The 68429-nt window shown below is 43.7% G+C and overlaps 1 protein-coding gene and 1 long non-coding RNA gene across 2 annotated transcripts; one reads left to right on the forward strand and one right to left on the reverse strand.

Annotated features, from left to right (window-relative positions):
• Nucleotides 1–17268: 17268 nt before the first annotated feature.
• Nucleotides 17269–20462, reverse strand: LOC112955562. The gene is made up of 2 exons (XR_003250907.1): nucleotides 20154–20462; nucleotides 17269–18121 (listed from the first exon to the last, which is right to left on the reverse strand). It is a non-coding gene; the product is annotated as an uncharacterized LOC112955562 (long non-coding RNA).
• Nucleotides 20463–21853: 1391 nt separating this feature from the next.
• ADRA1D (adrenoceptor alpha 1D) lies at nucleotides 21854–60578 on the forward strand. Its single transcript, XM_026048886.1, has 2 exons — nucleotides 21854–22811; nucleotides 59852–60578. The coding sequence occupies exons 1-2, from the start codon at nucleotides 21854–21856 to the stop codon at nucleotides 60418–60420; spliced, it is 1527 nt and encodes a 508-aa protein (XP_025904671.1). The 3' UTR covers nucleotides 60421–60578.
• Nucleotides 60579–68429: the final 7851 nt, after the last annotated feature.

The following is a 68429-nucleotide window of genomic DNA, read 5'->3' on the forward strand; positions in this document are numbered from 1 at the left end:
GGTTTAACAAATACGGTGTTGAAAGKTTTAAGATTGGAATCAACAGTCAGAAAGTCTTTTCCAAATATAATGATTCTACGATTCTCTCTAGGAAGTGAAGCATGCAAAGACAAAAGCCCAACTGAGTTTGCTGGTTGAGGAATACAACTAGAGACCCTTCTGGATGTCATGGCGCTATCTCGAGATGCCACTGCTGGTGCCAAGGTARTCAGCCTGTACTGAGCACTCTGGTGCTCTTAGTTGTCAATTGTCTATTTACATCGCTTGTAAAACAAAAAAAAAAAAGGTGCAAATACAGATTTCACAAACCATTTTCCTCTGGTACCATCTASAGCAGTAACCGAAAGGAGCTCAGCAGTCATCTTCGATCTGTGCTGGAGATGTTCTCTTCTGCTGCAGCTTCAACTAGTTTTCATTAACTCTTGTTTTAGCCCTGAGACCTGTGATGCAGAGAGGTGTCCAGCCCCAAATCACAAAAATCTCCCTTTGAATTGACACCACACTGGCAGAAAGCAGAGCTTGCCCTGGGAACTTGACTCAGATCATCTCTCCAGCTCAGCTCTACTTCTAAAAACTTTTGAAGTAAGAGAAGGGAAGAAAAAAAGCAAATCAAAGACAGACATAGTCTTTATTTCCTTGTCATATATAAGATAGAGAGAATAACGCAGAGTGCAAGTAAAACCGATGTCTCTTCTGGGAGAAAAATCTATTGCATCTGCAACAGGCTGTTGACAGATAAGTGTAAGTGTTGAAAGCACAATGTGGTTCAAGCTGCCCTTTCTATTTATAACCATTGACAACGCCAGAGAGTCAGATACAGATAAAACGGGAGACAAACGGAGTTTCAAAGAAACCAAAAGCATATTTAAGACTGGGATGAGTTGTTTCCCATGCTTTTTTTCCCTCTACGTGCTTCCAAACACGTCTCTGAAGCAGAGTGGCCTCATGTGCTTATATTTGATTTGGTTTTCTTCATGACGCCCCATGTGGCATAGGAGGCTTTTCAAGCAGTGCCAAACCACGGCACGAGCAGAAAAGACCTCCTCAGATGTCTGCTAGCAGTAGAGAAATAAATAAATAACAGTAACTAATATTGCCTGTGATACCATACAGCCTAAAAAATGTTAATGTCCAAATACCAAAATTATTCTTTGCTCTGTCACAAAGGAAATCAGGGGAGCCCTTTGCAACAGCTTCTCACTGTCCTTATGAGACATGAAACATCCATTGTGGCTTCTTCAGGCAAGTGATCGTCTTCCCCAGGATCCACACGTGTGTAAAAATAAGCTAGTTTTTCAGCTGCCTTGCCCAAATTCTGCTGTCATTTGCAGGACTGGAGCTCCCATGGCAGGACRCACAGAGATCATTGTACCACAGGGCACCAATGACACGAAGGTTTTTTTGGATGTGACTATAGGACTGCTAATCAATAAGTTCAGAAGGGGTTTTCCAGCAGAGCAGTTTACTTCACCAGCAAAAAAACTTATTTTCCCTACTGTTAAATGAGGTAAGGAATCCTGCTTCATTCACTTAGTAAAAAACTGTTCTGAGATTTGTTAATAAAAAAWTTCAGCATCAAAAGGCAGTATTGCTACAGCATGGTGCTCTGCAGATGAGTGCTGCTCAGAGGCAGCAGTACAAAACAGGCAGTGACCGCTTTAATGACACTCAAATGCCATTTCAAGCTTTCCCCTTACTCACACTGTCCCCAGTTCTCTACTTTTCCAGCTGAAAAATSCCAAGATTTAAGCCACAGGCAGATTTATTTATTTGAAATTAGAGGCTAGGATAATTCTGACTATTGGAAGGGAAAAAAATAGGTGGATGATTTTGGGGATGATTTTGGGGAAAAATAGCACGTGAAACATAAGCTTCACATCCTCTGGACCCTCTCCACCAGCCCAGCAAGCTCCACACTGTTCACCCGCCTGGCTCTCAGGGTTATCATCATGTAAACCTCAGGAGCAATCTTGCTGTGAACCTGAGCTACAGCCGCTGTTTTGAAAATTGGGTGGAAATTTAACCTCTACGACAAATAAACCTGACTTGTTTTGTTTTCTCTTTCTCTTAATTTTTCTTCACCCAGGAAACCCCGCTTCAATCAGCAGCAATAAGGAGGCACTCACTTGCCAGGAAATGCTGTGCTTGAACTTGCTGGTGGACATTGTTATCTGAATTTGCAACTCTTACTGCGTGCACACAGCCCAGTGCAGTTTGAATGAGCCAAATACCTTCGTCCTCTGCAGCAAGGCAGCTCAGCTTTTGAACAGGATTCAGGAAGGTCTTGCCCTTTTTTGCCTTTTTTTTTTTTTTTTTTTTTTTTTTTTTGCCATTTCAGAGTCTCACCCCAAATGAATAGACAAAAGAATGTGACAATTATGCGTGCAAATAGAATTTAATCTGGCAACTTTTTGAGCCTGCTTAGTTAAGGTAGCTGTTCTGGAAGGTTTTGATGCCTGGCCATTTTCCACCGTGAAGGATTAAGCTGCTGGATGGATAGTCATGATTAGTAGCTTGAGTGGTTGATAGAAGAAACAAAGWGCTCTATAGACATGCCAAAGCTTTTGGAGGACCAGTAGATCGAAACCATTTCAAGAGTAATCATTATCAGCATATCTGCACAATTAGTCTCATTTTCCATTGGATAACAGCTACCAACTGCAACGCAGGGCTCAGTGGCAAACCTCCACGTTTCCAACAGTGGAACACAACCATTCATTGACCCTTCTGCGGTCTGCTCACAGTCGTGCTGCAGCCCGGGCAATTGGATCAAATCAAACTGCTCTGCACTGAGACCAAGAAATTCCTCTAAGTGCTCTATTGGTGAACCTCTCTGAAACAGATTCTGGTGTGAATTCCTTATYCTGAAGTTCAGCTGCTCCATGATGTTGAATGTGTTAACTGTTTAAAAAAAAATAAATTGAATGCTGTGTGCAGTGTTGGTGGGTTTTTTTGTTTTTTTGTTTGTTTTTTTAAGTGAAATTTAGCAAGAGTAAAAATATTTTGGGTGACAGAGCTGGAGCTTGAAATGTCTCAAACGCAGAGTCAAGAAGGCATGGTCTCCATTAAATTCCTGCACTTCCAGATTGACCTACAGGGATCATTTCAATCATAGTTCACCTTCAAGGTCTCAGGCACCTCAGGGAGAAGTCTGGTCTCAGTCCACCTGTCAGGAAACCAGGGTGTTTGCATGGTCCACAGCCTGGCAGTGTGTCTGTCTCTACTAGTCCAAGCTGAATTTTATGCATATGACTGAAGTGCCAGGGACTTGTAAAGCATGTGTGAAGTCTCAGGGCTTTTCCAGATTCCACACTGCTTCCAGCAACACTCGGTCACCTACAGCCAGGTAATTAGGAAGACGGGTCTCTTCACACCAGAGTTTGGTCACCATCATCCATGTGTTTATAACCCTATGCCAATTGCTGAAAACACAGGCTGAGAGTGAAAGCAAACAAGCAAACAAACAAAAAAAACGTGTATTATAAAGGATGAGGATATTCATACACTCAAAAGGGATTTGTGAACCCATCCTTTTATCAGTTCATCCAACTGTTTAAGAAATCGTGGTTCTGCCCAAAGTCTGGAGCCTCCAGCATTGATCCTTGGGCTCCTCAGGGATCAGGACCTTTATTCAAAGCTCATCTGCTAATTAAAATAATCAATAGACTTATTATCAACAAGAAGATCACTCATGAACAGAGGAGAGCAAGTCTTAATCATGGTACTCCCTTCCATGAGTTCCACCAAATGGACAACAAGAGACTTCTAATGCATCTTCCCAGCAAGAAGCCCACAAAGCGCTCTTGTCTCTCCCAGTCTACTGTGCAATTATTTAGGAGAACTCTTGTTTTCTCATCAGACTGTTTTCAGTAAAAGTGCTCATTACGGATGCTGCAACTCCTATCTCTCCTTTAGTCTCATGTGTCTAGGCAGGTTTCTCCAGTCAGGCTACTCTACTGAAATTCCTGTTGTGTACCTGTTATGTAGCCACTTGAAGGGATGCTTGAGCCAGAGTCTCAAGCTTGCAGCTCATCCCCTAGGTATGTGGCTTTGGCAACAAGCCCTTTACATCTTTATCAACCTCACASTCTTTCAAAGTCTTTGCACAAAACTCAAGCTTTAAAGCTATCACTGGTATGTCAGGTGAGAGCTTGCTGCTGTTCAGTATTATGTATGATGTGACCTATTTCTTTGCCTTTGCTATATCAATCTGAATTAAGATACAAAGAGTGATTTTTTTTGTGAAGGCATCTTAATCTTGACATCAGCCTAAGTGGTCTATGATCTAGCACTTTCTACAACTATCTTTAGTGCTGAGATTGTCATTACTTGAGATGAGATAGGTCCTTCTGTATATTTTTCCAGTGTATTTGGCTCTTTCCTAGTTATTGATTATACACTGAAGTGCTCTTATAAGTAAGTTCTCTGTTCTTCTCTGATGGGCTGAGGCACTCTCAGCTCTCCAGTTCATCGGCCATTGTGAAATGCCACTATTTCATATTATTATTAATAGCTATAAATGCATGGTTCAATACTAAAGACACTCCAGATTTCTAAGAGCCATGCTCATTCTGCTAGGTTATTAGTAAAGGGCACAAGCCGCTTTGCAAGGGATTAGACATACTGCTCTCCTAGGAGAGCAGAGCCACAAGGGTTACCTCATGTCAAATCTGCTTTGAGGCCGATGCTCAAAAAAGCCTCCTGGTCATCGCTTTGACGTTACTCAGCATGCTGCCGCAAGATTCCTAAAATACCTCAGATTACACTCTTATCTTATTTTGCATTTGGAGAATTTTGCATGGCTCAAACTCAGCAAATACACAGTTTACTTAGCTTAATTAATCATTAATATAAGATCCTTGTTCTCAGTACCAGTAGATTCGTTCCCTGGGTGGTGTCGCACCGAGGTCTGAGAAAGGTTGCCATTTTAGACAAGTTTAGCATAATTGATAAGCATTGCGTGGCTGTGGCTCACAGTTATTTGCTGATCCCAAATACACACTGCTTTGGCAGACATTGACTATTATTTGCTCCCCTCCCAGCCCTGTTACCTCAGTTACTCTGTCACCTTGACATCTTCACTGAACAGATGTAAATGACAAATGCTAACAAATGCATATGACATTCACACAGGTCAAGAAAACAAGCAAATCTAAGAATAATGCAAGTTAATCTGATCCTGTTTACAGAATAATTAAAGTCTTGAACATAACCTCTCTCCGGGTTTAGTAATGAATATTTGTAAATCGCTACTGCCACATGAAATCATTCAGCATCTTTTCTGCCTTATGAGTTTCGTTTCTAATTTTAATAATGAGCATCTTTTCAATCCAACAATGTTCTCTAGATTTAAAGTTAGTCAATTAATATGCACATAAAAAATAAGTACATCAACTCCAATAGCTCCCTGGTAGTCAGGTTTTACTTTGCATTACAAGCTCATTGCAGATAATTAATATTGGCAAGACTGCAGCTTGGCAAATTAAACTCTGTGCCCATGGTGTAAAATCAGAGCCATGGAATAATTTTATTCCAAGTGAGATGGCCAAATAAAATCTCTGTGACTTTCTGCTGCCTCCTACAGTCTTTCTGCTCTGGAAACCTCTTCATCCTCCAGGAATCACCACTTTGGTGAGCTCTAAGAGGCAGGTGGTGCTGACGTGAGAACATCCCTGGTTTTAGTCACAAATCTTTACCATGACGTCAAAGACACCCTATCTGCACAGGAATTAATTATTTAAGACAAGTATCAGGCTGCCAGCAGTGCTCTTGGGCTGCCAGATTGGGACTTCACCACCTCTGGTAGATCCAGATGTTCTCCATGGGGGAATTCTCTTAAGTATCAAGCTATCTRGCTTTAGCATTTAATTGATGAGCAGCACCAACAGCAAAGCTTAGTGTCCATATAAGAAAGAACAAAAGTTCTCACTCTGAAAGAAAACATTTTCAGTAACCTGTGCCTTAGTTTAGCCTGAATTTATTCTGATTTATGAAGTGAAGGGAATCTGTGACCATGATTTAGCTACTTAACAGACCACAGAACTCCCCACCATGTCCTGTCCTGTACTTTCTGGTGGACACTTCCATAAACTACAGCTCCAGTGCTCCATCCCGGCTGCATCCTTACCACCACAGGAYTGATTTCTGCACCTGGGATTTATATTTAAACTGATACATTTATATTTGAATTGTTTACATTTATATTTTGCAGGGGTTTATATTTGAACCGTTTACCTTGATTTGTCTCAGAACTATTCATCTTGATTATATTTTTCTTACCACGCTTAAGATTTTCAAAGTGGAGCTGGAGGATGGGAATGGTAATTCAGATTCGGCCATACTGTTGTGATACTTTCTGCATTCTTTGATTAGAAGAGTGTGTGCAGTTCTCAACAAACTCACTCCAAACGGYTCTCACATGCTCCACAAACAGAGTTTTCGATAACCATGGTTAAACCTGTACCACCTCCCACCAAAAAAATTGCATTTCAAATATTTTTAAATTGTTTGTAAATTAAAAATAAATAAATAAATAAATAAAGGTTTCAGGCAACTCAGGTTATTTTGTCTGTTTCCAGATCCGGAGAGTTTTTATTTCTTTATGCATAACATTCCCTTGTCACTGCTAGACAGCTCTGGATTGATCGATATAATTTGTGTATCTGGGGTAAGTTAGTTTATCTGAGAATTTTAGAGGGATTCAAAGGGCAAAACGTGTTCTGACACTTAACTTTAAAAGTTACATTTGTCCTGCCAAGTAATTAATTCTTTGAATTTTTCCAAATAGGAAATCATGTCTTCTGGCCAGTAAGCAGACTTGCTATTCCTAACCCAAGAGCCTGAAAAATAACAGCTTTTTTTTGCACTTATAAGACCATGTGGCACACATAATTTATAGCATTTGTAAATACAGATGGAATTAATGCCAGGTAAGGTTTGCAAAGGGCCTGGGAATCGGATGTGCTTTCAGAAAGCGTGTTGACCAACGATCACAAGCCAATCTGTGTAAGGGACAAGCCTGGCACACTGTCTTGAAAAACTTTCCTTCACCGGAGTAGTGGTGTTGAGCTCAGTGGTTTAACATGTCTGAGTAAGCACTGGCAGGATTAAAATCTCCCCTTAAAATTCTAAATTTTTACAGAGTTGTCTGCACGTGATGGAACAAGCTCTAACTATAGCTGAYGTATTTACATTGGTCATGCCAATCAAAATATTAGAGGACTTGGGACTTTAGCATCCCTTTATCTCCTTGTCTGTACATGTTGTAACCCATACAAAAGAAGAATTAACTCTTCCACCCTTCCTGCACGTCCATAGTCTTTGCTTGSTTATTTTTCTCTTGTAATTCATTCTTTTCAATTCATTCYGSATTTCCAGCTTGTAACACTTAAAGCTTGAATTCTGGAGTTGTRCTAGAARTAAAASTGTCTTTATTTTTATCTGGCCATCYYTTCAARAAACAGACTTAAAACCCCCAAAAGTGGAGACATAGGTGCAATATATAAAGWAGTACTCTGTTCATGCTCAAGAGTCAGTTGAACATGGACCTGACTGTTCTGACCTAATTTAACAAGTTTTGAGCAAGAGTTTGGTCGAAATGACATCTGGATCTTCCAAACGAAAATGCCATTCTATAATTTTGTGAAATTCTTAGCTGAGCTATATTTTTAGCGATGAACAATATCAATATACTTTTATTCCCAGTATTTATTCTGCGGCTTGAGAAATGTGGTCATATGTGTGTGGAGCTGTTCATGGCCCACTTCATAGACACATGGCAATATCCTGAACCTGGTGGCCCATCTTACTAGCCAATATTACAGGGCTGAAAATAGTTCCTATGTCATCCATTAACCATAACTAGCCTAATGTTATCTCTTTTCTGATGAGTTTTCATTGTAGCCACAGCTCTTTTCTGCTGGGTGCTGCCATTCATCAATTCTTCTGTATCATACAGCTGACTGTTCCTATCTAAGGGTAGAATTTTGCATTTTGGACTTAATGAGTTGGACCTTGTTTTTCCAGACCATTTCTCCGATTCATCAAGACAATTTTGGATTCAAGTCTTGTCCTTTAATATGCTGGCAGTCTTTCCCTGCTTGTTAATATGATTTGCAAATGCAATCAGTCTGTTGATTCCCGAAGTCATTAATAACAAACGTTGACTGGGACTTGTCCTAAGGCAGATTTCTGCAGGATGTTCCTCAATACATCATTTTAGTGTGATAGTTCTTAGAGAATAATTATTAATGCTTCATTATTTTCCAAGTAAAATTCTAGTACGATAAATAGCGACATTATCTAGCTCACATTTCCCAGAATTACTGAGGAGCCTGTTTTAATGTCCAAAACTTAAGTCACAATAGATGATGTCTAGGATTTCTCTCCTATCCACAAGGTCAACAGCTATGTCAAAAAATAATCTAAATTTCTTTAACGGAGTTTGTTCTTAACAAAAAAAAATAGAGAGAGAGAGAGAAATAAAAAGCAATAACCTGTCTTGGCTGTTATTCATTTCTTTGTTGTCTTCTTGATGTTGGGAGACTGAGTATTTGTTTCAATATTATCCTGAAAGCTGAAATGAAGCTTAGTATCCTATTTCTCCTTCCATAGATTGACTTTTCACTTGCCTTTTCCTACCTTCTTCCCTTTTTTCCAGCTATCTCCCCGACTATGCATAGATGGATGTAGTCAGGACCAGATCATTTGAACCACCTACCTGCTACATCATTTTTTCTCCTGTTATAGCCGGAGCATTCACTTCTTTATCAACGTTAATTGCTCCAAACACCTAATTACACTTGAGTGGGAAAGGAACTAGACAGCTCCATTTTCTATGTCATTAATTGACATCTTTCTCTCTCTTGAGATGAAGACCAGTTTTATCACAGACCTTCATCTCATTGTTAAGACATTTATCAGAATTTTTAGTAGCCCATTGTCTATCTGATTTTTTTGCATATATTTCTGCTAGTTTCTTGAATTTATCCACAGTATTTTGATCTAGTTTGCAGATCCTGTGTGCTTTTTTCCTGTTTGTGAGGTCCCTAGAGATCTATATATATTCATATACATATGAATTATATATATATATTCATATGTATATGAATATATATAATATAATATAATATAATATAATATAATATAATATAATATAATATAATATAATATAATATAATATAATATAATATAATATAATATAATATAATGTAATGTAATGTAATGTAATGTAATGTAATGATCATATATAATAATATAATATTAATTAATATATATTAATATAACTATATATTGGACCTTAACTATTAGAGAGAGTCCAGTAGAGAGCAATTAAGATGATTAACGGAGTGGAGCATCTATTGTATGAGGAAAGACTAAGTTGTACCCATCTTCCCTGGAAAAAGAGAAGGTTGAGAATGGATCTGATCAATATGTACAAATACGTGAGGGGAGAATGTAGGGAAGCAGGGGCCAAACTCTTCTCAGTGGTGGCCAGGGACAGGACAAGGGGCAATGGGGACAAGTTGAAACCCAGGCAGTTTCATGTCCATGGGAGGAAGAACTTCTCTGTGAGGATGAGAAAGTCCTGGGACAGGTTGTGGAGTCTCCTTCTCTGGAGGTCTTCAAAATCCACCTGGATGCCACCCTGTGCCACATGCTCTAGGTGTCCCTGCTTGAGCAGGAAGGTTGGACTAGATGATCTCTAGGGGTCCCTTCCAACCTTAGCCATTCTGTGATTGTCTGATTCTGTGATTTCCATTTGATGAATGTTTAGTTGTCTATCAAGAATGTATCCTTATTAATTTCCAGAGCTTTCTAGATGATTTGTGTGCTTTGCTGTTCTGCTTTTCTAGGCATGTCTGTGTCAAGGAATTCCCTTCTCCTATCCCTCAGCTGCTTTCAATGGGTACTCCTCTGACTAATCACAGTGATTTTCCAAAAATGGACTCAGAAATGAAAAGTGAGTCTTTCACACTGGCAGCTGAAAAATGGCAGTGGCAAATTACCAAGATACGAATGGTGTTTAGAAAAGTGGTGAACTGATGCTGCATATGTGCCCTTCCTACGAGCATATCAGTTTCAACATCTCTCACAGCACTGAGACCAGGTAAAACACCAGATAAAGCCAATGGATGTAAACAGCAGAAAAGGTGGCTTGCCACAACCCTGGACCTCCCTCGAGGTGTTTGTTGGGGTTATTCTTATCTTAGTGTTGTCAGAAACCCAACAACTGTTCCAGCTGCAGGCACCAACTGTGGTAGTAATTCTCAGATAGAAGATTTTACAGACTGTGGCTGATCTTCATGGAGAAGAGCTTTCCCCATTTGTTGGCTGGATTGTTTATATGCCTTGTGATTTATTTCTCTGCTTAATTGCTGCTTGAATCTCTTTGCATTATATTTCCTCTAGCAGCTGATTCTAGAGCATATTAATATCCTCTAGGAAATTTCTTGTAATGCTTCAATTAGAAGCTTTCTCACACTTAGCTTCTTTTAATTGAGGGCTGTGTGCTCAGCTGACAGAGGAACAATAAAAAGAAAATTAGTTGGATCCTGCTATTTTTATASGTTTAAAAGGTAAACATTCCTGATGATTGCATGGCTTATGTCTCTGGTTTCTTTTTCTACCCACAACTCATCTCTTTCACACCTACTGCCATTGCAACTGAGCAAGGTTTGGTCATGCATTAAGCTATGATGTGACTTACACAGGTTGTCTGCGTGGTTATTGCTGGTCTTATCTTTCCCTTTCCACTGCAGCAGATGAGTACACGGAGTCTTGTTCTGACTTTTCTTTATTTACTAAGTACACTATTTGTAATACTCACCTTGCAATACACTGATATTATAAAAGATAAGCTCAAGGAAGATAAAGATGATGGTCCTTAGCTCAACAGCYTCAAAGACAGATATATGTCATGGACAAGAAGAACTTCAGACAGTTGTAAAAAAGTTTATTGCATCGGAAGAGCGACAGCATTAGCTCTCATTGCAGCAGCAATGGATGCTGTTGATCTACTACACATCTCAGCCTGGACTCTTTACCTCCAAACCCAAGTTTTACTATGCTACATTAAACTTTTGTGCAGTAGAATTAATGAAAAATGTAAATCTACTTTTTCAATTTCCTACTTACTTTCTGTTAGACAAAGCATTATTGCCTGGGAATTTTGCTAAAACCTTGCAACTCTATGGTTTTGTTAGGTGAACCAGGGGCTCATTTCTTTTCCTTGGTTTGAAATTTGTGATGACCTGTTGCCTTGACTGCTAGAGCTACAGACAAGCATATAATGCAAACAAACATCAAAGATCAGCAAATCTTGGGCTGGCTGGCKGGTCAGTTCAATGTTATTTGGATCAATTAAATGTCCCAGAAATCTGACTTGTATCACATCTTGCTCAACCCCTGCCCGACATGCCTTGCTTAGGCTAAACATACCAATTAAGTGACCATCACTGATTTACTACCGTGGAACTGACCTGGTTTCTAGAGAGTAGCTCCAATTAAGCAAATTTCTCAGCTTCGTGTATTTTTTAATAGGAACATGCTGCTGTGAGCACATTGCTTTAAAGAACAATTCTTTAAAGAATTGTTTTGGGAAAGGCAGCAGCGCAAAGAATCCRCTTGAGCTGCCCAGCAGATACTTGGGGATTAAGTATATCATATGAGAAGGAAACAACATATTTTCTAATCTTTGCCAATTGCATGGAGATTCACCTCCCTTACGTCTCATGTCCTAAGATGATCACCACAATAAGAGTTGACTTAAATCCCACAGACCTTGTTTTTGCTCGCAAATTGGCTTAAGCTCATATTCTAATCACGTACTTGAACCATCTATGATTCTTGGCTGAATTCCAGTTCTGGTTCATCTCTGATGAAGTTGTTCCAGTTCATTAACCAGTCTAATAATCCTGAACTGGCCTTCATGGGAAAATACAACACTGACAGATGAAAAAGGGTAGGTGACCAAGATTTCCAATAGCAGCCTTAGGTCATTTATCCTATTCCAATGCCAGGCCCTGGGAGCAACTTCCCAAATGCATATCCCAGGTCCTCCCCATCTCCTTTAGCATGTGATGTACAGCTGAGGACTCTGAGAATCTGCTATGGGGGCATGTGTGGTACTAATATCAGGTCCATCTCTCTCTTCCCCTACTGGTACAGAGCCAAGCACTCTTGCTAACTTTATTTTTTCTCTGGAGTTGATTGAGGAGGAATGGRGAAACAGTCTTAACTATGTACAGTCACCTTTAACCATTACTGTCACCTTTAACTATCTCTGTTCCAGACTGAGAAGACCTAACCTGCTCAGCCAAACTTCCTATGGAAACCATTCCACATGGCTAGATGGCTTTGCAAACTGTTTTTTGCAGTTGTCCTGTAACTCTTTTTATATAAGAATGCTTAACTTCCCCACAGCATTCTAAGTGTGGGAAAACCCAAATATTCAAGTTCTTATGCAGTGTTCTCTGCTTTCTTTCCCATTCCTAAGATCTGAGGTGCTTTTCTGTTTTACTCTTTGAGCATTAGGCTGTTTTATTGAAATCATAGAGAGATATTTTTAGAAGTATCTATCACAACCCCAAGTGCTCACTATATTTCAGTATGTAATGTGAAATAAAACAAAATCAAATCTCTGCAGCTGAAGCAAAATAAAACCAAATCTCTGCAGCTGATGACCAAAGCCTGAATGTATCGGGTATTCTCACCAAATTCAGTTTTGCCTCTACAAACATGTTGTAAAAACAAAAAGTTCAGTTTTATCTCCATGAAGTCAAGGGGATTCTATCTTAAATCTAAATACAGCTAGTTAACTCTTTTAAAGACTTAGGCAAGACCCAAACATGGACTCAAAAACAATTACAAARGACTATGAACAGAAATATTTTATTTTACCCTAACTTGTGCCATCAGCTCCCTTCTTTATTAATTTCATATGTTTTAAATCTCATTGTACCAACAATATGCAAAGAAGATGAAGTCTACTGGAAGCTCAGGAGACCAGAGTTCTGGCCTAAGTCTGGTCTGTCTCCTGCTGCCTGGGGCAAGCTGTTGCATGTTGGGTTTCTCAACACTTATTTCTCATTTCTGTTTTCCTGGAAAATGTTTTGGGGAAAAGGTTAGCATATCTGCTGGTGCCTCATTTACCCCTTCCAGAGTAGGAACTTGAAGAGTGACCTTTCTAGACAGGAAAAACATAGTCCTTTCTCCAAGAGCAGCAATAAGCAGTTGCCTAAGAAAGATAACAGAGGAGATAAGCAACTGTACACTGTCCTGGCCATGGAGTGCGTGCCAAATGAGAAGTCAAGCGGGGAGCAATGGGGTGAATATACAGACATTACAGACACGGATTTGCAGCTTCATACTGCCTGTCTCACTGTACTTAGTATTCCTGGTCTTTTAAGAGCTAAGGCTCTTAAACCTTTACATTCATGTAGAGGTCAAAGCTTGTGTCAAATTCAAAGGGTAACATGACATTCAGTAACAATCTTTTTTCTTTCATTTGTCAGTGACCCCCTTGATCTGTGTGTGAGCAGCCATTTCTCTGTATGTTGAAAGACAGTCTGAAGTCAATAGGAATGGGTGTTAAGAGCTCTTCTCAACAAATTATTCTCCTAGCACTCAATAAGCATTCATGATAATTTTGCTTATGTTCATTCTCTCTCCTGACCTTTCTCGGGTGTGCTAATGTCCTCCCATTACATGGAATTTTTGGATTTACAAGCTCGGATGGTGAGAATAATAAATTCTGGTCTTTGTTGGCTCCAGCAATTTGCCATTATATTCTGCACAAACAAATACAACCTAAGACAAACATTTGCTTCTCACACTTTCTCCCATGGCTTTAAACTTACAGGGGGAGGGAGGGAAACTCTAAATCGTCTCTCAGCTTTCAAATAACTTCTGCATCTTTTATTTTGGGGAAAAGAGGAGCAGTAGAAATCACTGATCTCTAACCACAATCATTTCCTGAATGCCAGAGAACTACTGTGAGACCGGAGACTCACTCACTGCTTTAACATCTGTATTGGATTACGGCACTTTCCTTTTTGCTCCTGCATCCCGGTCTGCAATCAGACACTGCTCCAAACCAGAAGCTGGAAGCAGCTGCAAACTTCCAAACTGTTCCAGGTTTCCCCCTCTAATTCTCGCACAGTAATTTTTCCAGCAAGGATCTCTCTCTGGATTTTATGGATGCTTTCTTATCCAAATACTGCACAGCAAAGGGTAAATCCTGTTTCCTTCCTGGTCTGGAGGTGAAGAAATGTGCTTTCAGTTTCTACTGGTTTTTAATGTGGCCTTACTATATCACTTCTATATGTATATCTATATCACTTCATCCTTTCTATATCACTTTCCAGACTATGGTTTCTCTTCCGCACCTCTTTCTCCCACTGGCTGTCAAGCTACTTATAACATACACTTTTCTGGAAATGCATTTTTCTTCTTTTCCCTTCTCTGTATTTATATGCTAGTCCCTACTAAAAATAATGATGGTAGTTTTAATAATGACCGATCCTCTTTGACCTGATTTAGCTCTTTAGCTAGCTGACGCAAGAAGATTATTCATTGTCTTCTCCAAAGTAATTTCCGTGAGTCTTTGGGAGTCATGTCTTCTGTCTGATTGACTCATTAGATTTCAAGAACCCTAATAGCCAAGACCAGAAAGATTGATTCGGATAGGGCCTTTAGGGAGTTTGTTCCTGACTTGCATGTCAGACTTGTATTTCTCCTGAGAAGTAGTAATGAATGCCAGCCCCATGGACTAATTGAGAGAAGAAAGCATGCTTTCYACACCCTACAAAATGCTCCAAGATGTTTATTTCAACACCAGGCACATTGCTGGCATGTGGTGTGGCAGCAAATCTCTCCCAGTTTCCAGTGACACCACAATAGARACTATTAGATATCCAAGAAAATGTTCAGAAAAAGAAAAAGGAGGAGGGCGGGTGAGATGTTCAAAAGCAAAGACTCTGAAAAGTGTTTGAAAAGTGGTGGATAATTGCACACTGAATACTGCCAAGATATCCTCAGAGTGAAGTTTAACTCTCCCAGCCCATTGCATCCTGTAAAGGTTGCAGAYGGGCAGGAAACCATGGTCATCTCACATAGGACTATGGTGATTCAGAAAATCTAAAAGTGTGTCAAGATGTAGATTTGCTTCCTTTCCAGAAGGATCTAGGTTATTACATTTCTCTTTGTCTTTATCAGAGGGCTACTGCAACCTTCATAAAATGCTCTTGAAATTTATCACTAACCTCCTCCTTCCAGCTACAGCTCCCAGCTGGAAAGATTCATTCAGTGAATAAGGTTATGAGGACACTAGTTCTGCCAGCAGGAAGAGAGATCTGTTCCCATACTTGAGGTTCAGATCTCTTGCCTCCACTCTGCAAGATCAGAAAGAAAAAAATCTACAATTGACATGTGGCTTCTTGAAAAGTTTTGGCATAAGGAATACAAGGCTAGAAACTCTACTCAATAGAGATGTTCAAAGCATTTTGGAGCAGTGCTGAGGAAGAGATGAAGTGAATATCTCATCTGCTGCACCCAGGCACCATAGGCATGGGTAAAGTCACAGCGCTTTGGTGTGGTCCCCATGGAAGTCCACTTGCTGAAAAAGGATCATTCCCAGGAGTGAAAGCAACATGAAGAACAATCAAGAACTCCATATCATTTTCCTTCTGAAGACACACTCTTATAGCAGGCAATGGGGAAGTCTGATTCCAGACATCTCACTTCAGTCCAGCAAGGGCATCATATGCTCTATATCCTTAAGAATGTGAACTGTTCTGGGCGTTAACAGGTAATGCATCTGCATGTGATCACTGCKAGTCTCTGTGTCCTAAGCATGATCTCATGTCCCAGGCATGTTTTTGTCTGCTCCTGCCCATTTTCCTCCCCTGGTTCTGCTTGCTAACAAAAGAAAAGAGAGTGAATTCACTTGCTGCAAAGATGGAGCACTACAGAATCACTCAGGAACAACGAAAAAGAAATGGATGCTGCCATCCAAATAGGCTAGTTAATTCAGTAAAGAGATACCAAAATCTATTTTAAAGGACTCTCACCTACTCTGACCTTGTTCCTCTCCATGCTAGAGGGATAACAGCAATGTATTTTGACTTTGCTAGCTCGCTCTGGTCTCTAAATCAGAACGCGGTCATGCATGACCTCAGCRCAGGAGAGAAGAATCAGAACTACATTTCTTTATCTTTAAGGATGAGCACAGGTTTGCGACGTGTTATGTTTTGACACAGGGAAAAAGCGAGGCACGCAGGAGAGATGTAGCTCTCCCAGCCACTATTTACTCATGATTCATACCAAGAAAGGTCACTGAGATTTTGAAACGCGGAGGTTGCTGAGCCCAGGCCAGCCTTTGCTCGCTCCCAGGTAGCTCAGGAGTTCCCAAAAYAGCCATTTTTGGAGCAGAGGAATTCGGTAAACAAGCAAGCCCGGGCTGGCTTGTGCTGTATGTCCCCAGACCTTTCAAGGCTGACCTCTGTCATGAAGGATTTTGCTTGTGTTAGAAAGAAAAGAAAGACAGTATTGGCACTTTGGGGCAGATTTTTTRAAAGATTTAAAACAGGATAGAGCCACTGATTTCAATGGGAGAAAAAGCATCAGGATTTATTGCCAGAAGGGCTTATTTGCGCTGGGAGAGGGTACAGGAACAAGCATCCACGGGACACAGCTACTCACCACTAGTGTTAAAAGAAAGAAGAATGACACAATGGTTATTTTTTCCCACACCCTTCACTTTTCAAGTGCTTCAGGGAAGCAGGACATTCAAGTCTAAACTTGCCTTCCACTGCTTAAAACCTGGCTCTGTAATAGGGCAACCTCTTTGACTCCCATTCCCTTCCAGTCCTCCTCCTTCCAGCCATTCTGGGCAATTAATTCCTGTTGGTTGTTAATTAAGTTGATTAGCTCGCTGTAAATAGTACATAGCTGGAAGCACTAAAATATACCTCCTTCTCCTCCTTCATGGGCATCTTTTTTTCCATCCTCAGAGCAATGCTGGAGTCCAATCCTGGATCCCAGCATGGGATTCCTGGAGGAATGGGATTTGCACTTGCCATTGCGCCCACTCAACAGAAATAAATGAGCCAAACACTTATTGCCTGACATTTTAGATGAGTTTATATAGAGAAATATATATATATATATATATATAAAGACATACACATTGAATCCATATCTTTTTCCTATCGCAAAGTAGGTGGCAAAGTAACACTGGTTATTTCTAACTGTAGGCAAAGCTGACGAGAAGCACTCAGTTTGCGGTGTTTAATTTTAGCCTATGCTGCTAATTTTCAGGCCATATATTTATATTTGTTTGCATCTCCTTGTGCTAAATTCAAGGGTGGAAGCCTGGGAGGTCCCAGTGTTCCCATAAGGAAGCAAATTTAAGTTCCTGAGAGAAATGGCAATGCAAGTTGAATTTACATAGCACTTGGCACACAAGCCAAGCTCCCAGAAGGTTTTAGGGCACAGCCAAAAGCACATCCAGGTTGGGGAGAGAGCTAACAACAGTCATACTTCATCTTTTAGTTGCAAATAGTCAGATTTTGGCTCATAGGCTTACAAAATCAAAATAAAATCTATGTTAGGTTTTAATGGAGTCAAGATCATTACCATAGTCAAATATCAGCATGATGCTTCACCAGTTTCTCCTCTCTTTCCCTGTGATGGACAAACTCTTTTTCCTTGACAAGTCACTAAAGCAGATCCATGAAGCTGATGCCCAGAACCTGAAGGCTACAGCTGATGTCCTGCTGGAGGGTTGAGGTCTCATGTCCTGCAGAAGAACAGTGGGGACCTCTGCCCACCCTCCCTCATCCTCACATTCCTGACATCTTCATTTTTACCTCCATCTCCCAGAACCTGCATTCCTATAACCAGCAGCTGTTGAGACAAGCGATTCCTCAAGTCTTCTGGTCATCTCATGGTTGCTGGAAATTTCAATTTGCAGAAGAAGTACCAACTGGGTTTTCCAAAAGTTGCTTTGGAGAACTTCTATTTATAAGCGAAGGAGCCAGCCACAGGAGGCAGAACTTCATGCAGTCAGGCGGTTCAGAGGTGTCACATTACTGGCCAATTCAATGTTCCGAATTTTGAACTATTAGGAAAAAAATAAGGCAATGACAAATATATGCTAACATTTTGATGATGTGAAATTTCTCAAAAAGAAACAGAACAACCAACAAAGCTGTTTTTCTGTGGAAACAGGAAAACCTCTCATTGTGATTTTGACCTCTTGTAGCATTTCCATTTATATATTCAGTTTTGCCTATTTTAAAGCATTATTCCTTCCACTCTATACATCAGTGACTGTTTTTCAAAAGAGTCATTCGTAAGTGTTCTTCTACTAGGTAATTCTGTTAGTAATTTCTGAAGCAAATGGTAGCTGATCTTAAGCCCTAATCATTTCAAAAATAAAAAAAAAAAAAAAAAAAAAAAAAAAAAAAAAAAAAAAGGAAGAGTATTATGAGATGAAAAAACTGAAATGTTCTGCTTGGTATTGAAATATTTCATTATAAGGCTCTTAAAAGAACAAAGGAAAGAGAAATCATCCCTGAGGAATGCTTCATTTTGAAGACATCAACATATCCACTGAAAAAGCAAACAGAAACAAACCATAAACTGTGCTTATCCGCCTGGCCTGGGCTTCCACTGTACCTGACTTTTTTGCATGAATATCAGTGTGACACTCACAGTTTTTCCCCTTATGTAAGAAAATCTGGCCCATTCCTTAACTCCTTTCTGCTGTATTAGAAGGTACATGAGATTTCCCATGGCCAGGCCCAGGAAGAGCATCTTCATAACACTAAACGACTGCTCAGAAGAGCAGCAAGTGGCCCCAAAGGGATTGCAAAGGCTTGAAAACCAACCAGAGCAAAAGCTAAGCACACACATCTACATGCATGAAAAAAAAAAAAAATAGCAAATGTAGTATCAGCATTGATGCAATAGCAGCTGGGATGGTCCAAAGAGGGCAGAAAACCAACAGGAATGGCAAAATACAATATATTTCTGGGCAATTTTAGGTAGGTGTGACAAGAGGGTTGTCTCATTTTTTTTCCCCTCCACCTGCCTCAATCAGTTAACAAAAGCTATTTCCCTTCCTCACCTCATTAATTAAGACATAAACACTTAAAGTGCAGCCTGGCTTTTACTGGCTTAAAATAACATTGCAGCAATGCCAAATGGACAAGCCAGTAATTTCAGGGTGGCTTTTTGGGTTGTTGTGCTTGATTTTACGGGATAGTTGGGCCTCCAGCAGCACAGGTTTGACTCATCTCTTACAATCACTTCCAGTCCTTTTCCCTTTTCTTTTAAATGCATTTAAAGACCTGTTGTTAGCTGGGAATAGGAGCTGGGGCTCAAGCTCAGTGTGAAGTCAATGGGTGACAGGCACAAGCTTGTGTCCTTCCTGTGCCTTCCTCTTACTTAGAAAAAACCCATTTTCACTGCTTTGAGAGCTACTCTTGCCTGAAATTCCGAGTCCTGGGATGAACTCTGCCCCCAGCAAGGGGACGGAAAAGAGGGAGGAAAGGGCTGTAACATGTCAAAAAGGGGGGGAAGGAGCCGTGCTTCCTTCCAGCTCCAGCCCAGCAGCTTGGCAAGGGTCCCGGCGCTCACAAATCCGTGCATGTTTGCGCCGACCCTTCGGTTCCTCTGTGCAGACCTGCATGGAGCATTTTATTTGGTTTTAAGGGTGCTAATGTAAACCTGTTCCTCCTTAGCTCCAATCAGCTGAAATAGCCCCGGGTTGGACTGCAGAGCTGCCGTAACAGAGCGGGACAGTCTCTACGCCTGTCCTGGTCAGAGCTAGAACAGACGGGAGAATCCCATGCTTCTGCATCACGGGGATCCTCCATCCCTTTTCCACCAGGCACGATAATGCCTGGAGTGGGGTGGTCTAGGGATAAAATTTCCCCCAAAGTGGCAGCTTTGGGTCAGAACTGAATTTATCTGTCTTCACTTTGCATTTCCCGACAGCAGTGGGGTTGAGCTTCRAGATCCCAGTGTCCCATCAGAGCCYTGCACTCCCAAGCAGTCTGGGGCTCTCAGCACTGAGGACAAAGTGACTTTGGATGAGAGGGGATAAGAGCTCGTGCAGCTGATGGGAGGACCTATTCCTGCTTTACCTTGAGACGTTCAACACATCCTCTTCTGGAGGAGCCTCTCTTTTCCAAACCCCAAAGGTAACTTGAAACACATTTTATGCCAAAAGTTCAGCCCAGCCACAATTTTGCATAACTTCCCATATCTCTGTGTGCCACTTTTTATTTTGGGGTAGATTAGGCAAGATGGGTTTATCTAGGCAGCAACGTCTGTAGCTGCAAGACGCAGCTACAAAATTCYATGGATCGAGATGGTCCCATGACAGGCTTGGCATCTCAGTACGAAACAATGCTTCACTTTGCTGGCTGACTTGTTTCTGTCAAATTGTAGGGAAAAGGAGTAACTGGACCTGAAGAATTGGGTATTTGGATCTGGAGTTTTGTTTGTGTTTTTTTTTTTTTTTTTTTTTTTTTTTTTTAAGTCACGTAAAAAGGTGGTTAAAAAAGAAAAAAAAAAGTCCTTCTGATCATTTTCCTCATACAGAATTTGGTCTTGTTTCCTCGTGTTTCCAAATTTTTGGTCGAAAATGTAGTTCTGGGAAGGAGGGTGAAATCCCTACAGGACAGGAAAAAAAAAAAAAGATAAATAAATTAAAGAAGAAACAAATTAAAGAAGAAAAAAAATCGTGTCATTTCCTGACATGATTGTCGAGGAAAATAAGGAAATAAAGTTTTTCTAGTGTATAAATCTTCGCCCCCGGGCGGGGGGGCCGGGGCCGTCGGGGCGGCCGCGCCGCGGGCAAACGCTGCCCTCTGCTGCCCCCCGGCGGCGGCGGGCGGCGCAGCCACGCGCGGCTCCGCGGGGGGCCCGAGCCCACGGGGGGCGGTCCGAGCCCACGGGGGGGTCCCGAGCCCACGGGGGGGGGTCCCGAGCCCGCGAGGGCGTCGCCTGCTCCCACGAGTGGCCGACTGCTCCCGTGTTTGGTTTCCCTCTCCTATAGGTGGGTTCCTTCTGCCATGGRCCCGTTCCCGATTCCCTGAGTGGGCTCCCTCTCCCACGGGTGGGTTCCTTCTCCCACGGGCCGGTTCCCGATCCCACGGCTGGCTTCCCTCTCCCACGGTTCCGCGCCTGCTCCCGCAAGCATCCACTTGCCTCCCCGCCACCGCCGGGGGTGTCCGTCCTTCCCGAGGGGTGTCTAACCCCCTCTCCACGAGGATTCCCGCCCCTCTGCCCCGTGGCGCCTCTGCCCGCATGGGGTTTCTCGCCTCTCCTTGCAAAGTCGCCGTCCCCTCCCTCTCCTCCTCATCCTCCTTTTCCTGCTCCGGCAGCACCTGATGCGCGAAAGCTTCTTGACACCCGCCTCCCCCAGCGCGAACCCCGTCCCTCCTCCTCCTCCTCCTCCTCCTCCTCCTCCTCAGCCCGTCCCACAGCCCCCCCTTCCCTTCCCCTTCCCTCCCCTCCCGGCGCTCTCCCTTGCAGCGGGGAGAAGGCGCCGGGAGCCACGGAGCCCTCGCGGCCTCCCCCGGAGCGTGCGAGGGCGGCGGGGGGGCCGCGGGCTGCCTGCCCCCCGCCGGCGCAGCCCCCGGCCCATGTGAAGCCCCTTGGCAGAGGGGAGAGGGGGCGGCGGGCGGGGGGGCCTCCCTTTTTCCCGCTCCTCTCCTTGCCCGGGAGCAGCGGGTGGCCGCGGGGGTGCAGCGGGGATCATGCCGGGGGGGCTGCCCCTCGGCATCGCTTTGGCCGCCGCCGCCTCGTCGCCCTCCATGGAGCTGGGACTCGCTCTACAATGACTTTCCCCGAGCTGAGCAATGCCAGCTTGAGTGGGAACGGGACGGGGCACAGCGGCGCCAACGGGTCCTGGGGGCTGCGCGGCGAGGAGGCCGCCGGGGGCAATGGCACCACGCTGACTTTCGCCTTGGATGTGCAGGCGGTGGGTGTCGGGGTGTTCCTGGCCGCCTTCATCCTCTCGGCCATCGTGGGCAACATCCTGGTCATCCTCTCCGTGGCTTGCAACCGGCACTTGCAGACGGTCACCAACTACTTCATCGTGAACCTGGCCATCGCCGACCTGCTGCTCAGCACCACGGTGCTGCCCTTCTCGGCCACCCTGGAGGTGCTGGGGTTCTGGGTGTTCGGGCGCATCTTCTGCAACATCTGGGCAGCGGTGGACGTGCTCTGCTGCTCCGCCTCGATCATGAGCCTGTGCATCATCTCCGTGGACAGGTACATCGGCGTCAAGTACTCTCTCAAGTACCCCACCATCATGACAGAGAGGAAGGCTGGGGTCATCCTGGTGGTGGTCTGGCTCTCYTCCATGGTCATCTCCATTGGACCATTGCTGGGGTGGAAGGAGCCCCCACCGCCGGACGAAAGCATCTGTAGCATCACAGAGGAGCCAGGTTATGCCCTCTTCTCCTCCCTCTTCTCCTTCTACCTGCCCCTCATGGTCATCCTGGTGATGTACTTCAGGATCTACGTGGTGGCCAGGCGGACCACCCGGAGCTTGGAGGCAGGAGTCAAGAAGGAGAGGAATAAATCCATGGAAGTGGTGCTGCGCATCCACTGCCGGAGCGTGCTGGAGGAGCCTCTCTCCAGCACCCGGAGCAAGGGGCACAACTTCAGGAGCTCCCTCTCTGTGCGGCTCCTCAAGTTCTCCCGCGAGAAGAAGGCGGCCAAGACTCTAGCCATTGTCGTGGGCGTTTTCATCCTCTGCTGGTTCCCTTTCTTCTTCGTCCTGCCTTTCGGTAAGTAACTCCATTCTCCTTGCCAATCCCCTTGCCTGTGGCTGTGCCCCCAGGAAGCTGCTCCCAGGGACAAACCTGGACACAATTCGTGCCTGGAGTCAAGTGATAGATGACMGATAGGTGAACAAGTCAGCAAGAGACTGATTGAATTAATTAGAACTTATTCAATGTTTATTAATCAGGTTCTCCCAACCACTCAAAATAAATAGCAGCTGAATAAAATAGCAAAAGTCATTGGTTTGATTAATTATTTATTCCACAATTTAATTAGTGGAGTTAAGAATGGAGAGGAGAGCAGAGTTGTCTCAAACAGGCTGTAATTATGACAGACATCTCCAAAAAACTTTGCAGCCCCTGTCTCCCTTCYTCTGCTTTCCTCCTGATTTGGGAATCTCCATCGCCCCTGAGCCTGTGGTTAGGGATCTGCTTTGTGCTGTGGGGATGAGGAGGAGGAGAAAGGCAGGTCTGGTGAGGAAGTGTCCCTTTCRGTCTGGCTGGGGTGGGTCCCAGCCTTGCCTGTCGCTGTTGACCTCCTGGGATGCTGACGCCGTGCGGGGAGCGGGAGCAGGACCAGCTCTTATCTGCACTGGCCGGATGGTCCTGGGCGACCACAGCGGGGAGCAGCTGCTCCTGCCCCATCTCGCTCGGCCAGGCCACAGCGGGGTCAGCTGTAAGCTTGGGCAAGTTACTAAAATCTTGCATGTCCTCCCCAGAGACGGGGTTAACCCTGCGGAGCGATGTAGCTGAAACTGGTGGGGGCAAAGGAGAAGTTCAAAGAACCTCCTATGGAAGGTGCTGCCCTTAGGGCAGAGCTCCGCAAAGTAGGGGGGCTGCTACATTGGCCGAGGCTCTGTCTGCTGGGGGGAACTGGTGTGTCCCCAGACCCCGCCGGGGCCTCTGCGGTTGTGCTTGGATAACCCATGATGTTTTAGCCAAGTATGCATTTTTTTTTATTAGGATTTTGTAAAGCTCCTCTTAACCCAAGGCTCCCTCTCAGGAGAATGGAAATGAGCACCATGGCCAAGGGGATAATTTAGACCGTTCTACACTCCAGCTCTCTGYCCTAGATGCAGCAGGAACCCAGGCCTGTTAGGCACTTAATTGGGACCACCCAATTAGGAACTGGTTCTCAGGTGGGATAATTCAGCCCAGGGATGAGTGATGCCTTGATAGCTCGGGTCTCTCTAGGCTGGTGGGCTGACCATGAAAGGTCTGGTCTTTTCATGCTGCTTTTCTGTGCTTGCTGCYTCTGTGTCCTGATCAGGATGGGATTTGGTGAGTGTATTTCAGCTCTCTGTAGGGGTTAAACCATTGCTGCTGATGGAGGTTTTGCCTTATGTCATCATGGAAGTGCATGGTGTGATTTGGGACAGGGAGCTGCTCAGGGCTTCTCTTGCTCTAAGACCCTAGTGACTTGTCTGTGCTGACTGTGCCTTGGTTTCCCTTTCCACGCTCAGTTGTTTTAGAGGATTTCTGTAGCCTGCAGAGCMCATAAGCTTGGAGATGCCAGTGTTTGAAGGCTGATCTCTTTGGACAGGTTCTTTGATCTCTTTAGGGCTTTTGCACACAGCGCCAACGCAGTTCTTGTCTCCTGGGCCCCTCAGACAGAYGGGAGCTTGCTCTAAATCTTACTCCCGACTTTCTGTCCTATAGCTAATGAAGCTRGGAATTTGGATTGGGAGTTATTCCCAGTATTTTAGGACTAAAGCAYGAACCGTAGGCAAATGCTTTGTTTCTCCACAAGTGTCCTCCCTTGAAGCTCTTGAGCCAGATCCTCCACTCAGGTAAATCACTGCTCTTGCACTGATGTCAAGGGCAAAATACTGATTTACACCAGGAAAAAATCCAAACCTCTTTCTTGAGCTTCTCCTGTGAACCCATTTGCTYCCTCTGAGTGCGTAACTTGCCAAGTTCTTTATAAACACGGCTTTGATCTTTGCTTCCTGCTCTATTATGCATATAACAAACACAGAAAAAGTTCATTTATTTTATGACTGAAAAATATGCTGACTCCAATTTCATTCCTCCCCAATGTTATTAATTGCAATTTCCTATTCAAATTTGAGGCTTATTCAATGCTATTAAAGTGGAGAACAGAAACTTCTGTAAGTTCTAATCTGCAGTTAACTGAGTTTACAGCTTAAAACRTGAGGTTGAAACTCAGGCAAACGGGCAAATTCCCTTTAAATCTGCATGCTGGAACACCTTGGATTTGTTTTTCTTTGAGAAGGGGACTGTGAATGCTTAAGCACAATCATATTTATAATTTTTCTGTTGGAGAAACTTTAAAAGAAATCACTTTGGGTCAACAAGAAAAAATATTGATATGTACTTTTAAATGCTGCTGAGAAACAAAACTCACTTTCGATTGACTAGTATGTTTTCCCTAACCTGAAATGAAACAAATTGTTTCATTTTAGAAAAAGGGTGAAGGGGAGTTTATTTAAAAAAAAATAAAAAAATAGTATGCTTAGATAAACTTTGAAATGAACCATCCCATTGAAATGGAAAAAGTGTTTCAAAAATATCAAAATGAAATGTTTTGACTTTTTTTTCCTCTCTCTATCTGACATAAAATTGCAAAAGGTTTTATTGAACTGACTATACTTTATAGGAATAAATAAGTTATTCAACTGAAGAAAAATAATAAGAAGAAAAGACTCCCAGCTCTGTTCAACATAGAAATCTCTAATAGATAAGTCCATTCTGGCACTGGCACCTGTGTTAGTCTGCAAACATCTCTGTATCTTTTGGTAGAATAGTTTTCACATTAGGAAAACASAAATACTATTTATCACAACAGCACTGAGAAGCTGCAATAACTAGTAATTTTGAATAACAGTGCCTATCAAGCATTGTTGATAATTTCGCCGTGCTTGGGTAATCTACAGGCAGGCTTCTTTAAATCGGCCCAAACTCTCAAATTCAGCCTATTTAACAGTCGAGAAATTCGGCTCACTCACGGATTGGCGACACGTGTCCCCAAGCACAGGATGCCATCATCTGGAGTCTTAACGTGATCAGCAGTTTGCCTGGCTAATGAGACGCTTTAAGAAGCTKTTTGCTCAACAAGAGGTGAAGTCCTGAAAGACTCTGGTACCCAGTTACCGTATGGAGTCAGGGGAGCATCTAGGGTCCCATACGGGCCAATGTTAGGAGCAGAGGCAAAGCCCTTCTCTGTCAGAACCCCAGGAGCATCCAGGAGGAAACCATCATCGCTTGAGATCAAGAGTGCACTAACGAGTACCCAGGATGGTGATTTATGCTCCCCCATGCCTCTTGGTTTTTAGCAAGCACGGTCCAGCCAAGGGGTGGATTCTCACCAGTGGTATTTGTTGTATTTGGTTAGAAGTCAAGCCCAATGTGGAAAATGCAGGCCAGAACCCATAGCAAAAGTCATGCAAGGGTGAAGACCACAACCCAAGACTTCCTCTGTCTTACCCTTCTTCCATACAGGCGTAACCCAGAGCACAAATGACTTGAGACCTTGGTATAATAYGAGAAAATGCATTATGCTGCAGAGGAATGGAATCATTATAAGCAATAGTCCTCCATATTCATGGTCTTGTATTTCCCTTAAGGTGGTAACTTGGCTGTTTGTGGTGGATGCTGATATTCATTTCCAGATATGAGTCAGAAAAACAGCATCCTGGATTTTTTTTTTTCCCTTGCGTCTCAAGGAAAAGACRGCTGCTACACAGACCAGGTTCAGAAAGGTCTCCTTCAAGCCAAAATAAARTTAATTTTCTAGCCACTATTTTTCATGCAACAGAAATCTTTTCCCAAAGAGTTTTGTGGAAGATAGACCCTCAGAAACACAGCAGTGCTGAGACTTCAGTAACTGTTTCCTTTATAAAATGGATGATGGGCAGGACCATTCATGCAGAACTACATCTGAGAGGAAACAAAGTCTGCTCTGGCAGAGGAGGAGAATATAGTTCTATTCTGATAGAAGAGCATTTACCTTGATTTCCTAATTAAAAAAAAAAGGGGGGGGGCTTATGTCATTGTTCCCCACTATTTGTTGAACTACATCATCAATCTCAATCACGTGTGAGAAAGTGGCAAAGGTCTCCAGTATGTAAAGTTTCTACAAGTTTTGTGACAGCAGGCAGATAAGCAAAGAAGCAGGAACTTATATATTCTTCCCCACTTAAGGAAGATTGGGGTGTAAGCTCCCCCCTAGTTAGAGATAAGAAAATACTCACCAAATGTGCACCACAAGACATAATTCTGCAGGAGATGAAACTTCTTTGGTCTTCCTGTGCACAGGCTGAGCTAATCAAAAGTGAGATTTAAGAGCAGAGTGGAGAAAGAGATGCTGCAATTATTTCCATGGTCAGCGAAGTCTCTCATATCTCCTGAACTTTCCCGAGTCATGGTGGAAGAGGCAGAATTGGCATGGAAAAATACACACAACTGCTTTGGGATAATTGGCTTGGTGTGGGGAACATATTCTGTCTGAACCTTGAGCTGAGCTAGAATCAAGGTATGAAATCAAATGAATTGGAGAAAATGTAATGCAATCCATCTACCACATGTTCCCCAGTGATGTCTGGTCCACAGGAAGTATATGTTCACTTAAAGTCAGCAAAGAGTCAGTAGAGAATCTCAAAARCCTCTCAGATGCCATGTTCCCATTTAATCCACCTGAGATGTTTTCTGGCAAGAGACAAGAGTCTTCTCTCATCTTTCCACCACAGGACATCACCATCCTGGGAGCTGATGCCAAACTGCCATAAATTAGTTGCATCACTAGGGGTAGATGGTTCTTCCAGCCAATCACCCTCTCTCAGGTAAAGGTCACTTATCCCTAAACCATTCCTAACCTGTTTTTCAAATCTATTCTTAAAGTGTCGGAGAGAAGTCAAATTCATCACTTTACCTGACATTTTTTTTGTTGCTTAATCAGTCTTTGTGCTTTTATTCTCTGTTCCGTCCTTGCGGAAGGCCAGAGAAATGCCCATGTGTTTGTGTTCTCACTGATAACACCATCAGAAGTGATTAGTTTGCCATCTCATGGAAACAGCCATTCACCTGGTGGTATTTCTGGCTGAGTCCAGAAGAAGAAAGCACAAGAACCCATGAAGAAAGTTCAGCTCAGTGTCCTCCCACCTCCTCTGCCTGCTTTGTGCCTGCTATGTCTGGTGAACTAGCCACAGYGAAGATCGAGCAAGGTTGTGTTGCTGGTAGGACAGTCTGGACCATGTTCTYCTGCCTGGAGACCTCTTTGCAGAGCCATTGCCTATCTAATTATTGACACACTAACAGACAGGTATCAGTAAAGATTCCTTGCCTTTTTCTTCTGCAATAAAATATGGAGGACCTGGCAAACCTCTTTTTTTGATTTGATACCTACCAGTGACCCCATCTTTCTACAAGCAGTTCCCTTCCCATGCAAATCCCTGCTCCCTAGAGTARAGTGTGAAGAGGTGCTTATGCACATGGACATCAAAGCCTGTCCTCCTRTGACTGTCTACTGCACAGCAGAGTATCTGAAATAACATTAGGACTGTGCCGCGGTCCACATGAATGTCATTTCTTGGGCATGATGGCAGGGATCTGTGTGGTGGACGTAGCATAGGGTACATGTGGAACAGTCTTGGGTCACACAGCCTAATGGGACAGCACTGGAGGACTATCCTGCATAGAGGGGTACAGATGGAAAACAATCTGCATTTACTGTGTGCATGGCTAGAGAGGACTGTGTGAAAAAGTGGAGGAGAACATAGTGGCATTTTGCAGAATTGCAAGCAGGCGTGTGGATAACCGGACTCCAGAGCAATGGGATAGTTAAGGCATTTGGCAGCACTGATTGACTCCTTGTCCCCTAGTGCAGAAATAGCTAGCAAAAAGTGATTTTTTTTTTTTTTTTTAGCTCAGCTGAGTCTATATGGTCTCTTGCCAGCTCATTACTCTATGTATAAGGTCAGAAACATATATAGGGTTTTAGGACATTTTGCCAGAGGTGCACCATTCTGCTTCTGAAGTTTGTTTATATGTTCTATAATATATGTTCTATATATGTGTGTATATATATGTTCTATATATATATATATACACACATATATAATATATGTTCTACATAAACCCAAGTTTGAATATATGTTCTATCTCTGCTTGGCTAAAGTAGTGTAGTGACTCAGTGAAGTGTCTGGGAATAGGACCCAGATCTCCCATGACCTATATACTGGTTTACTCTGCTTCCAGTCCAGCCAGCCAGCCACCAAATAAACTATTTAAAGCCAAGTTTCTGTTTTTGTATTGCTCTGCCTTGACGTATCTTGAAGCAGTTGCTATAATGGATGCACTACAAATGGGGAAAATAGAAAAAAATAATAGGAAAACTTTACACGACCGTGATTCAGTGGGTGAATTATAAAACTCTCACCAAGCATTTTGCAAGCAAAATGAAAATGGTACCATTTAATACTATATCTGTACTAAGCTGAGTCCAAAGGTTTTATTACATTTGAATGCACAAAACTTTGTCCTAGATATTCTGTGAAGGAGTTTTAATAAGTCAGATCTATCTTCATTAATGCATATTTGAGTAAATATTTGCTAATTAATTCTGATAGTCTCTTTAATGGGACATAACAAAGAGTGGGTGGAAGGGCGGAGGTGCTCTTTGGTATGGGTGGCTATTTAGTCTGATGTTACCAGCTTGTTTGTAATTAGCTTTGTCACAACAAAGAGCATTAACTAGGTACTTGCAACTACAACATGTTAACAAGTGGTGTTTTAAGAGCTTTATACAACCTATGAGCAGTCTTAATTAGAAGTGTGCTCATTTTAGTGAATACATGTATCGCTTATGCTCATGAATTTTAAGAAAATAAATGTATTTCTTTGGAAAAGCARACCAAATTGTCCTCATATTGATTAAATAGGACTTTTAGTTGGTGTGGTGACTGTGGTGTTTTCCAGATAGYGGTTATAGTCCCATCAAGATTGCTGGACCCTTCTGGTATAAGGTCTCAGTTTCTGGTGCTAAACATTATCTGTTAGATAAACTTTTCCATGTATCAGTCTGCTTTTGTTCTGGATTTCTTGGATCTTGGAACAAAATCCAAGATTTTGTTCTTGGATTTGTTCGGCCAAATCCAAGACAAAATGAGATGAAACATGGCAGGGAAAAAACCACAATATTCGGCTCCTACAGGAAGTGTTATGGTGACAGCTTCGAATTCAAAAAGCTCTAACAGTACCATGTGTTTGAGTAGGAACTTTAGTGTTTTACCCCACTGGGGATGGGAGATGCTTTYTGTCAGGAAAGTGCAGGAATTAGGCAAATACAGACAACTTCAATGAAAGCATGTTTCTGAGATGCTGGCAAGGCTGAGTAGGTTGGCAAAACTGGACTTTGCTGGAGAAGGAGTTTGGAGAGCAATGAGTTTTGTATCTGTCTCTCAATCCCTGGATCCCTTTTTGTTGCTGATAAGGATTTCTGCCCCTCTRCAGTCTCCTTTTTATTGCACATTCCCACACTTTTTCCTTCAATGTCAAACCCATTTCAGGAGATGGGATCTTACTTAAAGTGGACACCAACATTGCACAGCCTTCAGCTAATCACTCTTCAGCTTCTGAGATAACCAGTAAAGAAAGACAGATACTCTGAGGCTGCAGTTCATGTCATCTGACATTGCCATCTAAACCAGTCAGATGAGTCCCATCTCAAAAACACCTGTGTCTCCCCAGCACTTTTGAATGAAGCCAAAGGCACTAGCTTAGATGTGCATTGGAGACATCTACAGTCTCCAAGGATGATACCTGCAGCCAAATATGATACCTGGCGTGCTGAGGCTTGACACTTCCAACTGGAGCTGATAGGAGTTACACTTTAAGGATATGAAGTGTTCCATAACACTGTGGCACTAGTGGATCTTGTCTGTACACCCACAATAGAAGCCTACTTGATATTGCTTTGTAGGTAGAACAGGAAAATGGGTCAAAAGGACCTTTCTTTCCTAGAGGAACTATGAAAATGATGTATGGCTGCAAATTATTTGGCCATCACCACGATGAGACATGAATAGGATGAGTCTGTAAAGCGTGAAGTGTTGGCCAGAAAGGAGGTGCTGAATAGCTGTCCCTCAGCTGAACACCAGCCCTTCCTGTGCAACTGGTTCGGCAGGCAAGTAGAGAAACAGAGCATGAAATTAAGGACTGTAGATGTAAGAAATAAAAGCTTTGCGAATGCAGCTTTCACTTTGGCCATGTCTATTTTTTGAGCCCTTAATTCTGCAATTTAATTGTGTTCATTTAGCATCTTCATTGTCTAGGATATGGTATGACTTCCCRGAAAGCTCTTGCTCTAGATGTTCAGTAGAAACCACTGTTGGCTGTGGCATTAAGGGCTTTGGGTCTCCAGCACCCCTGAGATGGTAGTGCTTTGGAGTTGCCTGAGGTGGCCCTTGCAAGAGAGAACTTGCCCAGCCCCAAAATGTAATTGCCAGCYCTCTCCTAACTCACAAGCTCATGGGAGTATTTCTAAGCACCTATTGCTGTCATGGTGTTTTATGGTCTTGTTTCTGTTTCCCCGCCTGCTTTTAATTTGTTTGTGGCTGAGGGGGCTTGGGGATTTGGTAGCAAGGGCACTTCATGAGGAATTGCTTCAAAGCTCAGCAGCTGGCTGCTTCCACAGGAGAGCTTGCTTTCCAATTTGGCAGTTAATTGCCATTGTTATTTGCTGCAAATATTTCCCTTAAAACGCCTTTAGGGACAGTGAATGGTGGGCTTTGACTTCTAAATGCTTTGCCTTCATGACACTTTCCCTCCAAAGCTCTCCAAGCACCTGTTACTGAAGAGACGTCCCCAAATACCCTCGTCCCTCCAGAGCAGCTTCCAGACCATGCAACACAAAAGTGGTCTCTGATTAATTGCATCAATAATTTGCTCACCAGGGTTATAAGGAAAGCTGCCTGAGTGGCAGAGCAGTAAAATTCAGATTTTCCTATGCAACATGAGCTRGCTCTGTAACTTAAACAACTAAATAGACAGAAGGAGAACACACCGAGATATCTTAAGAGATAGAAATCAATCTATTAGAACATTGTTCATCATTATTTTCAGCTAGAGAAACATGGTTTATGTCCGTGTAGTCAGTTGGTAGTTCTCTAGTACTGTTAGGCTGGCTACTTCTGTCTGTCCTGCTTTATCTGCCTCAGTGCTCTAAGAAACCTGTCACACCAAACCAGAAGGCTGTACTTCTCCCTGCCTTGTAATTCACGGGTGTGATTAGCCCAAGGATGGATTTAGTAGAGAGGCTGGAACAGGATATGGCTTTTTAGTTACTCCTAATGAATAGCCTTTCTCTGAGAGGGCTCCTTAGCTAATGCGTTTGGAGTAGAGCCAGAGAACCACAGGATCTGGTGGCAGAGAAGGGACTGCCAGCTCACTCRGGAGAGGGCATTCCTCCCTACTGTGATGTGTCAAACCTGTTGTAATTCACAGCACAGTCATGAAAACCTGGGAAATGCAACTTTTATTCCCCTCTCCTTTCTCCAATAGCAGAAAAATCCTCACTTGTSGAGCCTGTGTCCCAGAGTACACCCAACCAATTTGGATTTTACCTGGCCTTTGTGGTACCCAGGCTGGGGAACAAGGTTCACTCCCAGCTCTACGAGACTCAAACTGGCTGCTATGGGATGGAGATGCTCCTGCTCTTCCTTTTGTATAGCTCTGAGGGGGTACAAATCCCTGCCCCTGTCAAGTCCAAGATGCCCTTTCCATTGCTTTCAGTGGGTTTAGCACTTACGGCTATCAGGGTAAAAGGACTAGGAGGAAAGTGCCAGTACCTGGTTTTCCACATTGCTCATTTGTTCCCGTGTTCTAGCCTTGGTTCCAGCTGGCTATCTCCAAGACAAACTTGTCCTAGAAGCTGTTTTTAGTATTGTGAACATGAGCTACTTGGTGCCACTTGGGTCCAAGTCCTGTAATAATACCTGGACCTCTTTTGTTTAGACATAGCAAATCAGATCCAGATTTTCCTCTGCGAGATAAAGGATAGAAGAAATCACAGGGGTTGTCTAGGCTGGTCTCCTGAACAGAAGAACCCCAAATATTCTGTTTCCCTGCTGGTGTCTGTAAGACTGTTGCAGCACTGACCCGCATGATCTCAGAATGAGCCAACAAGAAGCAAGCTGCAAGTTCTTAGAGATGTCCATGGTGGGAAAGAAAGAAATGCTTAGGTAAGCCCTGCAGATCCCCCACTCCAGCATCAATAGTGCAAACATTGCTTGAGCAGGGCACAGCCACCACTACATCCTTTAGAGGGAAATCCACATTCTAAGTCTAAAACAGATGATTTGCTGGAGTGCTCAATAAGAACCAAGGGTAGCTTCATGGCATGCTGGCCCATGGCAATGGGTCCAAGGGGGATTAGAGCAATGCCACAAGGAAAAGGACTGGGAAAGCCTTGCTACAGCAGGAGGATGGTATAGAGTCAGGTGCTGCCACCTCTCCAGTGCCAGGGCAGATGGATGGCAGCCAGCACAGCAGACTTCTTCACATTTCATCCCCGGCAGTTTTCCAACTGCAGGTTTCCTAGTACCAGTATCATAGAGCACTGAGAACCAGCCATGGATAGTGATGGGSATCACAGATGGGGATTCCTGAAACCCAGCGAGTCACCGTCAKCCTCGAGCCCCAAAGTACCTGGTGAAGCTGACAGGGGTGACGTTTCTTGTCCTACATGAAAGACCTCTTCCACAGGTCAGATAGCAGGACTGTGATGTTGCTCTTCCCACCCCACACGTGATTTGGAAAATGCACTTTGGAAAGGCACCAGGCACGGGCATAACAGGAGGGCACCATCAGCCACTCGCTGACCTAGTTTGAGCATGGGCAGTGGAGGGCCTGGATGCAGCCCAGCTTGGAAACCTCTGCTTTTAAAGCCGAGTTCTTTAGGAGCTGCTTTTCCGACTGCATCAGAAAAGATTTTTCAGACATAGGTTACTTCTGTTCCCAGGTCCCCTTCCGTAGGATTTATCTGAAAAGCAGCGAGGATGTGTTGTAAAGTCAAGCTGGCAGCCTGCCCCAGACTCGTCTACCTGCCTCCATAATGTGCTCAGACTGGGGACGTGGGGAAACAGAACAAAAACACTCATATTATAGGATTTGCTTGTAATTTATTCCTTACTCAGAGCTGCTTGTTCAGCGATATAGGAGGAAAAAGGGACAGCACAGAGGGTTCTTCAGGCATTGCATTTCTCTCCCTCTCTTCTGCACTGCAAATGCAGCATTGCTGGGGTGGAATTGTGTGGTACTCCATGTCCAGAGACACCACATGGTCACAGCCTTTCAGGACTCTGAGGGTTGATCTACCTGAGATCCTTAGCAATGCACACGAGCTCTGGTTATGGCTTCAGCCCTTCTTATGTCAAGTGTTGTGAGAACAAAAATGATATTTTCACTTCTGAAGCCATCTTGCTGCCTACCTAGATACCTTCCATAAGTACCTCCTTGGTAGTGATTTCCTTCTCATCCATACCTGTATAATAAGCCAGTACATGATTTGCAGGCATACAAAGAGATTAGGGGTAGTAGCTCATAGATGCCCTGACATGTAGTTGTCCATGGGTAGGTGTCTGTATATGAGGTGGGTGCCTCAATTCCCTTTATTGTCCATGGGCATGTAGAAAGCTGGTCCTGTCCACATTCCTGTCCACTGGTGGCTCCAGCGGGCGATGTAGCTGCTGCTCTCCTTACCAGATGGATCCCTGAACTTCCCTAAAGGTCAGGAGAACCAGGACATGGGTAGTTTCCATTTCCTGCTGTAATGACAGGACAAGGGAAAGTATTTACATTCAAAACAGATCTTTGGGAAAGTTCTGAAGCTGTTTGAGTCAAAGGCGGAGAGGGCAGGAGGGCGAGCATGGGTTGTTTACATTGAAAGTGGTGGTCAACATCTCAGGATTAATTCCACACATTCAGCTGAGAAAGGTTCTTCCCTTTGCTCTTGGCACTCCTACTTCCCATCCATCAGCTTTACTTAGAGATGTCAAAGGTTTCTCTAAGATCAGCAACCCAATGCATGGGTCTAAAATCATTTACTCCAACTCACAAGCCTTTAYCACTCAAAGGGGGCTGGTTATTGGAGGCAGGCAGTTGGAGGGCGACATAAACACAAGCGTGATAGGTCTGCCATTCCATCAAGTGCATTCAACACACCTCTACTCTGCAACCCTTCTATTTGGCTTTGCTAAGACTAGTTGTGACCTACAGATGAATTTGTGTTACAGCAGAGCAGCTATAGGCATTGCCRGATGCATTTTTATCATTAGCACAGACATAAGTCAGGTTTCTTCTGGTATTTCTTAGCACACGGTCCCTCAAGGGCATGCCTCCTTTTTAAYCCTTCATATTCTTTTTCCTCAGCCTGTTTTGCCACCTGTCTGCAACCTTCTATGCTTCTGTGGTGTGCACACTGTGAGTAGCTGTCTGACACATGYGTTTGGAGTAGGTGGCACTCCACGTTGAGAAAGGTCCTCTTACCTTAAGGAGCTACTTCTGCTGCAGATAACCTTGTTGCATGATCCCTTTCAAAATCCAGCATCAAACCTTACATTTATCCAAATCCCTGGCCTCTGCGGCCAACAGCTCGGGGCAAGTATTCCAGTATATCCCACTGTTCAAAACTTTACTGTTTCCAGCAGGAACAGGTCCATGCCTACTTTGCAGTCATTTAATTTTGTACCTATATCATGCTGTGGCTTAAGTAATTCCATTCTATCTTTACTGCTTTCCCTCTGACAGACAGGTGGTCAGACGTGTCTTTCACCTTTAGCCTGTGTATGTGCTGAACAACCTGAACTACTTCTCACCAAAAGGTCTTCCCCTTGCCTTTATCACCATATTCCTTCTGTGATCCAGCTGAATTTCCTCCTCTTTTGGAGCTCTATGATGATCTGGGTGCTTGGGAGACCAWCATTGTGCTCATTTATAGCTTTACGCTCAATTAATATCTTCTGAAGGTTCACCAGACAAATAGTTCTCTGGGCAAGCAGTCTCCTGTGATAACACTGATGTTATTGCTGGCAACACTAGTGGCACATCACACTTCCCACCTGGAGAAGTGAGTGGAGAAGGCAGCCCGCCTGCACCCCACTGGTGACTCTGCCCTCGCAGTTGCCACCGTGTCATCTATACGGCCTCATGCTGTGATATCAGCACTRGGTTTGGACTCCTCTGAGTCATGCCACAGGCATCTCTATGGAAAAGTGTCTAAAACCATAAATAAATGCCACTTCCCACCTCCAAGTGTTTGCTCACATTTGTACGAGGTGGTTCGTTTCATGAGCAGGTCTTGTCCCCTGACATTTCTTTGTGTAAGGGTCTCCCCAAACTGCTCTCCTTCCAAACCTAGCTGAGAACAGCTCCCCAGCTCTCTGGGGCATCACAACCCCGAGGCCCACATCAGCTGGTGCTGAAATGTGGACTAAACCTTGCTCCAGTGCCAAACGTGAGTCATACCGCCTATCAAGCACTCAGCTGTGGTCACTGTAGTGACTGGGTCAAGCATCACAGAAGGAAAAAATGAGCTAGGAAAGGCAATTTTCTTTCCCCCTATTCATTTCTTGTCATTTCCAAATCCATGCCTCTCGTCCTTGTCCCTCTATATCCCAGAAGTGACTTGCCCTCTGTGGATGCAGCAGCTCACAGGCGATGAAGGACTGTTTATTTTATTTTATTCCTAACTGTGGTCACCAAGGAGGAAATTCCACCACATGCATTCAAAAAATTGGCACAGCAGAAGATATATCACTTTGCTTCTGAAGACAGTGACTAGAGAGACTGGGTCAGCCTCAAGCAGTTTCGGAACCTGTTTTTCCTCCTTCTTTTCCCATCAAACTCTCCAGCAGTAGGATTCTCAGGTTGGCTGAAAGTTGGTCTGGACTGCATTAAAGCAGATTCCATTTGATACATGCGATCATGTGTCCTACCTCCACCAGCACCCAAGCAACACTTAACATTTACTTTGCACCAGTCACAGGGCAGCAGAAGATCTTGGGGGTTAGAAATCCCCACTGGATGAAAACGTTAGAACCTTCTTTCCTTGGATATCTCTGGTAACACCCCCATTTTATCCCTAGCCACGATGTCCACTCTTCTCACACCTACTCTGTTCAAAAGATGCCTTAAATCCATCTCTGTTCCCAAGCACCTCCCATTGAATTTGTCCCTTTCCCTATTCRGTCTAGTGACCTGAGCCCCTCTATTGCTTGGCATTAAAAAATGCTATCCAGGCAATGGTGCAGGCATTTTTAATGGTCTTGCAGAGTAATACATTGAGTAGTGATGTTTGCATTAGGGTTGAGTGTCTAGTCTCAATGCTGTTGAGGGAGATCTGTCACACCAGGATCCTCTGTTTCAGAGAGCTGGAGCCATCACTGCTGTACCTTTACYGATCCTTGCACCCAGAGCTTGTTTTCTTCCTTCACAAGGCTCTGTCCTTCCTGCTGCAGTGGCTGTTCCTCCACTCCGTTTTGACTGTCTCTCTCTCTTGAGTCTACCAGTGCTGGGTTGGCCTGTTCACACTGCAGGTTTCTCCCTTCCCATGAGAAACCTCCCTCTTCATTTCTGCAGGGACATGAGCAGTCTGGAAAGCTTCAGCATTAGCAAGCTTTTCACTCATGCCTACTCTTTGATTATCATTATTTCACGTTTTCCTTTTCATTCCCTGCACAAAACAGAACCATCCTTTTGTTTTTTGATATGCATTGGAGTTTGGATCCTGAAGATTTGGAGAGAAACTACCAAGGTTGACTGCAATACCCCTGCTTTACCCCAGGTCCTGGCAGGGTGCAGAATAGGTCCCACCAGACAGATGTTGCCATTACATTTGGGGGTGCTTACAAAATCAAGCAGAAAAGGCCTCTGATGAAAAGCAAACTGAGCAGTTTGTTGCCGTTAGCAAATACCAAAACAAAAGAGAATGCAGGAATATGATCATGTGGGAATAATTCATTATTTGTTATTCCTGCTAATAAAAATGTATTTGTACGGGAGTTACATCTAGGAACATCCATGCAGGAACTGGGATGTCCATAGCTGAACGTTATTTCCTCACTTTAAAGACTTCATTGTCTGTTTTTAATGACCTTAGATGTGCAAACTGCTGACCTCTGGACAGCAGTAGCTTTTGTGACTATCACAACTGATCTAAAACAGATGCACAAAGGAATATTAATCATTAAAATGTGCATCTCTTTGGTGAAATGTTTAATGATGACACCATGGTGATAATGGTTGAAGGTTGATAATAGTTCCATTATCGGTATGTTTAGGATTTCTGAAAGAAGACAGGATTACTGGGTCCAAAAAAAAGTTTTTTCAAATTGACCCATAATGTCCCATTTCCTTTTGTAATTTGATTAGGTTTGTTTTGGTTTCTAAACTGAAATGTAAGCAAATTTCAATAATAAATTCTTTGGCATACTTTACCTCTCCCCGCCCTCAAAAACATTTTTCCTTCAGAAAAATTTCAAAATCAAAACTTTGTATTTCTAAATAGCTCTTTTTTTTCTCTCTCTCTCTCATCTATTTTGGTCAAAATAACTTGACAAACTTGTCCTAAATGAAAAGTTGCATTTATCACTTCCAGTCTGCATTCTTTTCAGTGGGTAAACTAGCCAACCAATATATTTTTGCCTTGCTATCAACATATGTCCTGTCTACCGGCAGTCTGAGTGAGTGGTCAGAGGAGCTATCCATGCTCTTGGAAAGCTCTTGGGAGTCACCATGTATAGGAGGATTTACGTCAGAAAATAAAATGAATGCTTGCTATTACTATCAGTACTCACAACATTTCTTATTTGTACCCAGTTTTCAGTTTCCCTTTGGAGAACAAGTCCTAAGCTGAAACGCAGGTTCATTGCGCTGAATATTCCTAAAGTCATTTCAGGAGATTGAGACACCACTTTCAAGGGAGAGTCATGGACACTCTTCGTGTTGGCAGAGAGTGAGAAAGGATATCACCCAGCTCCTAAAAAAATAATCATCTCTGAACCATCCCCAAGTCCAGGCAGGAGAGGTCAGTTTGACATTCTTGGCCTGTAAGTTGTCCGCGCGCTTGGCCGCGGGAGCAGCGTTGAGAGCCAAAGAAAGCAGCAGCCCCAAGCCCTGCAAGAGGCAGAGCTCTGCCGTGCGCCCCGTGCWGCTCTTAGGGAATTGCATACACAAGGAGGACGCACCCCCAAGGAGGCATGGAAAAGAGCTGGGATTAGACCACCGTGGAGCGTGCCCCAAGCAAGCTGGAAGATGGGTCCATATGTTTCCCATTGCTAAGCAGCTGGTGGGCCAGTGGAGGGATGGTTTGGGATGCAGACCCTCTGCATTAGGGAACATACTCTTCCTTCCAGTGTCACACCACAAAATCTTTGTTCAGGGCCCGTAGTTTGTCAGTAAAGCACACATTATTTTTGAAATGCCCTACCTCCCCTGTCCTTGTGGTGAGGAACACACAAAGAGGGCTTGAAGGCATGCCTATAGAATAGGCCTATAGAATAGCCCTAGAGAATGCCTATAGAATAGAATAGCCCTATAGAGGGCTTGAAGGCATGGCTAYGTGTGCCTGCTTGAGCAGGAAGGTTGGACTAGATGATCTCTAGAGGTCCCTTCCAACCTTGAATATTCTGTGATTCTGTGAAATCATGCAGAGYGAGCAGATACCATTACAACCCTCCAGACCTGTCTGTCCTCATCAAACCACATCACCTCCCAACAGGTCTTCCCAGTTGTTGGTGAATGGTACCAGGTCAGGCATGAAACCAAATTCTTCACAATGTTACCTTGAAATCCATCTTTGGCCATCTTGGCGTATATGACATCCACCATGTCCCCATTCATGGAAGTCCTTGCACAGGACATCAGTGCCACAAAAGAAGAGGGACAAGGGCAGATTCATAACTGCAGAGGTTTCCAGGCTAAGAATCAAGGAAGTCATGACTTAGCTTGCAGAGCCAGTCTATGAATTGTACCATTTCCTTAATCTCAAATTAACCTCCAAGGATTTCTTCATGCCAGGACATGAAAGAGGATATTATAACCAGCTGTCTCATGAAGCTAATTGATACCATGCTTATTTATTCCTCAGGAAAGTCTAAACTAAGGGAATTGGAAAGAAATGAGCAAAGCAGCATGGATGACCTGGTGTGGGAGTGGGGAAGAAACCACCTTTACTCCACCATCTCCTGAGGGGAGCAATCTCCCAGCCTGTCCAATGGTCTCTCCCTTCCACAATGATGGACTCTGTCCATAGAATCAAGAATGATTTGTCACTCAGCACCCAGGGGAATATTGCATGCCCCACAGCTTCTGCTCTGCTCTTTCTCTTCTTATTTAAATAGTTTAGTTCAAGGGCAGGACAGCCTGACCTTGGTGACCATGACAGTCATGTGGAGAATGTGTCTTTAGAGGGGCAGCCATACTTCCTTCCCCATCTCCTACACAAAGTTGCCATAGGATATTCTGAAACAGGGCCGAAGGTGTTTGTGTTTCACTTTTGCAAGGAACCARAAGTTACTTTATTAGGAGTCAAGGCGAGAAACGTTCCCCTGGACAATCTGGAASTCAGCCTCCATTTGTCAAGGAAGATTTTGATCTTCTCCAGTTGGCAGAAGAACTTAACAGAAAGTAAAATTGTCTGAGCAGAAACATATTGCTCTCCCTTCTCACCGAAAGGAGACCTCAATTTTCTATTGCTTCCATCATTTCTATACCTCTAAATCAGCTGCTTAATTCTGTGTCCAGTGAAGCATGGCTGGGGTCAGAAGTAGTGGCTTTTACAACAGTCAGGAGTGCAGGCTTCAAGCATCTGATGACACCCAGGCTTCCTCAAGAAACCAGCCGTGTCATTCAGACTTGCATGTATTTGCTATTCCAGATACAAACCTGGAAGTTTAACTGCCTCCAGATGACTGAGTGTCATCTTCTGTATTTGGGTGGTGTAGTATATAAGTGAGGAAGGAGGAGTCAAAAACACAAAAAGAAAACCCATTAAGAAGAGGTTAAAATAAGGAGTCGGGAGTCAGCAGCAGATCAGGGTATCTCAAATTTGAGTTTGGGCTGTAATGTCTGGGATGTGGATTCAGCCTTCTGCACATCTGCCAGGCACTTCTGGGTGTGATGACTCAAAGTAAGTTAAGAATTGAAGTAGATGCTGAACTCATAAGATTCCCAAGTAGTATGTCTGGGCATTGGCCAGCAAAGGATTTCATTGGAAAATGCCAGTTGGAGAACCGAGCGGAAATGTCCCAGGTTTAACAGCCTCTGCTACAATCACTGCTTCATAGCACCGGGGCAGCCTTTTCAGGCCAAGTTTCCGTGGCTTTCCTGCTGTGGTACTAGGAGATTGAAAAACTTGGCAGCTCTCTGCTAACCCAGGATTGACTTCAGGATCCAAAGCAAGTAGCCTAGAAGCCCTCGGTACCTCCAGAAAGGGTTTTCAAGTGCTCCAAGGTTTTCTGTTACAAGTATGTAAATTCTGGAGACTTTAGGGCATTCACTAATATGAGAATTCTGGGTCTGGCTTCCAAGGACCACAGGACTTCCATTCTCTGTCTTCCTGTAATATTCATCCCACGGAAAACCTGGAGAAGACACCTGGGCAAGAACTTTCCAACTTCTGTATCTCCCCAGGTACAGAAGCTAGGGAGGCTTGTGAATGGAGCAGGGGAAACTGCCTCAATGTCCAAATTAGTCCAGTATTTGCTGACTGTTGGTCTGGCTAACTCCATGGATTAACARGTGTTTCCACGTCAATTGGCAGTTGTCAGGGTTCCAGGAATAAACTGCTTTAGATAAAATTGTGCATTGGAGATTCTTAGAATTTCTTTTATACATTTATAGTTCCTGGGAAATTTTCATTGTATTCTGATCTGGAAAGGAAACAAATATCAAATATTGAAATTTCCCACTAAGCAGACATCTGGATTTTGGGGCAGTTCAGCTCCCAAGCATGTATTGACACACTTTGCAAAAGCTGAGTCTTAACAATTTCATGCTGGCACATTAAAATCATGGGATTTGTGCCACTGGCTTTGTAGAAATATAGATGGCTGGTCTTCAAATTATGTTAAATGTGGATCTCCTCCTTCTGTTGACCGTAACTCAGCGAAACTGGATCTGGCCTCTATAGTAAGTGTATAGAAAAATATTTCCCTTATGTGGGAATTTCTGATTGGCCTGAAAGCAAGTCTGCTTTTGCTACTTTTGAAATTTCAGACAGCCCATGTCCATGTCTTTACAAGCCTGTTACATATTTAGCTATCATTGAGAAGACAAGCTCTGCCATGCAACAGCAGTATGTTGCACTGTGTGACACCAGCCATCTGTAGAGCCAGCTCTTGCTTAGTAGTTTTAGTCTTTGCAAAGCTTTCTTCCTATTTCCTAGTCAGTTCCCTAGTCTCTTACAACCTGCTCCCATTATCCTATGACTGTCCTACTGACAACATCCACAAGTATCCTCATCCCTGAAATGAGCTGGGTGTCTTATGGTGGGAGTTAATTAGAGTATGGCTTCTTTACAAGCAGCAGAACTTTAAAGGAGTGCAAATTATCCTGTGTATGGCATAAATACATGAAAACACGCAGTATATTATTCAGAAGTAATTTTTTATCTCTAAAAAGGATTAGCTGTCTGATTTTATAGGATTTTATTGGTACATTGGGTGAATATTTTCTACATTTTCATCTGTTAAATGCATAGCATCATTCATGTGATGCTGTCAGCATGTCACACTCAATCAGGGCACACTCTCTGTGCCTTGCTTGATTCAGGGGCTTAGAGAGAGATCTCCAAATTCCTCACCAGATACTTAGAACCTAGAGAGRGAGATGGGCATTAGCTCTGTGTTCTTTCTCCTTTGAACTCAATATTTGTTTGGCCTTTTTTTTTGCATAACAGTTGGACCAGATACCTCCAGAGATCTCTTCCAAACTCAGTTATTCTCTAACTGTAAAATCAGATCCAACTGGAGAACCATATGCCAGTGATGTTATAATTGACTCAGTTTGTTATACTTTGATCAATCCAATCTTAGGCTTTCTGTTCCAGTATCTTAGACCCATATCAATAGATGGCTGATGTCCACCTATGCTTCAAAATTTCAGGCAAGTAAGCTTCATCTGTGCCAGCAAGCTACATGTCTCAAAAGCTTCCAGATTCTGAGGCCAACTAGCAAAGAACAACCTTCCTCTCAGCTAATAAACTCTCTTAGCCTTCAAAACTGTGTGTCTGCATGCAGCCTGTCTGCTGGGAATGAACCCTGGGATGTTATCCTACCACACCATGCCTAGTACATTACACAAAGTCATGTYTCTCTACTCTCCTGGAAATTTGCATTCTGGTGCTGGGGATATTTCTAAGAAGGCTTGAAATTGTCAGTGTATTCCAAAGGTGGCGAGGTGACTGGCTTGCATACTAATGCTCCAAAAAAAAGAGATATGCATATCCAGGTGTCTACATGACAGGCAGGTATCTAAATTCTCATTACAATGCATAGAGATAAAGAATTTTATATTATTTCCGTTGGAGGTACTAGCCTCCAATTTCCACTCCAGAAGCACCAGGTATCCTGTCGGTTCTCTCTCATAGTCCTGTGCAAAATATTTAGGTGCCCTGTGTCACTTCAAATGGCACTAAGCACCATGCATGGGCATCTGAATTGAGCCCTTCACTCACATGCAGACATCTAAATTTACTTAGGTGTCAGTCTGTGAGATGAATCCCTTGAAGATTCCTCATAATCTTCGTCCCAGTTGCTTGGGCACACTGAGATCATTTCTTTTATGCTTCCTTTCTGTCTTTCACTGGTCCTCTTTATTTTTAAGCTATTCATATATGTCCATATTTGAAAATTTATAAAGTCTAGTGCTGTGCAAATATTTTATTTTCCCCCCTGCCATCCATATTTATACCACCAATGGTATCTCCAAGCAAGCCTTATCTCCCTGTGTACCCAGGTGAGCTCTGTGTCATTCTGCTTCAAGCTCCTGCTCTGTTTTAAAGGATCCACCATCTTCAGAGGTAGATTATCCAAGAGAGACTCTGCGCAGCTATTCCTATTTCTGTAGTGAACCAATGCTCAGAAGTGTCATGTTTTTCATCTTTTCACATTTTTCACTATAAGCATGGAAAAAGGGGATATGAATGGGGGTTTCAGGCCGAACTCCTTTGTATACACAGGCACCTCAGCTGGCTTTATGAAATTCTRGAGTGCAGCTGATAATGCTGGCAATTAATGCTTTTAGAGGTATAAATACTGAGATATAAATATAGAGATGCATATATGGAGATGTAAATGGTTTCTGCACAGCAGCTTTGCATACCTGCACTTTTAGACACTCCTAGAGACACAAGGCAGAGAAGCAGCAGCACCTTGAGAGGTAGGTGCTGCTTTTCAACCATAGTCATCTCCCTGGCACATCTGCCACACAACTTAACACTTTGCTCTTCACGAGCAAGTTGAACATGGTGACTCCCAAAGCCTTTCTGAGCAGGGAAGCACACAGACTTCACAGGGGTATGGAAAATAGGCTGTGGAGGAGAGGTGCAAATTCTGAATTTTGTGCGCTTCGTGTTTGCTCCGGTGGTGGACAGGGGATGCAAACTCAGCTGAACTCCAGAGAAATTCACTCCAACCTCCATCCCCCTTCCCTGGTACTTAAAACCTGGATGAATGGCCTGCTCTGAATTCCCCAATGTTACATCTTTCCTACTGCATAGACATTTTTTCTCTGCTCCCCAACCCACAGACCCCCAGCCATTTGATTCTAAGTAAGAGCCTGGTTCAATTAGAGAAGCAATTTTAAGAGGCAAGGAAGGAGTCTGGCTGCAAACAGTAACCACTGTCCTCTTCTCTCCTATCCTGAGTCACACACTCTGGCAGTCAGAAGCATATGCAGAAAAGACCAAGCTGCCTGTGTGATGCTACGTGGCCTGACACGTAATTGGAGATAGCAGCTGTTGGCATACACAGTTTTGTAAGAGCTGAGATCAGAGGCTTTATCTTCTCTCCTCTCGAGACAAATGACAGCAGGTCACTTGGAGTGACATCACAGCCCAAGAGAGAGCTCAGTATCCAAAGTACTCTTGTAATAAAATGTATTTATTAAGGTGTCCATCAGCAGTAACTACTTGGCAGGCAGTAGAGACACAAGACCAAGCCAGGTTCTGGTATAACTCTACAATGCTTCTTAGAGCTGGACCTGGGTTGCAACTGGCTTCTCAGCAAAATTGCCTGTTCCTCACCCAAAAAAAGAAGTACAGATGGGACAGAGAACTGCAAAATGCTGCTACTGATCAGACTCTTAGAAAAGAAGTGTTGAGAATTCAGTGTGATTTTTAATACCCTCATCCAGCTGTTGGAGATGAGCACAGCATTGCAACTTCAATTGGAGATCCATCACAGAGGAAAAGGCATTTCTTGTCCTGCAAAACTTTTCAAGATATTCCCAAGTCTTTGCTGAAGATGAACCACACCTCTCCCGTAGTCCTATGTCCACATGCTCGCCAGGAGTGTAAGAGACTCAGGTCCCAGCCACTGTTCTTCCACATTCACTGTCAAGTTTTCAGCTTTTCTCTCCTATATCCCACGGAAACATCCTGGCCAGCCCATTAGAGATAGATCTTTTCTTTTAATTATGTTAATGTTTATCTCATTTTCCAAAGTGGAACAGCTCTAGGTGCCCAGGCAGATCCAGCAGAGCTGCCAGGTTTTCAAAGTCCTATCACTCAAGATATTTTCTTCAGCATATTGCAGCGAGAGGATCAGGTGACCTTCACCTCAGTGGAGTTACTGAGGAGATCTGTCCCATCTTCTCCGGGCTTCCCAACAGGAGGTAGAAGAGACCTCTCAAAAAGAGAAGCATGGTTGTGATTAATGAGGACTTAAACCTTACACCTGCAGATGAAACACCATAATACTCCAGATACTTCTGCTTTACAGTYATGAGATTTGAGATCTTGCTATAAGAAGCAAGATCTATCCTACAAAGCAGCTGACACCTGGAGTCACAGGATTCAGGATGAGAGGAGTCACAGTAACAGCCTCTTCTGCCTGGATCAACTTAGAGACAGACACCTGATGAACGGATGCACTCAGCTGGAGATGCAGTTGGAGATGGCTTCCTCTCTTTTTCTCTGGCACTTCATGAAGCAGAGAAACCTCGCAGGAAACAAGTATTTTCCTATGAAAATATTCCATTTCATCACACTGCTATTTTCTGAAGAACAAATTCAATCAACAGAAAGAGAGATGTTTCTCTGAAAACTCATGCCTAGCTGTGGCAACCTTTCCCAAGCATCACCTTATCTCACCTGGACATCCCATTGCCTGGATATGAAAGCATGCCATCCCATCACTCGTTTTTGCTATAGGTTTGTTCCTGGCATGGCTAGCTCCACTTCTGAGACTCTCAGCAGATTTTTACCTTATGCCTTACTGGTGGCAGGGGCATGGCAAAGGGAAAACTCACAAGTTCTGCCAGCTGCCATCAAATCAGGTATAAAAGGAGAAGGAAATAAGGTGGGAAGACCTTAAAGAAACCAGATGGGGAGAGAAAATGGAGAAATAAGGCAGTCCACCACCCACGACCAAGAGGAACAGCATTTTGGGGTGTTGGAAAGGCAAGCACCCAAGTCCAAATGCCAACGCTGTGCAGCACTCTGGCATCACTGAGCAACGGGCAGAGGCTGCCAAGTGCTTCCACCAAGCAGCGCTGCCCTGGGTTTGATTTTCCTCATTTGGGCATGGCCAGGAACAAGTCTGTGTCCTTTGGATCCTGTCCCTGCAACAAGGACAGGCAACTGCAGAGGCTTCCAAGACAGCAGCAGCCTGCTTGGCCTGTCAGGGAACAGGAGGCAAGGTCAAGGGGGCTCAGATCAGACTCCACAGCAGAAAGCACTAGGTGTAAGAAGGGGAAAGGAGGATAATGTTATATATTTTTGTTCTATAAGAGTTTTTTTTGTTGTTCTTGATCTTGGTTATAGGCTTTCTGCTGTCGGCAGAGCTCACAAGTCAGGAGAAAAGGATGTTGTTAGAGAAGCCCTTATTTACTGAGTTTTATGTCCACAGATCTGCTCCTTCTAGGGTCCACAGAACCACAACCAGATGGGTTATTGCTCCTGCAAACACCAGGCAGGGCAAGAACTGAGGCAAAATATACAATTTCTTATACCCCACTTCTAGGGGTTGCGAGATCCCATCCAGTGCTCTAAATGGTCTTCTCCTTCCATCCCAGGGGTAGGCAGAAGAGGTAAGAGACCATGTCAGGCTCTTCAATGCAGGAGAAGGGAAGGTATCTGCACCTTGATTTCCTCCCCTTTCAGATGCCAGAGCTCTGTCTCAGCAGATCCTTATTCCAGCATCAACAGCCTTGCTACAACTGCTGCTTATGTGCCTTTCCGCAGCTCCAGGCCTCCTGAAAAGCTGCTTTATAATAGCTTGCTTTAAGGGGAAGAGCCTCAAAATATAATAGCTTGCTTTGAGGGGAAGAGCCTCCGTCTTTGGTTTCTTCCCAATTTTATTTGCTGCACATAAATACTAGCACACCAAATGATATTAACTCTGGTTTTAAGAGTGCACAGAGACTAACTGGTTTCAAATACCAACACTGTAGCTCGTTGTAATTAATTAAATGTTGACATGATCTCCAACAAGCAAATCCTTCATTATACTCAATTAAACCCCTTGACATAGATGCTTGACTCACTGTCAGTCCCTCTAATTAAGTCCAAATGCACCGAAATGTAGACATCATAGCATTAAGTGTGTGTCAAACCCAGAGACAGATCTTACGGTGAGGAATAAGATCCGTTGCTATTCCTAATTAAAGCAGTTTCTGAAATAGATCAACTGTTTTCCAAACAGCCCCTGCAGGTGTCTGGAGTCTCTCGGTGACATGATTATTTTTACACCTCTTCTTTATTCCAGTCCTACCTCATTTTGGAATGGAGCTTCCAGTTTGTGAGGCTAGAAGGAATTGCTCTGATCATCTGCCGTGATTTACTGGCTGCTGCAACCCTATCTGCCTCATTCAATAATTTCCACACCTCATGCCTCAAAATCAGTTTTCCTCTTAGAAAGATAACGATCACCAACTCAGTACAAGAATTCCAGTCTCCAGTTATATTTTTCCAGTTGCTTTATATCATTGCTATTAAAAATGTCTGCCTTCTTTCAAGCTATAGCATTTATCAAGCTATAACTTCCAATCATTATTTTATTTTCTACCATTCTTTGCTGGATTAAAGAAACATTTGTTATCAATAGTGTCTTCTGCTGTAGGTCCCTGTAATGCATGAGCAAGTTGCTTCAATTTCTCTTGGGTAATATCAATAGATCAAGCTTCCTTAATCTCATGCTGTGAGTTAAGTTGTCCAGACCTTTATGTAGTGTCCTGGAACTGCTCTGAACTCTTCCCATTTATTCACCATCCTTTCTGCACTGCAGACACTGAAACCAAGCTCGGTTTTCTATATGAGCTACTTCAGTTTTTCACTCTTCCTTGGTCCAGTTCATCTCTTCCTGTTCTTGGCTTCTTCATGATCCAAACTTTTGTTGTTATTACCACGTCTTATGAATCACTGCTCCTAGGTGGATCACACATACCTTTATGCCAACTTCGTGACAGCCTTTTCGTGAGGAAGGCAACTGTAATAAGAAAGCCATCAACATTTCCTGGAAGGAAAGATATTTCTATAAAGAACCTTTTCATCAAAATGTGCCCATGTGCCTATTCAGAAGGGGCAAGACAACTYATCTAGAACTGACTGTATTGCTAATGCATATGATACTGTGACTAGTATGGGGAGAAATAAAAGTCATGGAACAACTTTCATGCTTGATGCCTATGAGTTTGATGTCAGTTAAATAAGAAAATAATTTTAAAATTTGTACTATAGCATTTATGTAAATTATTTTATGGCTATCAGATAGCTTTGCTTCACCCAGTATTGCAAGATATTTGTTTCTCAGTACATGCAATTCAATAGTCTTGAAGAAGCAGCATTGCCATCATAGGACAAAGAGATGGTTTCAACTGCCAGAAAAAAAAATCTTTTGAATATTTTAAATATTTGGAGGGGATTTGCAGGGGCAGAGAAAGAACTTGGAACTACAAGTAGCTTCTGTGTATGCCCCAACTCAAGGACTGGTGAGTAGAGCCACAGTAAGTGCTTGAAGACTCTGGTCAGTGTTTTTGGACATGTGTTTGCTCATATTCAGAACATCTGATGTGTTGGATGCAGGAACAGAAGGGTCTGCATCACAGAGAAGATGGTTATGGTTCTCATGGCAGTGTAGAGCCCCTTCACCTGCTCGCGGGTTCACAAAACAAGATACACAGGTAACTGAACACCTCATTTGCAGACCTGCTGAGAGGTAGATATCAGGGATCCACTGAGCAGACAACACCAGTTGCCCAGACCTGACATCTTAGGACAATGCCAATGGTGGAAGTGTGTGAAAAAAGTCACATATAGCATGGATTTGTGTTCCCTGGGCATAAGGAACCTACAAAACCTCATGGAAGGGATATGGCAAGTCAGAAACAAGTCAGTGCTGRTGGAAGGAGATAATTATTATCTGGCACTATGTCATTCTTGACAGGGATTATCCACAGGGTCGGCTTTCCTAAGGAAGGGGTGGAAACTACAATGAGGGTCACAAGCCTAAAAGGGAAAGTGTAGAGGCAAAATTAGCATATGCAAAGATAATTAGGAGTTAGGGCCATGTCAAAACAGGGAGTGCATGGCTAGCACTGCTGAGAGCACAGGAGGCAAAACCACTTGTTTATCTAGTGCAAAGGCAAGAGACAGGCAGGCAGATGTCTCACGGGATGTACTTAAATTGCCACAAAAATTGAATGCAAATTTCTGTCCTTTCCTGTCAGCATCAGGGATTAAAAAAGAAGTGAGATGGTAGGGCAGAGATGGAGAAGGAGCASGTCAGTGGAGAAGGAGCTTCATCACCATAATGAGGTGCTTTGCATCACGTTGCCCTCTCTGGCCTATCTCCATAGAAGGCTGTTCAGTAAAGACCCTGTCATCCAGTGCAGCCACTTACACCAGGCAAAGCAGTAGTTTCCTGAATTATTTCACCCAAAATGTCTCCTTAGCACTCCATGTGACTCTAAAGCTTCAAGGAAAACACACTGATGGTGTTTGCTATGTTTCTTTKCATGTCTCCATACTTGTCCCCCAATCAGTCTGTGTCTAAGACAACCGGCCAGTTTTGACCTCATATGTCATTTTACTTTTGTTTCAGCCATGCCATCAAGGTGTTGTGTTGAGGAAAAAATAAAAACATTCATATTCTTTGCTGGGCTGCTCTAGATTCCTCCCTAGGAGTGGTCTGACTCCCGTGGCCATTCCCACACTGCCCTATCCATCGCTGTGGATTGCGATCCTGGAGGATTAATCTCGTATGCACTGTGGGCATGGAGCAATGTTGGATACTCAGCCTTTGGTGATAATCGGCCCTGGTCTGAGTCCTTGTCCTGTCCCTATTCACCTTATCCAGAGAGATACAGCCTGAGTGCATCACTGCTGAAAAAACAGATAAGGGATATATAGCCAGCCTCGCCAGAGAGATAACGTTACCCTGCCCACAGACAGGAGGGAAGGAGCAGAGGGAGGGGTATCCTTTTGCCAGCAGCAGTTGAGACACTAAATAGGAGATATTACCCCTTGAAGTTAAGGGTTTCAGGAACTCTTGTTATCTCAGGGATCCTGTTATATTTTTGGAGTCCTGTTACACTGACCTATTGTTTTCTGAAGGAAAAAAAAAGCCTCTTTTGGAAGTGTAATGTTTTTAGAGCTCGGAATCCGCTGCAAGCTGATTTTCAGGGCTCAGGAGGAGAGACAGAGGAAATCTGCGCTGTCTCCCCTGAATAGCTATGGGTGGGCAAAAAGAAGGGAATAATGCTTTTTTTTTTTTTTTAAGTTTGCCTTCTCGCCATAAAAATGAGAAAGAAAAGAGAGGGTGAGAAGCCCTGACACTCAGCTCCAGAAAGGTTGTGCTGTGGAGCTCGGTGTGTAGATCAGGCATGTTCAGGAGAGCTTCCCCACCAAGTCTAGAGAGAAGCAGGAATCTGCCCGACTGGTCTTGAATGGCAGCGTGGAAGGTCATGATTTTTCCAAAGAGCTGCAGAAACGCAACGTCCCCCATCTCCCTTTCCACACCCTTTCCTTCACAACGTCAGAGCGCTCGCGTTCCTGCAGCCCGGACCCTGCAGTGCAGCTCCCTGGAGGATGCTGTTCAGCAATGCAGGGAGGGGGCACGGGCTGCCAACGGTACCGTGCCAGGCTCCAGGGCCAGTGACGTGCTGTCTGCCCAGTTCTCATATAAACAGAATGTCCCTGGGACCAGCACGGTGGAAACGCGCTGAGGAAGCTCCCACACCTCCTTTGAAAGAGTATTTTTCCAAATGTTGGCTCCCAGCCACTGTCAAGCTCTCCGGACCCAGCGCCACAACCTCACCAACAAGAATAGCTTTCCCATGTAGCGCCTTTCTGCATCAATAATCCTGTATCTGTTTGGGTCTTGGGGTTGCTCATCACCACAAGGTGTAATCTACCCAACCCACCCCATAGAGGATCCCAAAGTCATGCCTGGAGCTCATGCATTCTGCCCTAGAGGAGAATTTTTTTTCTTGGATTGGGTTGGGCCCAGTTAGAAATTACCTCTTTCCTTTGTTCAGCTARAGTCTGGCCCCAGTGTGTACAAAATGCCATGTGTTCCCAGCAGGATTCAGCCCTTCCAAAGCCTATCCCCCAGCCAAATCTGATCTACATATTTACGAGCTTGTAAACAGGACGGGGTGGGTGAGTTCACATTCTTAGAAAACCAAGTGTAGAGAAAAGAACTTCTGAGTTGGAAAAACAAAAAGTAGTCTTGGGACAGACCCAGCAAACACAGTGGTTTTTCCAAGACTCGGATGACTTGCTTGAGAATCATTCTCCTCCATTCGTTTTCTCCATGATTTCCCAAGCTTGATCTTTAGTGTGAAAAAAAAAAAAATCTAAATGTTCTCAGTGTTTCTGAGAACAGTGGACGAGACAGTTTGACAGAGAGGGATATTTTATCATGGAGGTTTGCTGAAGCCAGGCTTCTGTTCATCATAGCCACAGAGGAACAGCAGTTACATGTAGAAGAAAGTTTAGGAGAGCATTCAGAGCTATTAAAAGGAGGTGGAAAGAGGAAGCCAGTGTCAGTGTTCAGCAGAAAGCGTCATTGTTTCTGCCAAAGGATGCAGGAACCCATTGTCTAGAACAGTGGTTTCCAAATTGTGATCTCCAGATCTTGATGATCCGTGAAGCTTTGGTAAATGGTCTATGGAAAACTGGATTATAAGGGAGCCAAGCAGTCTGCAAAAATGTTGATGATTTTCAATTTAAAAAAAAAGTTGGAGAACTACTGGTCTAAAGCCCTTTTTTGTCATCTCTCTTCCTTGGTAATGGGAGATTCTTCTTGGTTCCGTGTGTGTTTAGTTAAGTCCTCTGCCATCTATGTACAATATTTTCATCTCTCCAAATAACTGTTTTAATGATCATAAAGTTCTTATTTTATTCAAAGTAGTCTGAGAAAGGAATATTTTCTTAACAAAATAAGATCATGCAATATTTTGCAATATTGATTAGCTTTTRCATTAATGTGATGTCTTTGGGAAACCTCTCCCTATACTTATCCTTTTCATAGTTTGCAACCTCCACCCAACTGAGAACACTGATTCTCCCCCATGTCTCAGGCTTTGAAAGATAAATCCTGCCACATGGTTTTAGAGTATTCCAAGATAGTAGTTTGGCTGGTGGATTAGTCACTAAGGTGCCTGGGTGAAGGTGTCATGAACAAAGATCCATCCATACACAGATCGTCCAAAACCTTGCTGCTTATTCAAGTCCTGTTTGCAGTGACCCAACAGTATAACACCAGAGGAGAGAGGCAGGGGCTCAGAGCTCAGATGTGGCAAGACCTTCACATTCAAGAAGTCCCCAAACTCGCACAAAGGAGAGCCATGGGAATGCTCTTCTCTGAATGACACACTCATTTTTGAAATGCTCTGGAGGGAACCTAGCAACATTGCACAGCCATTGTGTTCATGCAGATCCTGACCCAGATGTAAATGTTCTTTTCACAGGCCCCCCAAGCTTATTTCCTCTGTTTAACCATCCAGGCAAGAATCTCACTGGGGTCTCTGTTACGCTTAGTCTACCATCAGCATGCAGATTCCAGTCTCCTCTTCCTSCTCATACAGAAAGACAAGGGTTCTTGACATGTGACTCACTTATCCTGACTTTTCCCTTCTCTCAAGAGACATTATTTATTATTATTCATTTGCATCTGACAAATGAGAACCTTCCTGCTGTCTCCCTATGGATTTACCAGATTGCTAAATCTTCCTGTTGTATTTTTTTTTAATTATTGTTATTTTATTTATGTCCTTTTGCTGAGTCTCAGGATTCTAAGGTTTGTTTTAAAGTCCCCTTGGGGCCTGGAGTCAGGCTATTATCCAAGAATCATTAAGGGATGGACAGTTAGATATATATCAAGCTTTCCTGAGAATAAAAGCCACTGTAAAAATATTACCTTTAAGGATGTCTTACCTCGAGTCAGATGAAAAGAACCTATATGTTTGTCTTCTTTYTACATTTGTAACCACTTTTTAAAGCTATTCATGTAATTCTGAGAGATCAGGAAGTTKAGGTCTTCCATTCCCTATCATGGGGCTGAGCAGATATATGTGGGCTATCAAACATGGAACTGAAAACAGGCAAGTCCCTGCTTGGTTCTTCTATAGACTCAGAGCTACATTCATCTTCAGATCAACCTCAGTGTAGTGGCAGGCCACAGTTTCCAAGGCAGAAATTAGTTCTTCCTTTGTTATGCTGAGCAAGACATTCTTTTTTATGGATCCTTAATAAATGGAGGAATGTGGCATATTCAGTTCAGGGCCATGGGGCTCTGTGCAGAGTGCTAGCAGGGGCAACAGGCTCCTTGGCAGGACAATGAGCAATGAATATAATGATTTGGGGATTATTTCTGCTGCTGCTGCTTTTGACTGTGTCTCTCAGACCCYGTATGATGCCCCATAAAACACAATTATCATCTTCTACAAGTTGTGAGTCTCTGAAAGAGTAGGGGTGTTGTGTTGCAGCCCACCGGAGTTGATCTTTAGTATGCAACAGATGGTATGCATTGCATACCCTATGATGTGGCAGCAGGGCATATGGAGGCAATTAAGGGTGTAGAGCCTGCCGGGATGGTGTTGAAGGACAGTACAGTCAAGACCATAAGGCCTTTTGGGAGCAGTTTTTGGAGTGAACTGTTCCCTCAACCAAATTTATCTGGGAGAGAACAAGCTAGATCAGGCTAAGCAAATTAGCACTCTGAACAATCCAAGACTTGAAATTGCCTGTTGGGTTTCCATTAGGGAGCTCTGGAGATGTGCCTGCATGACTTGCTTCCTCTCCACCTTTCACCAAGATGGTAGACTTGGTGGTGAAATTGTCCCAGCAAAGAAAGTCATGTCTTGCAAAAGATATAAACTAAGGCCTGGAAGGATTTGGGAATTTAGAAGCCTAAGAGACTTGTAGGAGGAGTACACCATGAGATGCCGGTGACATCAACACTGAAATTCACCTGGAGCAATCCTGGATGTCTATAATGTGGGGATTGCCATATAAGTCAGAAGTCTGGGTTCCCGTAATAACATCTGAGTTGGCTGAGATGAAGTGTTATCCACATTTCAGGATGAGATGGGTCACTCCCTCCTCACCCCTGACTGCTGGCTGAGTCAACAGCTGTGAGAGCAGCCCCAGGACCTGGTCAATACCTGAAATAAGTTATRTGAACCACACAAGAAACACACAATTCTCAGGGAATTTGATGTCTTGGAAACTTCCTCACAGAACAGACTCTCATTAATGGTCTAGATTCATGGGCTGATATGAGAAAAGCTCCAACACCAACTGTAAGGAGAAATTTCAGCCAAATTCCTGCTGGTRTGGTGAAACATAGCAGAAAGATAGCAAACCAGCATTGGGACCACACTGCCTAGTGATTAGGAGTCAGGCTTGTAGACCAGTGAAGGTCAGCAAAGCACAGGGAAGAAGTGGGTTGTCCATTTTTTTTTCTTTTTTTTTTTTTTTTCTCCTGAAAGGATCAGGGCCCAGTGGAAGAGCTCCCCTCAGAAAAGCTCCCACAAGCAGACAGGCATACGCGCAGAGATGCACACACGCAGCTCGTTTGAGTTTTCACTGGCGTGACAGAAGCTGTCGCTTATCTTCAGATTGTTTATGGGGTCGAGCTGTGGCTGGAACATTTTCAAGAATTCCCTTGATATCCCAACGCCATCGTCCTCGAGGGAGAACGCTGGAGTTACTGCGAACATGCTGTCCTCCTCCCTAGGCCAAGAAGCTCTTGGATCCATCCAAGGAGGGCAGTGAACTTGCCCATCACCCCAAGACATGGAGGCAGCTGCAAAAAGCAGGGAGGTGTTAACCCTCTAGGGACCCTGACAGAGGTGGAAGAGGTCAATAGCAGATGGGGGAGAAGGTAAGGAATAGCCAGACAGACTCCCAGTCCCAAATACAGACAGAAATCCTTGCTGACATCCATCCCACCCTCCTAGATCTTGGTGGTATTGGGCAGCGACTGTCCAGGTCTCCTTTGTTGGGGTCTGTCAAGGAGTTGGTAAGAAGGGATCCATGCCCAGGTACCAGGCAGAAAGCGGCAGGTTAGGAATGCTTTGGACCAGATCTAATTAAGATGGAAACTATGAGCATTTCTTCTTTACTTTGTGAAAGCCAGAAAGAAGAGAGATGTTGACTGTTTCCTTTGGTCATGCTGAGCTTATACAGCTACAGGACCTCCCACTCTGGCGTATTTCTATGCCAGCTGCTAATCTTTTGCCTCACTGCTCTGGCACATCGTGAGGGAGTCCTCACGTATAGAGGCCACATTCAAAAGAAGTTCAGTCAATGGGATCTCTATCCTCTCCATGGAYCCAACATCATGTGGCACACCAAGTTTATCATTATCTGTGTATGAGGGGCCCCACATTGTCTTACCAACAGGAAAGGAGAAGAGCATGGGAACATAGCAACTACCACCTGAGGTCAGAGCAGCTAGTCTGGTGCCCTGTACTAGGTGGTAAATGGAGATATCAAGGAAAAATATAAATATACCATTCAGCAGATTGTAATATTAAAGTACAGCTTCCAGTGGCTTGGCTTTCTCCAACTTTCTAATTCAAGAACGGAAGGTTGGAAGGTTTTGCACTTGATATAGTTTCTTCATTTTCCTTGAGTTTGTCCAGCCCTTTCTTTGAACTGCTGGCACAGACTTTTAGCACCTGCAGCCTCCCACAGCAAAGCAACACGCTGTGAGACAATCTCCTCTTCTCTGCTTAAATCCACCACCCACCCACCAGGTTCAGTCTCCTGTAATGCAGTGAGCAATAGTTCCCTGTTTATTGTTTCCACAACATTCTTCCAACACTTCCAAGATCCAGCTGCCCATAAGCTATTCTGATCCAAGGCTTTTCCTCACACATAGTTCACACCAAATGAGAATAGGGCCATTTGTCGGTGTGAGTTATCCTGCAGGTCCTTGCATTTCTCATTTGATGGTGGGACAACAGAAGGACATGTCTCCAGCCTTTCCTTTTACCCACTCAATATTGCACCTGTGGCATTTTTTTTTTTTTTGTGCCATGGACTATTGTGGACATACTGTGAGTCAGGGACCTTTTAAACCAAGCAGGACCTTTTAAGCCACTTCCAGCTGCAGCAGAAAGCCARCCTGCACAGGAACTCCAGCTATGTACTAGAAGCCAGGACCAGAATTTAAATTAGAGTGGGTTTTCATTTGTGCAATTGTCTTTTTTATTATTATTTTGCTTTATATATATATATTTTTTTGTGCTCTGAACATGCAGGTCAGGAACTCTCCAAATAGCCCAGTGATATCACTGCTAACTGAGTCACAGGGAGGGCAGAGTGTAGAAATGCAGGCAAGGAAAAATGCTAAGATTATTCTAGCTCACACAGCATAAAAAGGGGGACGTCTTTTAGTGCATGGAAGGGAAATTGAATCCATTAGCCCCCCAACACAGGATGTTACAGTTTTGGGGAGCATGTTCCCTCTCTCCAGATTGACTGGGTTTCTTCTGCAAAGCTAAGCAGGGTGATATTCACCCAGGAAAACCACATACACCTCATTCAACCCCTGCACATCCACATTCACACATGTGGATGTAATTCACACATGTAAAAATACCAAATAAATCACTATTTTGCCTTATCTTCACTTCAGAACAGCTACGAATAATAGGTCATTTTTTTGCTGCACCAAAGAAATGAAGTTAAATCTTCAGATCACATTTAGATGATTGGGGCTCCRGGCACTTTGTACAGTGGGGAAGGCTCAGAATTTGCCTGCAGGTTTCTTAATTTCTTAATGCCCCTGAAGAAAATTGTCTACGTTACAGCAGCACCTGCTGCTCTTGCTCAGCCTCAGCTCTACCACTAGGATTCAAGCTCTGCCAGATTTAGAATGACCCTTTATAAAATGTCCAAACTACTAATATCCCAATAGGGTTTTCCATTTCCTCAGCACTGCTATCCTCACATTTTTAGGTGCTAGCACCTTGGAGGGCAATTTGAATGTTATGCAGCAATAGAAGAAGATTAAGTCCTCAGCAGAACATAAGGCAAACAAGAACTTCCTTGGCCACAGATCTGCATCCCACCTTACATGGGAGCATMTTACATGGAGAAGCTTTCATTGGGAATTTGCATATATGAAAACAAGGGCGACTTCCTTCCACACTTGACTCATTCCCTAAAAAAGCAGCTCTAAGTCCTTCCCAGTGCCTACCAAGACAAGCTGATGCTTCCCCATGTACCAAACTACTGGCCAAGGACCTGYTTTGGGGACTCACCACCCAATCCTGTTCATCCCAGGGTGATGAAATAAGGAAAGTGCGGATGCACTCAGTGCACATCCCTTCCGAGGGGCACACTTATTTGCATGGTAATGAGCATGGAAATGAGCCCCTTTTCTTCAGATGCACACAAGGTTCTAGAGGGTGAAAAAAGAGCCAATGTTGAAATTCAGGGATTTCATAGCTTTTTCTTTTTTTTTCCCCCTCTGTTTTTTATTTTTCATCTAAATGCAAAAACGCGGTATATAGCACAGAAAGTGCATTGTGCAATTAACTGCTAAACACGAGATATGAATTATTATTTTAACAGCCTGTTTGAGCAAGGCCCGATTGCTTAGATAGCCTCGTTCAAGCAGTAATTACCCAATTTATTTTTAAAGAGCCTCTTCTTCTATTTGCTTTGTTGCCATAGCTTTCTGTTTTCTTTTCCTCTCTCTTCAAGTTAAGAAATACTCTATAAATCCGTGGCTCCTTTCAGAAGGCAGTGTGCAGCAAACTTGGCTGAAATGAGCCTTACAGCAGTACCATGAGGGAGATGAGAGTAGTTAGTCAGGAGAAACTGAGTCACTAAACCTCTTCCATGACAAGGGCATAAGCAGGATCAAATGCCTGTCCACGTCCCTTGGCCCCAGATACACTGAGCTTGGTGAGTCTGGGCAGCAAAAAAGACCCATCTGCTTTGGACAAGACCTGAGATGCAGGGAGAAAATCTGGTGCTGGAAATCCTTTGCTGTCCCACATTGCACAAAGAGCTCCAGGTGRGCAGGGCAAGAACAGGACAAGGCAAAGCCTAGGCTGTCCTTGGGTAGGATGCAGAAAGCAGGAGACCCTGCATGCAACATGACAATAAAGACCTTCAGTTAAACACAGCCAAAGCGACACCACTGCCTCTGCAAATCCCTAATCCCAGTCAAAACTGCTCTGCTCAGGAGCACTCGCTACAGCCTCTGCAGTTGTGGTTGCCCACCAGTCTGTGAAGGCCATGCATCTCCATGAAAGTCCCATTTTTTTGCAGCACAGAGACTTGGGTCACRTATGCCACCAGTGCTCAACGCTTCCTGCAGCACGCACTGCAGTCCTGTGGCACCAGACTGCAGATATTTAAGCCTCTGTGCTTTCCTCAACTATAAGAAATTGCTAAGATCTTCCCGTTCTCCTGCACACCTACACTGGGGTAGCCCACATACCAAACCTGAGTCTGGGTGTAAATTCTGTGTTGTTTAGGGATGCATGTAAGGAAACTTTGCTTGAATCAGAGCACTGGCTTTCCCAGATGATGACTTTCTCAAGGGAAAAAGAAAAGCAGCTTTGACGTGGTCAGCAGAAGTTCAGAGCCACAGCCCTGAATTTCTGGCTCCTGGCACCTGTTTTACTGTTTTGACACCAGGCTTTGGAACACAGGGAAAATAATGTGATAATATGATATCTAGCGCTAATGTTATTTACTAAAACACAAGTTAATGCTCAGTCACATGGTGGCATGATTTGTCATCCAGACCTAAAATTAAAAGAAATTTAGGCTGAGTCAGAAAGTTATTTCAGGTTTCAGAAGGTAATACGAAGCGGTGGGGCCAGATGGGAACAACAGTGACATCTTCTGGCTGCACAAAAATCTCAAGCTTTTTCAGCAAGAAAGCCACCAGAATCTGCCAGCCCAGAAGCATAAACTGGATTAGAGTGAATAAAAGTTTTATTTTTTGTTTCCCCTTAGCAGTTGGAAGAGGAATGGGTTTTATCCCAGCCTACTTCAGGTGTTTGCCTTCAAGATGCACCTKAGCATCACTGCAGAATTTGGAACAGAGGGTTTACAATTCTTGGTGGATCTTTGGTGGATTCACCACCAAAAGTGATCCTTGCGAACCATGTGGGCATCAGTTTGCACTGACTGGTCTGGTCCTAGTAGGCCAAGGAGATACTTGTTTCCATCTGCCTGCCTAGGCCATGGACCTCTTCCCCAAAACAGTCATTAGTCATGGACCTAATCACACCTTCAGCCTCATCCTGCGACCTCCTCTGCCACCCTTGCTACACTGTGCTGCCAGGCTGTTCCCCCTCCTCTAACCTTSTTTCCTTCTGTATCTTCCAAGGTTCTTTGTTCCCGTCTCTGAAGCCCTCAGACATGGTCTTCAAGGTCATCTTCTGGCTGGGATACTTCAACAGCTGCGTGAATCCCATCATCTACCCTTGCTCTAGCAAAGAGTTCAAACGAGCTTTCATCAGGCTGCTGAAGTGCCAATGCCACCGGAGGAGGAGACCCATCTGGCGGGTCTACGACCACCACTGGCGAGGGGCCTCCATGAACAGCTCCGGGCGAGAATCTGAGGCAGAGCCAAGACCCAGAATTAGCACCCTGAACAGCTCGTTCATATTTAACTCCTCTTTGCAGGAGCGATCCAGTAAGAGGAGAACGCTCAGCTTCAAGGGCTGGAAAATGCTCACACCATTCCAGAAACCAGCATCCACCCAGCTGAAAGAAACGATGAACAGCCTTTCCAACAAAATCCGGGGTGGCTCCAGCAAAGGAGGGGTGACAGCCACCTACAAAACAGAGGTGGAGTCTGTTTCTATTGGGATCCCTCACGACTTCACGGAAACCATTGACTATCAAACCTATGACTTAACAGACTGCTGTGGGCTGAGAGAGACGGATATTTAAAGCCCCTGGGACAGCTGTTGTTGGTTCCTTTAGAGGTATCTAGCAGCAACACGAAGGGATGCTGTGGGTCTCTCAGGCAGACTGGAAGCAGAAATCGAGTATAAAACATGGTCACCCAAAGGCTGTACAAACAGCCCCCTCATGGAGGTCAACCCCTTCTCTGGGATTATGGGTTCCTCAAATAGAACCAGTGGCATATCCCATTTTARTGAGCCTTGGCAGAAGGGGAAGACGTGGGGTGGATATGGCCTTAGGGAAAGAGCSGTTTCCTCTGATGGGATGGTTATCTGTCTTTGGAAGAAACTATGTAATTACAGGAAATCAGGATGTCTCCTTTGCCTTAAAAACAACATAAAATACATGTTTATGAAGGAGCATACCCCAAAAGATGCCAACCCTGCCTTAGCGCATGTGACCACATTTCCTTCCAGAGGTGGCATCCAGAAAGGAGGATGTCAGGTGGTAAGTGGCAGCTGGCCCTTGAGCCCGGGGGTTAGGAACTTGCAGGACCACAGGGCTGGACAGGATCTCCAGCCCAGGTCTCTGCTCTCCAGGGCAAGAACACTACAGTGTTCCCAGGCAGGTTGGGGAGGACCATGGCACTCAGTTGTATGCAATGACCACAGCTTGCCAGGTCCACATAACCTGGCTTTAGGTCAGAGCAGCAGTCCTGACTTGTACACTGATGCCAATGGGTGTATGGGTCTCCTTTCTCTAATTTTAACCTGTGATGCATTTCTCATTTCACCTTTGAGTCCAAAATGAACTAGCAACCTGCCTTGCTCTAGCACGCTTCCCTCTGTAATACAGAGAAAGCAATTTCTTCATATGTTGGCCTTTTCTCTTCCCTTCTTTCTCTCAATTTCCACTTCTCTCAAACCATATTAAATAAATACGCATCCTAGGGGCTCAGCTCAGGTCCAAACTCAACCTGCCCTACAGCTCAGAAAAGGTGGGATGGTTGAGTCCCGTTTCTGCTGGTCATAGAGACAATGCTAAAACACAGCTGAAGTGCAGTGGGAGGTCCCTTGTGTAAACACATCTCATCCCCAGTCAGGATGAGATCCGTGACTCTTCTCCCAGGTGACTTCACACATGCCTGGCATTGAAGTCTTTGGTAGCTCTCAGTAGTTGACTATGTCAATGGACAAAAATGTCCGTAAGGGTTTCTCTTCTCCACTCACAGTCCCAGAGTGTGAGCTCCCCACGTGGAGGCACCGTGACCATAAGGACATGGGACAGTAAGGGGACAGCAGTGACAACACAGCCCAGCCAGGCTCACTGCACCATGCGCTCTGCTGCTTGGAGAGCTGGTTGCTCACACCCTGCATTTCACACAATGTTTTACTACATTCCAGACAGAGACTGAGACCAGGCGCTTCCACAACATAAGAACATTAGATTTAGTGGTGGATGTGGTCCTGGGACACTCAGGTGTTAGAGGCAAAGCCTGACTCGAAGGCATAGCATCTCGAGCCTAGTCTGCAAGGTAAATAAAGAGCAGGAACACGAAGCCCAAGGATGGACATGGTGCTGAATATGCCCTGGATCAGGAGTCTTTCATGAATGCAACCTACAGCACATCACATTAATCATCCTAAGGACAGATATGGAAAAATATGAAAGGCCCTTATTTCTCAGGGGAACAGRAGTGATACAGTGCGTACTGAGACCTGGTATCCTGAGCGGGCCCCCTCTTTACACCCGTAACACTCTCTGTCCTTCACCCCATGCACTGGACACTGAGCTGAACAAACTATTGCACAAACACTTGCAGAAACTGTCCAAATATTTTCCTGACAGCAGCCAACCCCATCAAGAAGGACGGGCAGTGCTGAGCCCACGCTCRCTGCAGCCTGCATGTTCACAAGTGGTGAGAGTTTGCAAAAGCAGACAGGGACTGCCAGCTTATAAGGTTCAAGCCTACCAAAGGGCCCAAGAACCCTCAGTAGGGGAGGAGACATTTTTCTTTTGCTGTTTCTGTGGCCTTCAGGGGAAGCAAGACCCGATGCGGTAATGGGACAGCACGGAGAGTCATTTTGCAGTGTAAGGACTGCTCRTGCCACTGATCCCTGCACAGTTTTGGTTGAAGTGCTTCTCCTGATGGGACAGCACGCTGTTCATTCCCACTGCTGGCAATGGGGATTCAGCAGGGGCACTAGGAGCAATTGCTAGGGCAGTTGCTGAAGAGCTTTCCTGTCCRGGGTGCAGATGCCTGGAAGGGCACTGGTGAGCCTGAAGGGTTGCCCCTCCTGCYCTTTGCCTTCCCCTCTGGATGCATGTGCATGCACATTGCCATCAGAGGAAGGATCTACGCCCAGTTCAGCATTTTTGGCCTGGTGAGACATTTTGCAGGCCAGACACAAGCAAGTGTAACATAAGCAATTTCGGGGCACAGTTTAGGAGCTCATGCATGCACAGTCAGACCCTGAAATTACAGTGTTCACTGTATGAACAGAGCTGAAAGTTTGTTTGAAGAGAAGAAGGACATCTGCTCTTCAATGCTTTCTGATGCTCTGTTTATATCTGATGCCTCTCAGCCTCAGTGGGAATTCAGCCAGAGGCCCATAGCACGCAGGAACACAGATGCATCCATAGCCATGTAGATACAAGCATACATTTTACTACACTTCTGTATATCAAGTCATCTCTAAAATGGCAGACTTTTTTCTATAAAGTGGAGGCCTTGGAGATGCTTTTTGCAACTGTCCCCAAGAAGGTGCTGGAATTCTTGCATAGACTTCACCCTGGTCTTTTAACATCACTTCTTTAATTTTTCCAACTTGGAAATATGTACATTTACAGCCTCCAGTCACTTGAAAGCAACAGGAAAGGAAGCTTAGCCTGGGTTTTCATTGCCTCTCCATCTCTTTTCTTTATAGACTCCCAGGGAAGAAAAAGAGGGCAAAGTCTATTAAAGCACATGTATGTGTACACAAACACAAATGCCCAACATTGAGTTCATTTGCTTTCTACCATAGTATCTGTGCCTATGATGATGGGATCCCAAAGCTTGCCCTAGTACGTACTACAGGAAAATCTTGAGTTCTGCTAAGGCAAAACACCTACTTCTGACTTAAGCCCAGGCCCTCCTTTTCCCCTTGGCAGTGTGGTTTAGCAGCAGAGACAGTGTCTGGACCCTGGAGCTAGATGCAGATTGGGGCTGTCTTTGCTGGCAGAGGAAGAAAGACACTGTTGTATGAAATATGACTTGGGTGTCTAGGCTTGTGCAATTCACTCTGATTCCCTTAATCTCAGAGCTCTCCCAGCTTTGGAAAAATGGGCTCACACCTCCAGGTGGTACATTTGCTCTGATCCTCCTAGTTTCTCTGGACCTAGTGATGCGACCAGCTGAAGGTATGGTCCCATTTCTCCAATCTGCCCCCAAAACACCTGCACTTGGGTTATCCAGCAGCTCTCACCTCACTGCGCTAGCTTTCTGTGTCACTGTTGCATCACCAACCTTGCTGCTTCAGCAAAGCTAGTGTTAAGGGTGGCGAACAGTGTGTTTTATGTCAGTAGACCCTCCCGAGTCCTGTTCAAGGAGGAAGGCAAACCCCTGTCAGCCAGAGCTGGTCTGCAGTTGGGTTGCATTACTATTGTTTACAGTGTGTATATAAGTGTACATTTTCTTTAGCAGACATKGGAATTTTTTATGTATAGATTTTTATTTTTCATCCTAAGATGTATTTATTAGCCAGAGTATTACTGTTTTGTGATTCAAGTAATGTTGGATTGATGTAAGCTCTGTGAAACAGAATGCACATATTTTTGTTTGTTTGTACCAAATACATGCACAAACCTGTCTGATGACATTACCACGAATTGTCACCATGTCTCATTTTTAAACCAAGACTGTAGGGGCAAGAGATGGAGGGAAAATGGTCATAAGAGGGAGACTAGCTTTGAAAACATCTTAACCCATGATGTGCCCATAATATGAACACTACCTGGACAATCACTCCATTTCAGATTAACCAAGTTCAAAAGGAGGGTAGAGTGGCTTTAGAAAGGATTCAGAAAGGGGTGACTAAGATGATCAAAGATACAGGACAGTTTCCATCTAAAGAACAATGAAATCAAAGGGCTCTTGCCTGGAACAAAAGGTAACTGAAGAGGAACACGGTAAGAGGTCTACAGTCTACAGAATCAACAGTGTCAGGGAGAAGATAAACAGATATATGATTGCTCATTGTTTCTCATAATACAAACTAAATGACATCAAATTCAATTATCAAAATGAATAAAGCAAGGTAATTTTTTACGCGACACATGCTTAAACTGTAGAACTCATCACTACAAGATATCGTATCTGCCAAAAGCTTATATGGCTTAGAAAACCAATTAGATGCCTTCATGACTGAAAAGTCCATCAAGGGCTGTTGGAAACATTTATATAACCTCTGAGCAAGGAAGTCCCAGCGGCAGCAATTGCTGCCAAATACAGGAATATTTTAAGGGATATCACTTCAGGCTGCTCCTTTTTGCCTCCTCCTCCCTAAGTTTCCGTTGCCAGGGACCTTGTGCTCAGCTAGTTTGGGTCTGAGCTGGTACAGTTGCTTYTATGTCCTCTCTATTTAGATGTCGGGTAGTGGGCCCGCGCCAATTAAATTGTTCATCACTCTGCCTACAGGCTAAAATGAGCAAATATACAAAAAACTCAAGGTTAGTCTCCACTATGCAGTAGATCTACAAGGTCATAACATTTTGCTACTGTTATATTCAAATTCCTGCACGGGAATTTCTGTTACTGAATATCACTTGTAAATTAAAAACAACTCCTAAGCCAACTGAGTTTGACGATTGTTCAGCTTGTAGCTGGGCCCAAAATTTACCTGGAGATTACACAAGAACTTTTGGCCATCTTGTGCAAATGTTTCAAGTTCTTTTCAGCAGTTAGGCCTCTATTTCTCTGTACAGGTGCAAATCATGCATAGTAGTTTGCTTTTCTTAGGTACTTTTTGAGGAGATTCAGCTCACAGGTTAAGACACCTCCATTACAAAAAGGTGTCTACATATGACCTATAACATCTACAGATGTTTAAACCCTGTTATAGACATCTATGAGGGCGAGAATATGGCAGTTCCATGCCTTTTGAAGCATCTCAGATTATCCAAGATACCTGCACAAGGCTAGAAAACAGCACATAAACATCTTGCACAAAATGGCTGCTGGAGGAGCTGGTCTGTAAACTGATAACCAAAGCAAACAGAGATAAGCTATTCACTGTCTGTTAATATGTCACCAAGAGTCCTACCTGTGTGTGACTCCCACGATGGCCCACACCACCCAGTCCCTGGGGCATCCTGGGAGACGAGTCCTGCCAAGACAGTGTGGAGGACAGGGCAGTGATAGTAACTTAACTGCAAGTCCCACGAGGCCAGAGAAAAAGGCTTAGAGCAAAATGTTCAGTTCTGTTTGGTTCAATAAAACTATCTCTAACTTTAAAGAGCTCCTTGACGTGGAGGACACATAAAGATCTCATTGGAGGACGGATGTCTTGGGGTTTGGAAGRTTCGGTGTGGGCCTCAAAAGTAGTATTTATGCATCTTGTGGAAAACTTATCTTCCTTTTATTACAGCCATCTCTCCTATATCGATGATAGGTTCACAATACAGCCTCAAACCGGATATTTCACATGGCTTTGAAACTGCTAGACTTTCTGAACTCCCCACCTTTACCACTGCCAGAGGCAGAACATTGCCTCTTCAGGCCTTGCTGCTCTCTCCTAACATGTCTGTATTTGCTGTAGAGCGTTATCCAGCAACACATGCATTAGTGATCTGTGTGGAGTTGTGGCTGGAAGCTGTTCGGAAAGGAAAAAGGCCCAACGTCTAACCCTGTCCATGGCCAAGAGGTTGGCTTACTGTGGCATGTGGAAGAGGAAGACCATGGCACCATGACAGGAGATTTTCTCCATGGCACTTCTGGTGAAAGAACAGTGAATGGAAGATCACGGAACTAAGATATGTTAAAAAAAAAAAAAAAAAAAAAGCAGCAATAACAACAAAAACTCTATTTTAAAAAGTACCCAGTGTTGCAGGGAAGGTATTTGCTTGAAACAGAGATCTGACAGGGACACAAAAAAAAAAAACCCACTCCCCTCCAAAAAAACACAAGTCCAGCAGATCCTGACAGGAACATGCAAGGCAAAGCTATACTTACGTGAAGTCATCCCAAAAGCTCTTTTGCCATTTACAAATCACACGGTACGGATTTGAATATCTCAACAAATTATTGAAAATCTGGAATGWCCTTGAGTAACCCTGGCTCTAGCACGTCAAGGTAGCTTCATGGGTTGAAAGGCCTTGCTACGTTGACAGCATTAACAGTAATTTGTGAGTAAATTGCTATTGTTTTATGCATGGTTAATACTACAGTGTTGAACAGATGATTCACTGTCCAAATCCAATTTAACTTTGATTGGTGAGACACTTTGATTTTTAAGCTGTTTTAGCCTTGCAAGTGTAAATGTTACTTTCCAAAGCTTCTGGGCATGGGCTTTTGGAGAGTATATAAATATATTTTTATAGAGATATATATTTACTTATGTGTATAAATGCTTATGTCCACATAGATATACCTAGTTACACATACAAATAAGGATGTRCTTGATCCTCAAACATATGTTCATGATCTTTTGGCAAAAACATTTTTTTATCTGTTTGAGCCAAATCATTCTATATTCTGTATTATTCTGTTTGTCTTCCTCTTTACCCTAAACCTGAGAAATTAGAAAAAGTTTTCAAGTTTTGTGAATGATTTACCTATTGCTGACTGCATCGTCGGTACTAACTCTACCTTCCACTTTCAAAATATGAAAGCAAAAGGATATAGATAAAATATGGAAGTCATGAGAAAGGGACATCACACCACATGCAGGCATGTGCCATTGACTTGCTAGATAAAATTCAATTCATGGAAAAACTAGAGAATGAAAATTCAAATCCCCTGTAAGTACATATGAGAAAAAATCAGCATGGATTTGTCAGGAACCAACCTGTAGTTGTAGTTCCTAGTTCCTTCTGTAACAGGCATCATGCCCTGTACGTAGAGCAGGGGAAGATGTCAAATATGTGGACTTTAACAAGGCTATGAATTTTGACAGTCTTACAGAAAAATAATTTTTAAAAAGTAATTTAGTTAAATATTTATAGTATTTGCAAAATTGTGTGAAGGAGCTGGAATGGCAAGAATCGTAGAGGGCTGGATTTGATTCAAGACCAGGATCAAAATGACCTTGGCAAATTTATGGAAGAGTTTCAACGAAAAATACAATGGATTTGCCCTAATGTAGTAWGTAGGAAGTTTTACACTTCAGCAGGAATATTCAGCTGTCCTGCACCTGAGAACCACCATCCTACAAGAGTCTGTCTCTGTAATGCTCCATAAAAACCATCAGCCCTCCAAGCAGGCTCCTGGCATCTCAAGAGCCCTGGAGAAGGGCATTAACATCTTGCCTATATCCACTGACTACGCTGACAATAGTGACCTCTCAATATCTGAGAAAGCAGGGCTTTCATTCAACAGGGAAAGAACTAATAAATCCACTGTCAGGAAGCTGATATGAGCCAAATTCATACTAAAAATAAAGTGCAAATATGAACAGGGGAGTAATTAACAACTGGAGCAGATTTTCTGGGAGGTTCTTGAAACACAAAACTCGCTAGACGGGAAAAGAGAAAAACTTTACAGAATTAATGCTTTAGCTCACAGAGAASTAATGGTCCTGATGCAGAAAATTTGCTCTCCTGCCTTTCTTATACTTGAGGTCAAGCTAAATTATCATAGTACTCTCCTTGGGCTAAAAAATAAGTGTTTTTCTGCATGACTTGGCAAGTCCTGCTGAGCTCAAAACATTGACCAAAGATTTTGCTGAATGGGGAAAATATATTGAACTGAGCTGCTGTCCTCAAGGAACTGGGAAAGAAGTATTTTCCCTTCTCTCCTCTCCTCTCCTCTCCTCTCCTCTCCTCTCCTCTCCTCTCCTCTCCTCTCCTCTCCTCTC

This window comes from Nothoprocta perdicaria, unplaced genomic scaffold, assembly GCF_003342845.1.
Source record: "Nothoprocta perdicaria isolate Ctin4 unplaced genomic scaffold, notPer1 scaffold_58, whole genome shotgun sequence".
Classification (NCBI taxonomy): domain Eukaryota; kingdom Metazoa; phylum Chordata; class Aves; order Tinamiformes; family Tinamidae; genus Nothoprocta; species Nothoprocta perdicaria.